This window comes from Macrobrachium nipponense, chromosome 35 (genome assembly GCF_015104395.2).
Source record: "Macrobrachium nipponense isolate FS-2020 chromosome 35, ASM1510439v2, whole genome shotgun sequence".
NCBI classification, from domain to species: Eukaryota; Metazoa; Arthropoda; class Malacostraca; order Decapoda; family Palaemonidae; genus Macrobrachium; species Macrobrachium nipponense.
In genome coordinates, this window is record NC_061096.1 from 61,025,456 (window position 1) to 61,097,544 (window position 72,089).

Here is a 72,089-nt window from a genome sequence, read left to right on the forward strand (position 1 = left end):
TGTGAAATCGGTCGTTCTATTTCATCGTTCCATTTCCGATCTTTGATATATATTACAGTATATATATGAGTGTGTATTCATTATACGTCTTTTTATTTAACATGATAATATAGCATTAAAAAGTAAATAAATTTAAGGAATAATCTTCGAAAACAATTAGAATGACGCGATAACAGCTGTAGACGTCGGTTGATCCAGAGTCAAAAGGTTGATCATATAGCGATGGAGTCCGAAGCCACCACACGGTAATGTGTTGTTTATGAGTCATTATATAGCTATTTTGAATTGAGGTTAGACAGTAATGAGTGACTTTAGTTTTACAGTTCGAGCAGTACTATACAGATACAGACATTATACTTTTATATAATTAGGTTAACAAAGTAACAGGTTAATGTAGTTTTAAAAGTAGGCCATTGTGTTTTTAGTGCTTAAATGTTGCGTGGTTTATTTAATTTCCTAAGACTCCCTAGAGCTATGGAAGGAGAAATGTGGTGTAGTAAATTACGTTAGTAAGGGACTTTTGACAGAATCTAGGCTAGTGTGGGACTTTCGACAGAATCTAGGCAAGTGTGGGACTTTCGACAGAATCTAGGCAAGTGTGGGACATGAATCTAGGCTAGTGTGGGACTTTCGACAGAATCTAGGCTTTCTAGAAGTGAAGGGTAACCACAAATATAGTAACTTTCATATTTACTTGTGAATTGTACATTGGTAGTGACTGAGACCAAAAGAATAATGGGTAATACATAGATATTACACTAGATTTTTACCTCGCTTATACCCCAGTAAGGGAATAGTGTGTTTTAACTAGTGGTGTAGCATAAGTGGGTGGCAGAAATTAGAAGTTTGATCAGTGGTATTCAGTGCACAGCTACAAATGGAGTGGCGTGCACAGTCTGGGAATATTGAAATTTGTGATCATTGTAATAACTTTTGTAAATGTTCATACCATAACTGCCATGGGTTACATAGTTTTGTAAAGAATGTCTGTGCTAAGAGACCAATAACTATACTTTTTTTTTTTCATCTGTTGTAACGGTCCTTTTCCGCCGTTACTAAAAATTAAATTCCTTTCATGCCAAAATCTGTTTACAACCACAAGCTAAGTCCATAATCAGTGGAATAGCTCTCAAATAATATCAAGAGTGCAATCATTAATTCATGGGGGAAAACAAACCACCACAAAAACACTTAAATTTTATACAAAACATAAAGACAGAAGTTATTCTTGAACCTCGGAATACATATGTTAATGAAAACCAATGACCCTGAACTAATTATACAAAACAACACACTTACCCAATAAAGATAGTAAGGCAAAGATACATCCAAAAGGGGAAGGGGGTTCAGACAAGGTATATGGAAAGCAAGAATAACCTAACAATTACAAACTAAATACCATAACGGTGGTTTCCCACCTCAGACACACTGGAGCTGTTGCCGTGATCTCCTTAATTATTTAGGAGTTGTCCTCCGTAACATTGGAGTTATAACCGTGATCTTTATAAATATTTATGTCTCTGCGTTCAGAGACAAAACTGAAGGGGCGAAGTGATGAATTACATAGTATATATACTTATGGTACTCGACCGGACCCATAAAGCAACGATCCTACGTCTACGAGGATGATCCTCCAGGAAACCCGGGACGTCCAAAAGAAACAAGTCAAAGATCGCTTGAATATTCCAACAAATATCAGTCACTTATACCTTGGCAAAGCAAGACCCCCTCGACATTCACTGAGCCGAGGGTGAAGCAGGATGAAGAGTAATCCTTCAAAAATAATAGTACGTCCAAGCAGGAGTTATGTATCAAATCCAGCAGTCACCATGATTAATAAGGCTCAGGGATCAACTGACTACTGACTCCTCCAGTCGAAAAAAAATCTCAGACACAGCCACAGTGACAGCACCACTCACTCACAAATATATGAAAAGACAGAATGGTCATTAGTGGCAATTACCAAACAGACAAACCACCGGGGAGGAGGAAAACAAACTAAATGGATAATAATACAATTCATATACATAACAGAAACAAGAATAATAAAATAACTAAGAATAAAATATCACAACAAAGTGACACTGTCCATCCGCCTGTGGTGGTCGCGCATGGTAACACTGCGTCCCGGGCTTTAAATAGTCACGCTGTGTGTAAGTTTTAGGTAAATAAAAGGATATCTTATTGTACATTTGCAGCTTAAAAATGTTCTAATAATTTACTGTATGCGAATTACGCCGTTAATATTCGAAATATGATGTTTTTTAAAGACCGGGACGCAGTGTTACCAAGTGCAAACACCACAGACGGATGGACAGATGAAAAAAAAACAAAAAAACAGAGTATAGGTATGTATACTGTTTGTTTTAATGATATATTATAATTTGAAGTATTTTGACCAGTGCTGCTAGTTTAACTTGACTAATGTTTGAAATAAGTAAATATACCTTTCAGTGATAATAGTTTCTATTGGGAAATGTTGATTTTTGGGTAAAGGCCAACATTATTTAAATTTGAGTTAATGTAGATAGTTATTAACTTTGGTTATAATTTGTAAATTGAAAACACTTGGTGGGAAGATTGCATCCTATGAATGTCGGTAACAAATATTTCCCACAGGTTCTTCAAACATCAAGATGACGAAGATCGGAAAAAAAGTACTAAAACCATTGCGGAGGACAAATAATATGGATAGATCCAGGCCGAAGGAACTTGGCTTCATGCGCAGAAATACCAGAAATCAAAAAGGATACTGACAAAAATTTAAATTAGCGCCTGAAGAATATCTGCTATAAAGTGAGGGAGAGCTAGATTTCGTGTCTATTGTCTAAGATAAATAAACAAATAAATAAAAATAAACTAGCACATTTTGTCAATAAAACCCGGAGAGTGGAGGCACCAGAAACCACATTTGCGCGGGTAGGCTATGTCGTTGCTCCATAAGGAATAATGATTCAAACGACAGACAAGATACTTTCACTTACCCAATTTGGAGGATACTTTGTCAATCAATATTACAATGGTGCTTATAACGTCACGAATAAAATTATTTCTGCCGTACATACGTCAACAAATTTATCCAGAGGCGTCAAAGTGGACCAGAAGTATTTTTGGCTTCGGTCTTAATTACCGCAACCTTAACAGTACACTACACCGCGCAATAAGAACGAAGAAGTAGCACGGCATTAAAGACGCAGTCACGCAAGCCTCGCATAATTTGGTACTGGAGCTGTAATTGCAGTATGAATTATTTGTATGAATAAAATTTGCTTCATAGATGCGAATGTTTCCCCAATTAAGTGTTACGACTTTAAACTGTACCTATTGATTACCATAAGGTTCCATACTGTAGGAGTAGGGTGTTAGCAGCAATAAGTAAGGTGGAGCCTCTCTCCATTGAAGGTCTTGTCTGCCTTATCTTTGTTAGTTGAAATAGGGATTCTGGGCTTGGTCTTTCTACTTGGTCATCATTTTTGTCATTAGTTGGTTAAGTTTTCACAAGTGGATTTTTTTTATTATAAGTAGAAGCAGCATATTTAGTATTAAGTAAATGATTGCTTTCAAATATTTTGTTTTCTTGATTAGTGCTTCATGAATCTAGACTGGTGTGTATGTCACCCTCAAGGTGTTGTTCTGCATTTGTCATGTTTATAAAAGAGTGGATCAATAATTGCGCATCAAATTAATATTTTAAGTGTAGGTAGTTTAAATAATTTGCCTCTTATAATATCCTCATTTATCACATGCCCCTTAATTTCTTTGGCACCTCAGTGGCGTGGTTGGTATGGTCTTTACCTGCCACCTCGTAGGCCGCGAGTTCGATTCTCGATCATGCCACTGAGGGGTCAGAGATGTATATTTCTGGTGATGGAAGTTCACTCTCGACGTGGTCCCGTTGCTGAATAACCACTGGTTCCATGCAACGTTAAAACACCATACAAACCTTAATTTCTTTGCAATTTGAGTTGCAATGAGACTAAAGCTCTATTATATTTTATTGCTGAATGAGTTTTTCTAAGTCCTTAATATGGTTATTAAATATACACCAATTTTCAATTAACACAATGTTGCCCGACACCGTATGTCATGAGGTGCCGTTGAAAAGGAAGTTCTGAAAGTTTCAAAGAAAACTCGATTACTACTACTACTACTACTGTTGACAAATAAGTCTGGGTTACGCCTAAGAAACAGGTAAGTTGTGGGTCTTCCTTCCTACTCTTTGCGAATCTGCAACTTTTTATCCATTTGGTTGAAAATAAGTAAATTTCAAACTTAAATGTTTATGTAAACAGCAAAACCATAGGGAATTGTTGCCGAGGTTAGCATACTTAGCTAGTATTATTGATTTGTCCTCTTTGTGAATTTAGCCTAAGAGTGATGTCATTTTGTACCTAGGTATACTACTAGCTACTACCTAGTAGTTGAGGTGGATGATTTGTTAAAGAACATTTAGCCTGGAGAAGCCATGCCTGCCATATGGATAAGTATTTTATTGCAAGTTGTAAGTCTTCTGGAATAAAACTTGGTTTTAGATGCACAGCCGATTCGTTAGCTAGGACTACCTAGGTAATGAAAGTAGGTACCTAACCTAGCCGCCGAAACTTTGATATCATAAGCTCGAACAAATGGTTAGGTACTAGGTATTTCTAAGGGAAAACAAATGTAGAAGCATTAGCCAAGTAAAAAGTTGATACAAATGCTTTCTGACGGGCGGAAACCAGACCATGATGTGTTTTAAGGTTACTATGCTATAGGGTAAAACACCACGGCAGGCCAAACAGGCCACCTACAATCAACACTTGCCACCCTCCGAAAAAGTATATACATTATAACGCATCAGTCGCGACTTCTTGTTGGTGAGAAACGGAGCTAAAGACCTCTACTCTCCTTTCGAAGTAAGTATTTTCTCCAAAGTTAGAAATTAAGGCCAAATTTTAAGATTTAAACAGAGGGTACTGAAAAGGGTGGCCACAGCAGTGGAAATCTCACCAAAACGCTTTAGAAATTTTTACTTACAACTAAAAATGTTTCGAAGATTGACGCCATCTCAATGTTTACGGAGTCGCTTGTGTCAACAAACTTTCCATTTCCTGTGATAAATCCGCATACCACTTGTACCCACAGACGCTGGGGCACTTTTCATCACAACAATCGAAACACGGTTTCTCACCAGCAAACAAGTTAGGAGTAAACAACTGTTTTGGTAGAAGATGACGAGAGCGTGCTCTTAGCTAATTTTTTAAATAAATAGTAAAACATTAATATTTTACATATTTATGATGATTAATTTGAAAATATTCGTTATTGAAAAAGTAACTCGACTCTGACTCAAATTTAAGTAATTATTTTTCGGAATTAGAACGTTCTTTTAAGTTTGTATTATGACGTCACGACATCTTGACTTTCGTACCTATTGTAAATAATTGCTATACTCAACTGTCTTGCAGAACAGTTTACCAGTTATTCATGCAGATTGTTATCAGCTATTCATGTAATTGTTATAATCGTAATGTGCATATATGTCTTTATTATTTACTTTTTGGATATATGAAGATGTTTTACTGCCGTAGTGTGACGCAGTCGTTTTCGGTCCCTGGGCCTCTGTCTGTTTTCGCACCATAAGAAATTATGGGGCCGAATTTGCAATGACCAGAAAGTCGTTAAAAGAGGAAAGTTAGCATTGAGGGGCATATGTTTTGACTGAGAAAAATACAAATTTATTCAATAGCTAGCTTGTAAAAAATACTTGGTTATAAAAACTTGTTTGACAACTAAGCAGCATGTCTACTATGGGTTTCAGAGACAGTGCAAGCACATTTTTGGGCAATACCTATTTCTGTAACGAACACTCGTAACAGAACAAGATTTTGCTATAGTGCATTACACCCAGTGCCGTAATTTATAAGGGTATCGTGAATCACTAATCGTAAAGAATAACGACACTTGTCCTTGTACCAAGAGACAAAAACTCCATTATGCAGAAATGGATACGAACATGCGTATAAAGCTCCACCTACCCTCTCTCCCCCACCCCCCCTCCACCGCCACCCCTTTTCTTCTTCGTTCCTCCGCCTTCCTTTCTCTCTGCTCTCTCTCTGGCTCTCTCTCTCTCTCTCTCGTCTCTCTCTCTCTCTCTCTCTCTCTCTCTCTCTCTCTCTCTCTCTCTGTTGCCATTCGGTATGTGTTGACCCTCCAAACTGGGTATAAGACTACACACAAAATGTTGAAATTGGTGAAATTAGGCTATGTATTGGAAGTATATATACATAAATATTAAAGCAATTTTATCATTATTGCATTACTATGACAACTAGAATTCATGGAAACAGTTTATAATAATGGAACGGCGTATGTGTGAAGCCTCCACTAATGTGGCAACGATGATTTTGCCATTCTTAGCATGCAAACATTAAAGCATGCAAACATTAAAGGTTACATTTATTTCTGGCATACGATTATTAAAGAAATTCAAGATACTAATATAGACTGAAATCAATGAAAAGTGCTAGCAAAAACAAAAAAGCAAAAAAAAACAAAACATATGTATATAATTCACTTTTCCGTAGTCGTTCCTCTATGCACTTTTCCGTAGTCGTTCCTTTATGGTTTTCGGCCGCCAGATGTACGAAAACGTTAGAAACATTTGATTGTATCTACTTTAGAAATCTCTGTAATTTTTCGGGGTAATTTGGTTGCAAAAAAGGGATAATGTACATGAATTAAATTAAAATTTTTAAATAACAAAGTAAATTTAAACTAAATAACGAGTAAAGTAAACAATTTAGGGAATAAAACTTTGCAGTTCGTCGTCTGCTGTTCGTAACTGTGTTTGTGGCGCGCGGGCTTAGAAACTAGGAACAGCAACGGGTTTAAAGTGCAATGTGGAGTGAACTGAGACCAAAATGTGTATAATAACAATCAAATAAGCACTGTGGAGTTTCAGTTGTGATGGCAGTAAGGATAAAAACCACCGATTACAAGGTAAGAATGAATTCAGTTCAAACCATAACCCCGGGAATAACAAGTTTCATACTTTCACTAATATAGGCAACAAAATGTTGTTTTATTGTGCTGATTACAACTGCAATCTCGAGTAAGATCAATAAACGTTACATATATACGCTAACATTGTTTAAATGAGTGCTGGGAAGGCTGGGGAAAGATGGTGGCCGTCACTGATCAAAACCTTCCATGCAAAATGTAGCCGCCATATTGGATTTCAAAACTGCCTTGAAAACATATTTTACGAAGAGCTCACATGCTTATTTTAGTTTGTATGGGCTTTCATATATCACATTATGTTGACGAAACTTCAATCTTTTAAATGGTATGCTTAGAGTTGCAATTGTATTCTTGTTTCACCAATTAGATATCGAGTGAATAAGACCCGTCCACTGTGATGAGGGTTGGCCTGCCGTGGTGTTTTACCCTAGCTACCTATGTAGTTTGTATGGTAGTATGATTATTATTAATATTTAATATTCAAAATAATTGAATGACTGCATTGTTTGTGCTTTTAAAGCAAATTGCTGGTTTACCTTAGCTATAGCATAGGTAGTCAGTTAACAGATATAGTAGGTAGATATGCTGTGATTTTCCCATATTTTAATGTTTGAATGTTTCTGGGGTAGAATGCTGATCACCCCCCTCACTACTACTGGATGACTAATCCCATCAAACATAACTTAGGTTACAGGAAATGTAATTATACTAGAACAGTGGCTGGGGCTTCACTCCCCCAGCCCACCCCACCTAACCTAAGCTAGGGCACTGTGTAAATTGAAATTGTCAAGGTTGTGACCTAATCCAATCACAACTAACCTACCTCACCCAGCATGGGACGCTGGGTCCTTACCTAGTGCTTAGTGCCAGATACTTTTTAAAATATGTACCTACCTATTCGATGAATAATGAATCTTGCCCAAATCAGAAGTAGAAAATATGCAATAGTGATCCCCCATTATTGTTACTAAAGTGAATGTCAGAAATGTTCAGAACACACTATATAAAAAAAATTCCAAATTAGATAAAATAATCCAAGAACAAAGAGTTGCACATCTTCACCAAAAGAGCCATGAGTAAGAACAAAGCTGGTTTTACCAAAATCACGTTTAATTTGTGAAACTTAGAACTAAAGGATCAGTCATGTTCATATATATGTACCCACATTCTAGATGAAAATAATAAAAAAAAAAAAAACACTTAAACTAACAATCTTTAGTCACTGTACATTGGAATGAAAAAAAATCCAACTTAGTTGCCTGCTTGCAGCTTGCAAGGTTGTTGAAACATAAAAGAAAGAACTAAAAGAAGTCCAAGTGAGCAACAAAATTCATTGGTAAATATGATAAATTTTAGTATGCATTACGTATCGGTGACGCATAAGTAATTACTTAGCTTAGAAACTCCAATATCAAGAGATGGTATTGAAGTAAAACAATACCATTTTTCCATTCAGAGTATAGGCTAGGGTAAGTGAATAATGGGTTTTGTATACTATACAGTACTGATAAAAATAAAGGCTTGCAGCATTTTCAAAGTGGAGTACATGAGACATGCAGTTTATTAAATAAAACTGTTTTCTGTTGCTTAACTATAACTTTTTTGCCACATTTTAATTTCTTAATGGATAATTTTTTTATCAAGCCGAGAGAGTATATCATTTGCTCGGCTAAATGAATTTTTATTGATTTTGTCTGAGCAAGAGTGGTGAAGATGAGAGAATTATTTGGACTTACAAAGCCTCTAGTACTTTCACCAGTATTCCTAAAAGATTTATATTACTATTATATATCTAAATGTTCAACTCTGGTACTGTTCACATAACAGCTATTTAAAAGTACTAGTGTGGCCGTAAGTGGAGGTAGCTGAATTGATAAATATTGACATACAGTACATAAGGCATAGTATATGATAACAAACCTATGATCAGTAATGCAGTACCAACTAGATATATGCCAATATGTGACATGTATCACATTATCATAAAACCATTTGGAAAATGAAGGCTTGCAGCCCCTGTGACTCATTCATAGAGGTGGTCTCTATGGGTACGTACGTATTAGTTTTCCTCCACAGGTAATTGATGAGCCTCCTGATAGACCAGACTTCCTCCAGTAATGTGACCAGAGTTTTTTTCAAGCCCTTAAGCCAAAGTAGACCGTGACTGTATCTCATTGTCCTGTAAAAGACAACACTCGCGCCTCTTCTGCCCCCATTGAACTTTTAGAAACTGCCCATTTTTGTTTAAGAGTTTATATCCATTATTTTCTTTTATGTTTGATTACACAAGTTATTGTCATTTGTTAAAAGGTATTTTGTTAATGTTAGAAGGTATTTTGTTGATGTAGCCTGAGATGGTTACCTACATTTGTAATTACGTACTATATGTAAATTTCAGGTGTGAAATATTTTGTAAGCTATGGCTACCTTAGAAGACAGGATCCTTGGAGAAAAACTACAATACTATTGCAGTAGCTCTGAGGATGAAGATGATGACAATGATGAAAATGAAAATAATGTGGCCAAAGAAAGTAATGAAGGACCAGTTCCACCACCTGCAAGCCAAAATTGGGAAGGGTACTCAACTAATGTAAGTGTATATGCTGCCTTTGAATGTCACTATTATTCACTTGTATTTTGAGCGGAATATATTAGGTTTCATATTTTTTTTAAATATTTTAATGCCAATTAGATAATAAAATAAGGAAATATATGTAATGTAATGCTTTGAATTTTCTATAGATTTTAAGTATTAACTGCATATGCCATCATAACTACATTGCATGTTTGAAAATAAATTTTTCGGTGATTTGAAGTATTTTTTTAAATTTTTATTTGATTCTTATAAAGTGGACATTTTTATTGTAGTGTCTTACCGAACAATTATAGAGCCGTGATTTCCACGAGCGGCAGGATACTAAATTCAAATTTAGCGCGTCGGCGTCGCCAACACTGGTGGGGATGACGTCATCTCCCTCCACTCGCGGGAGAACCAGGTACAACTGCCCAGGTGAATCCAATTCTTTTCCTGCCGGCGTCCGGTGAACATCGGTGGTCGGTGCGGTTGGATGACTTTGCTTCGCTTTTTTCTTGTGGATTTGATCTTCGGAATTGGTGAAGTACTCTTTTTTTGGCGTTGTTGTTATTTTGCTTTTTATTTAGGCGTTGCCATGTCGGATTCTAGTCCGTCGGGAGTTAGGTTTTGCATCTCAGGATGTAAAACTAGATTATCCAAGTTAGAGTATGATTCTCACACTAAATGTGTTAAGTGTAGGGGACAGGTTTGTTCAGCAGATCGAACATGTAACGAGTGTAGTGATTGGACTGATTCTCAATGGAAGTTTTTTAGTTCATACTCGGAGAAATTAGCTAAAGACAGAATTAGAAAAGCAGCGCTTAGGGAAAGTAGACTTAGCTCTGCTTCGTCTTGCGATGCATCTGTTCCTTCTGTTTCTCCTCAAATTGTTATGTCTCCTTTAACTACACCTCCTATTCCTCCTACTAATCCCACTTCTCCGGCTTCCCGTGTAGTTTCTTCCGACACCATTGCCAGTCTGGAATCGAGGTTAGATCAGAAATTTTCGGTACTAGCGAATACGGTTTTGCAACTTGGTAATTCAGTTAAGACGTTTTTGGAGAAAGCGGTTCAGGTAAGAGTGTAGTTGAGGGTGCGTCTGTCTGTCCTGACACGTCTCCTAGACAAAGGTCACTGTCCAGCTCCCCCGCACCGGGGAGAAGGCATACCGGAAGTCCAAGGGAGTCGATCGGGATTTGCCCACAGACAGGCGCCTCTCTTGTTGAGCCTGTTGCGCCTCAACAGGGCTCGGTTAAGCGTTGGAAAGGTGTTGCGGTCAGACGCCTTTCAAATGATTCAAGCGATTCGTCTCCGGTCGCACGGCGCTCTTGGCGAGATTTCGCCGTTTCGCGTCCCTTGAAGAGGCGTTCAGGCGCAGATTCTTCGCCTCCTCCAGTCAAGCGGTATAAGGAGCCTGAGAGTAGGGTTGCGCCTCGGCCGTTAGCGGCTCGTTCGTCGCCTCAATCTGTGCCTTTTTCGGCTCCATCTACTAGTAGAGATTGTGGTTTTAGCGCTGTAGCTAGCAGTTCTAAGGGTGTTTCTTTAGGCGCTTTTTCGTCTGTTGCGCCTGTTTCGCCTCGAATTTCGGCGGCTCCGAGCGAGGCGCAAGTAGTTTTTCCGCCTCCTGCTGAACATTTAGGCTCTTCCAAGCCTACGTTAACTGTTTTTGATTCGTCTCTGGCGCCTTTGCACAAGCAGTTAGAGATGTTAACCAACTGGATGAATGAGTCCAAGGGTGGTTCAAAACCTTCAGATCAGGTTGTAGTTCCGTCTACTTCTTCGGCGGTATCGGAGAATGAAGAAGAAGTAGAGGAGGAGGATTCACATCACCTCTCGTGTTATTCACGTCTCCTTAGATTTCTTCTGGTATCTTATCCAGATTATTTTGAGAAAGCGGCTCCGCGCTCCCCAACTTCGACTTTTTTGATGAGGAGGAAAACTTCAGACCCTCTCCTCCCAAAACTTGTTCTATCTAAAGCGGTTAGACATTCATTGAAAGAGACGGAGAAATGGATGTCTATGAAAAGAGACTTAGGGAAGGCTCTTTTTGCTTACCCTCCCTCTAAGTTGCTTCGTAAGAGGTATAGGTTTTATGTAACGGGGGAAGCTCCTTCTCTGGGAGTTTCTGCCTCCTCCCAGGGAGACTTCTCCAGTTTAATCGACTCCTCTAGAAGATCTGCTTTCGCTGCAGCGAAAGTTTTCTTTACAGCGCCTGAGTTGGACCACGTTGTAAAGAATCAATTTAAACTTTTGGAAGTCTTTAGCTTCCTTGATTGGACTATTGGCGCTTTAGCGGCCAAGATCGAAGACTGTCCTTCTCTTTCTCAGGAGTTAGCGGAGGATTGGATTGGTGTTCTGTCCTGTGCGGACAAATCCATTAGGGATGGATGTGATGAGTTAGCTTCGCTCATCGCCTTTGGTACCCTTAAGAAAAGGCAACTTTGGTGCTCCTTTGCTTCTAAAAGGGTTACGTCCCAACAGAAGTCTGCTCTCTTGTTTGCTCCTTTTGTGAAAGATAACCTCTTTCCAGACGATGTAGTGTTGTCAATTTCGTCTGCGCTAGATAAGAAATCTACTTCGGATTTACTGGCACAGTCTACTAAGAGACCTAAAGCTCCTGTGGAGACTGTTCCTTCGGTTTCTCCTCTGGCCCAAGCGCCTTTTCGAGGGAGAAAACCCAAGCGCTTCTTTCGGCCGAAGTCGAATTTGCGACCTCAGTCTAAGACCTCGGCCAAGGTTAACAAACCTTCCAAATGAAAGCTCGGTTCTTCATGCACCAGTGGGAGCCAGGCTGGCTCTGTTTTGGGAGGAATGGGAAAACAGAGGAGCAGAAGCCTGGGTAGTGCAAGTACTCAAGTTCGGCTATCGTATTCCTCTCGTTTCACCTCCCTCGCTCTCACCTGTGCCAATTCCATTCCAGGCATACTCTCCGGGCTCAGACAAATTTCTGGCGCTAGCCGCAGAAGTGGAAGCGCTTGTTCTCAAAGAAGCGATAGAACAGATAGAAGGGGATTTTCCTCCAGGCTTTTACAATCGCCTTTTTGTAGTTCCCAAGTCATCAGGGGGCTGGAGGCCGGTTTTGGATGTGAGCGCCCTGAACTTGCATGTCCAGAAAACAAAATTTCATATGGAGACCACTCGGTCGGTTCTGGAGTCCATCAGACAGGGGGATTGGATGGTCTCTCTGGACATGCAAGACGCTTATTTTCACATTCCGATACATCGCGAATCTCGGAAGTACCTGAGGTTCATGTTCGAAGGCAAGGTGTTTCAGTTTCGGGCGCTTTGCTTCGGACTAGCGACCGCTCCTCAAGTTTTCACCAGGGTTCTATCCCCGATAGGAAGCTGGCTGCACATATTAGGAGTAAGAACCTCCCTCTATCTGGACGATTGGCTTCTCCGGTCGGAATCAGAGAGTCGGTGCATGAAGGACCTTGGAACAACTCTGGATCTTGCCAGAAAGTTAGGAATTCTGGTCAACAAACAGAAGTCCCAGTTGGTTCCATCTCAGAGCATCCTTTATTTGGGGATGATTCTGAATGCTCAAGTTTTTCGGGCTTTTCTGTCCCCGAAGAGGGTCCAAGGCTGTCTGGAGACAGTTCAGGAGTTCTTGGACAAAAAGGTAAGTTCTGCCAATCAGTGGATGAGGCTCCTGGGCAAATTGACGTCAGTGGAGAAATTTGTGACGTTGGGAAGACTGCACATGAGATCTCTGCAGTTTTTCCTGAGAGCCTCTTGGTGCAGGAAGACACAACCAGACTCGATTACCTTTCCTGTCACAGATCAAATAAAAGAGGACCTAAGGTGGTGGCTCTCTCGAGCAAGGTTGGAAGAAGGGTTAGATTTACGACCCATCCTCCCGAACCTACAGTTCTTTTCCGACGCATCGGACACAGGTTGGGGAGCCCTACTGGGAAATCAACGGACTTCAGGAGCTTGGTCGGAGAAGGAGAAGAAGTTCCACATAAATGTAAAGGAACTGTTAGCAATTTTCTTGGGGCTCAGACAGTTTCGGAGCTTAGTAGAAGGTCGAGTAGTGGCAGTGCATTCCGACAACTCCACGGCTCTCTCGTACGTGCGGAAACAGGGGGGGACTCAGTCTTTCTCTCTGTACGAAGTAGCCAAGGATCTCCTCCTGTGGTCAAACGAAGCGAAGGTTCAGCTAGTCCCGAGATTTGTTCCGGGAAAGATGAACGTCCTGGCGGACGAGTTAAGTCGTCAACAGCAAGTGTTACCTCTGGATGGCTTTGGACAACAAGATTTGTCCAGAAACTTTGGCGCCTTTGGGGACGACCGTCAATAGACCTGTTTCGCGACATCAAGGCAACACCGTCTTCCTCTCTTTTGTTCTCCAGTCCCAGATCCTCTAGCTTGGTCGGTGGACGCAATGCTGTTGGATTGGTCGGGTCTGGAAGCTTATGCATTCCCTCCGTTCGTCTAATAAGAGAGGTGCTGAACAAGTTCATGTCGCACAGCAATGTAACGCTAACGTTAATCGCTCCCTTTTGGCCCAGGAAAGAGTGGTTCCCGGACCTTCTCCAGTTGTTAGTAGACTTCCCCAGACTTCTTCCTCCAGAGAAGTGGCTTCTCAAACAACCTCACTTCAAGAGGTTCCACCAAAACTTGTCCGCTCTAGCTCTGACAGGGTTCAGACTGTCCGGAATCTTGTCAGAGCGAAAGGATTTTCAAGAAGAGCTGCAGAAGCTATCGCTCGTTGTAGGAGAGAGTCTTCTAACAACTCTATCAAGGGAAGTGGAGAATCTTCAGAGAGTGGTGTAGAAGTGCTAAAGTCTCTACTTCTGCGACCTCTTTAACAGAAATAGCAGATTTTCTTCTATTTCTTAGGAACTCTAAGAAACTGGCTCCTTCGACGATCAGAGGATATAGAGCCATGCTCTCTTCGGTTTTTCGACATCGAGGTTTGGATATTTCCTCCAATTCAGATCTGTCGGACCTCATTAGGTCTTTCGAAACCACTAAGCTCCCGCAAGATACAGTGGCTTGGAACTTAGATGTGGTGCTTAAGTTCCTCATGGGGCCACCGTTTGAGCCTTTGAAGTCGGCTTCACTCAGGAACTTGACTAAGAAGGCACTCTTTCTTATTGCACTAGCTTCTGCTAAGCGTGTCAGCGAATTGCACGCTATAGACAAAAGAGTCGGTTTCTCTCAAGGCAATGCTGTATTTTCGGTATCTTTGACCTTTCTAGCCAAAAATGAGAATCCTTCTAATCCTTGGCCGAGGAGTTTTGTGGTAAGGAACTTATCTGATTTGGTTGGACATGAGGAGGAAGAAAGGCTCTTATGTCCAGTCAGGGCTATTAATCCTATCTGTTTGCCACTAAGGGTATTAGAGGACAATCTTCTAAGCTCTGGACCTCGGTTCAAAATCCCTCTCGTCCTCTTTCTAAGAATGCTATATCGTTCTTTATTAGAGAGCTTATCAGGGAAGCTCACTCGCAGTCCGAGAACGACAATCTTTCCGTTCTGAGAGTTAAAGCTCACGAGGTTAGAGCAGTGGCAACTTCTTTAGCATTCAGAAAGAATTTATCTTTAGCTTCGATTCTTCAGAGCACGTTCTGGAGATCGAATTCGGTTTTTGCGAGTCATTATCTCAAAGAGATAGAAACGGTTTTCGAGAATTGTAAAACGTTAGGTCCGGTGGCGGTTTCTGGCATGGTGTTGGGAGAAACGGCACAGGGGTCGTCACCTCTATGCTAACTTTTCACCTTGAATAGGTTGTCGAGTTCAAGGGAAGCTGGGGGTACTGAGTACCTGGGATACTCACCAGTCTGTTAGGTCAGATTTTACAATGGTTGGGTATATATGTTTTTAAATCTGGTGTTGGTGACAAATGTTTTGTATGATTGAATTTCTGGTCTTAGCCCAGGGCAAGGGCAATCTTTGTTGTTACTATCCTCCGTCAGTCAGCCTTGACTCGCTTGAACTACGGAAGGATTCCACTCCTGTAGAGGCTAACTTTGGGTCAAATTCCAATTCCTCTACAATAGTAAGAAGAGCACCGACCAGAGGCAGTAACAGTCTGCTGTAGCTCTCTTACAAGGTAAGGTACAACAGACACCTTGAGTGTTTACTGGTTATTTGCCAACTAAATGTTTAACCATTTAAAAAATACTAGTGGTTCCACTGAATCCCACCTTACCCATTAAATGTGTAATCAGCTCTATAATTGTTCGGTAAGACACTACAATAAAAATGAAATTTTCATTATTAAAATGAAGTTTTATTGTATACTTACCGAACAATTATGATTATACCCACCCTCCTCCCCTTAGGTGGACGGACGGGCAGAAAGAATTGGATTCACCTGGGCAGTTGTACCTGGTTCTCCCGCGAGTGGAGGGAGATGACGTCATCACCACCAGTGTTGGCGACGCCGACGCGCTAAATTTGAATTTAGTATCCTGCCGCTCGTGGAAATCACGGCTCTATAATTGTTCGGTAAGTATACAATAAAACTTCATTTTAATAATGAAAATTTCATTTTTTTTTTTTTATATGTCTTATAATCTACAGTATGTCTTCGGTAGTAGTCCAAAACCCTTGACTACCCTAGTATAGCTCAATCAAACCTATGAGTATTTTGCTGTCTGATTTAGGTTTTATTTTATTTATGTGTTTATTTATTTTACCTTATAATACTGTAAACTTTCATTTTGTACATGCAACTTCCCCGGCAGATATATACTTAGCTTATGTCTCTGACGTCCGACAGAAATTCGAATTTCGCGGCACACGCTGCAGGTAGGTCAGGTGATCTACCCCCCTGCCGCTGGGTGGCAGGAATAGGAACCGTTCCCGTTCTAGAACCAGATTTTCTCTGTCGCGGTAGTGTCAACATAGTTGTTGCTACCTCCTGACTTGATTTTCGTTTTTCATCGCCATCGATCTTCTGGGCTGTCTTTTGCAGGGAAGTACTGGGTCTTTGGTTCGGCATACGCTTTTATTAACTTTTTAATGAATTTGGCTTCGAAAATTTCGAAGAATATATGACGTGTAACTACCGAAATTTTCGGTAGACACTCACATAGTTTGCAAGAAAGGGAAATATTAATATTTATTCATTAATATGTGTAATAAGTGTTAGAATTGATTGAGGAAATATACTGACTTCCTACTTTAGGGAGTCAGTAAAGCATGTAACTAGATACGTTTCTTTTAAAAGTTTTTTAGAAACTCGTACTAACGAGCAATTAGAGTATTAACAGTACTAGTAGTGTTGCATCCTCATCACCTTCTTACTTCGCAGAAACTTCAAATTCATAATTGCAATTTGAAGACAAGGATTGTGGCTCAAAATGCGAGCTATTGAAAGGTAAGAAGTGATTACTAGTGTTCCCCATTGCAGTGGAGGGTGCGTCTGATCGGCTCTGTCTCGCTCCCAGGCCTAGACCTCTTTCAAGCTCCCAAGCCCAGGGGAGAAGGAATGTCGAAAGCCGTAAGGGTTCAGAGAATCCCCACCGGTCAGGCGTCCCCTCGGCAGGTTCTGTAGAGCGTCCCAGACTGCCAAGGATAGCCATTGAAAAGGCATCCTTAAAAAAGTGCGTCTCTTCATCTTACATCCGAAAAGACGAAGAATGTAGTATATGTTTTGATGATCTAGCGCGTTCTCTTAAAACTAAGAGAACACTGAGCAAGAGCCAGCCAGGAACTTAGGAAGCCGCGTTCCAGCAAGCTAGCGTGAGCCACGTTCCAACAGCCAGCAGCGAGCCGCGTTCCAGAAAACAGACTAGCGCGAGCTGCGGTCCTACAACCAAACGCGAGCCGCGTTCTAGAAAATTTTTTTTGGCTCAAGGCGCCTTCAAAGAGACGAAGCGCCAGCCTGGCGCAAATTGCAACAGAAAAACAGACGGCTAGAGCAAGGAGCCTTATAGTACAGTGGCAATCAGAACGATCCTTCCATTGAACGTTTCCGGGCAAGAGGCTCTTTCTAAAAGGGGTCTAGTAGGCGCTCGGAAACTATCAGGGCGCACGGGACCTTCCACACAAGCGAACGTTCCAGGAGCGAGTCTCCTTTCTAGCGTGCGGAACATTCCAGGCGCGCGGAACTATCCAGGCGCTAGGCGCAAGGAGCCAGGCGCCAGGATATTCCAAATCTTCTTAAGAGAGAGAGGTCAGTCGCGAGGCTCCTCTTTGAGTAATGCGGACACACTCCTTCATTCATGCTCTTCCCTCGTTATGAAGAGGCAAGCGCTTTGGGAGTTTTTCTTATAAGAATCTCATCGACGTTTGGGTATGATGGCGGATAGGAAATATCTACTTCCTTCCGTAAACCCTACAGACGAACAGGAATTCTGTCTCTTCCGCGATTTATGAGGAAATCACGAAGATTTAAAGAGTTCCTGGATTAACTTTCTTCCTTAAGGAGATATATATTAACGAAAAGAACGAAGACAGTAAAAATTTTTCCTTTATCTGCCTCGGCAGGGAAAGAAGGTAGTTGAGTATCTGCTGTATGAGAATACGATACGGCAAATCACACATACCGTAGTTACTTCTTTGTAGAGCAACTCAATTATCAGTATCCTTCCAGGAATTTCCTAGGAAGGACTACGCTTAAAGGGATTGTTAAGACAACACTACTTAGTTCTAGATTTATCGAAGTCTTGTTTCGCTTAAATATGCATTAATAAGAACTTCCTGAAGTTCGATAATTTTATAAGATTCCTTTATTTAATGGAGTAGCTGGCAACTCTGGAAGAGTAAGGCCAGACGGCTAACGGAGACTGCTATCGCGCCTTAGAGAGTCGAGACCAACGCAGTAACATGTAGGTGTCGGTCATGAGTGTTGGTTACATGTCTCTCTCCTGCGGGATGGAATAACTAACCGTGTCTCTCCCCTACAATCGCGGTTTTAGCCTCGGATTGAGGGGATAGTTAAGCAAACATAAATAAAATATTGTCTGCCTTTTGCTAAGAAGCTTTCAATAAGAAAGATATTACAACCTTTCAATGCTGTTTACCGTAGGTAACATTATTAAAGGATTCTAACGCAGCGGAACTCTATATTATATGATGCTCTCATGCTTACGAAGCATGGCTTATTAGAGTACATGCTTAGTGAGAAGATGAATGTAGTAGAAGAGAATTCACTTTAAGACTACGGTATGGTCAAGTCTTATGCGCATACCGAGGTTAACTACAGAATTCCTAGTATCCTTACAAAGGTTTCCTAGATTAATGCTGTTTACCACAATGTGACAGTATATAAAGGAGTCTAATACGGCAGAGCACGAAATAATATAATTCTCTCATCCTTTCGAGAAACGCACACAACCTTTTTAGAATCGGATATTGCTCAAGAGAAGATGGGTGAGTCGGATGGGAAACATTCTCTTAGTGCAGAAGTTGTTTCCCTGAATGGACTATACTACGTATATAAAAGTTTTTTCCTACTAAGAACGGAATTAACATGTGAAGGATGTCGGGTACCATAAGGGCACAGATGTTCTGGCACATACCTTAAAAGAACTAGAAGGAAGCGCCAGCCTGGCGCAAAGCGTCAGAAGCGCCAGCCTGGCGCAAATTGCGCCAGAAGCGCCAGCCGGCGCAATGCGCCAGAAGTACCATCCAAGATATTTTCTCGTTTTAGCGAGTTATTAACCTAAGAGTCCAGTAGTGGTTGGTTTGGTGTTTGCTTCTCACCTCGGTGGTTTGCTGGTGCGGGTTCGATTCTCGGCCATTCCATTGAGGAGTGAGAGATGTGGATTTTTGGTGATAGAAGTTCACTCTCGACGTGGTTCGGAAGTCACGTAAAACACCATGCCAAACAAACAAACAAACCAGTAGCCTCTCGGAGGCTCGGTAACGGCAAGATTCGTTCCTGATTTCGTTACCCATTTAATCGGAAAGGGGTCGCTTACAAGGAATGATGAAATGATTTTTTTTAATCACTTAGGCCAATTCCACGACTCTCTCATATCGCAAAGAGCATCGAGAATCTCTTTTTTCGCCCCTGTTCGCGTTAACAAAAGAGAACCTATTTGGGAACAGACACGGAACGTAACGATCCTTAAAGGTTCGATGCAAGATTTTGCATGTCCGTGAGAACCTTCTCGATCGAAGATAATAACTGTTAACGTATGTCTAACATTTATTGAAAAGAGTTTTGAGAACCTGCGGAAAGTCTTCATAGATCTCTTCGCAAGGTAGAAGACGAACAGGCTTCCTATAGACTGCTTCCTTTCCTCGAACCAAGAGAGGTAGCAATATACGACATCTTTAATTTAAAGAAGGGGAATAAACTTTGGTCTTTTTCCCCTAGTTTATAAATTCTTAACAGATATTAAGATAAATGGGCGTCAAAGGAAGAGAGGATGAATGCCTCATTTTGGCCTTAGAGAGGTTGGATTCACAGAAGTCACGTTCTTCTCACAGCATGTTTCGTAAGGCTTTTCCAAGAGTATCTGGATATTCTATCAGAATCTATTATAAATAGACCTGAAAAACCTCTCCACTCTGAGTCTTTCCACGTGCAGACTGACAGAAGTGGACATGAATGAGAGGATTTTTCAAGGTAAATGACAATAGTCATGGCTAAGACATAGAATTGCTGCAGATCGTGCTAGATGGAATGAGGAAACTGTCCTCTTACCGATACCATCTGTGAACCACATAGCGAGGTTTTTTCTTCACTTTCAGAGGGAAGAATCACCTATGTATATATCTGCTATCAAAGAACGCAGTAAAAGGCTATACTCTGTCTCTACAAGGGGAATTAGAGATAACAGAGGATTAAGATCTTCGGGATCTATACGATACCGCAATACGACAAGAGTAGGATATCATGTACTTCGAATGGAATTTTTTTTTGTGGCCACAGATTCCGTGTTCCGACAAAATGGAACTGCTCCTCATCAAACTTCTTTGAGGAAGTTTAGAAGGAATTCTTTGTTTCTCTTAGCCCTAAACGACCAAGAAGACAAGTGAATTTTTGTGCATTGGAATCTCGCATCAGATTCAATGGAGACTCGGCAATGGGTTCTTGCCAGCATAGTATGTCTGGCAAAAGAACTAAATCCCTCTATTCCTGACGCAACGCTTTCAGATAGAAGTTTAGTTGCCCAGGCAGGGTACTTACATTTTCATCTACAGAAGAAGAGATGGTTTAAACGTTTGCCTACAGAGTCTTCGGGGTGCGATGAGGGCTCAAAAATGCTTCCCAGAAGGTATTCAGAAGATACAATAGAGCTAGAAATCAGGGTTCCGCCCAATTTCAGCTCAGTCTCTCCTTCGACTTCCAGACTCCTTCCCTTCCTTCGGGCAAGGATAGGAAGATTCTGCAACGAGGAACCTCATCAACATGTAAGAAGAGATCTCGTTAGCAAAAGAAGTGTTCACGAAGGATCCTCCTCGGAGGAAGACTCTTCTCTCTCGTATTGTTAGATATCCTGTCGTCTACTGGGTGTAGCTGACTAAAATCACCTCCCCTTGCCAGGGGCCAAAAGCTCAAAGGGGAAGAATTTCTTCCACCCTTCTCCAGTCTCCTGATAAACTATGTGGTTGTTCAGGACTCTCGGACAATGTAGCGCCAGCCAAGCGCCAAATGCCAATACAGGCGAAAAACGCAGAGGCGGACAGTTCCAAGGAACTCTGTCATGGCCGGATACTGAGAATGAGCTGGCCTCCAACCTGGCGCAAATGCGCCAGAGGCGAACAAATCGGACAGATATAAGAGTGTCCGATGTGGACATCGCCAGACAGCCTAGAGACTCTTCCAAGCTCGAAGCTCCAGCAAGTGTGGAGGAGCCAAGCCAGGCGTGAGGCGCCAGCCAGGCTCTAGGAGCCAGCCAGGCTCTAGGAGCCAGCCAGGCTCTAGGAGCCAGCCAGGCTCTAGGAGCCAGCCAGGCTCTAGGAGCCAGCCAGGCTCTAGAAGCCAGCCAGGCGCCATCCAGGTGCCAGGCTCCTTCAAGGCTAGGCTCCAGTCAGGATTGAGGATCCATCCAGGCGCAAGGCTCCTTCCAGTAAAGAGAAACCTAAAGCTCTGTCATGTAAGAGGGCTAGTCCCCATTGATATGATACAGGTAGGCTCTGCCATGTAAGTGGGTCAGCCCCCATTGGCACGATCCGAGAAGGCTCTGTCGTGTAAGCGGGTTAGCCCCCATTGACATGATCCAGAAGGGTTTGTCAGTCATAGGTCCCTACCTCGCTGAAACTCTTGAGGCATGCAGACTCATAGACAGTAATCATGAAGTCTTCTGCCAAGCTCCAGGCACAAGGCGCCAGCCAGACGCAAGGCTCCAGCCAGGCGCGAGGCGCTAGCCAGGAGGGAGGAGCCAATCAGGCGCCAGCCAGCGCGAGGCGCCAGCCAGGCGCAGGCTCCAGCCAGGCTCTAGGCGCCATTCAGGCGCAAGGCTCCAGCCAGGCGCGAGGCGCTAGCCAGGCTCCAGGCTTCACCCAGAAGAGATCTATATCAAAGAATGCCCTGGCCTTCTTTGAGACAATGTGATCTCCTAAGCACTTGACAAGTGCATTGATAATTCCTTCAAACAGCTGAGAATTAAAAGCGCATGGAGTGCGAGCTTTTCTGTATTCTTGTTCTTCCTTAACAATATGTCATAAAGGACATATTAGCTGTCACATACGGGAGATGCAACTCTGTGTTGACTTCCCATATCCGAAGGATGTCAAGATAACCTACGAGAGATCCTTCTCTCTTGGTTGATACGTGTCTGCGGATACATTGCTGGGATAGGGAGCCGATACTGATCCTTAACTAGTGAGTTAAATTTTAGTTAACGTCGTGTTTTTTCTTTGGGTTGTTTGAAAGGAGTTTGGGGATAACTCTTTTCAACTTAAGCACTAACCCTCGTGTTAGGATCAGGTGATCGGGATCGGTGTTGTGCTCCTTAATTATGCCACTAGGCATAGGCATATTGTCATGTAAGAGGCTCTGTCGAGTAAATGGATAAGACCCCATCGACAGACCCACAAGAACTCTTAGCCATAGGTCACATCCTCGCTGAGGCTCTTGAGGCGAAGCAGATTCCTAGGCATTAGCCATGGAATCTTCCGCCTGAATAAGTAGGAACCAAGGTTTTATTTATTTATTACCTACAACGTAGGTAAGGGTGTCAATCAGCTAAGTATATATCTGCCGGGGAAGTTGCATGTACAAAAATGATATTGTTAGAATACAATAAAGTTTTGTACATACTTACCCGGCAGATATATACGATGAATGGCCCACCCAGCCTCCCCTCAGGAGACAGGTGGAAGAGAAAATCTGGTTCTAGAACGGGAACGGTTCCTATTCCTGCCACCCAGCGGCAGGGGGGTAGATCACCTGACCTACCTGCAGCGTGTGCCGCGAAATTCGAATTTCTGTCGGACGTCAGAGACATAAGCTAAGTATATATCTGCCGGGTAAGTATGTACAAAACTTTATTGTATTCTAACAATATCATTTTTTTAAGCAGGCCCTGAACTGTAAATCTCTATAGAGGATACATATTTCTTAGATTTTGGCATTGTAATGAGTAACTAAAGAAGTCAGTAATATGCTCATACACTTGTACACAAATAAGAATGAAATCATGCACAAGAATTGTATTTTAATGTTTACTGAATTAAAATGTGGTTATTTTTTAACTTCTTATGCACATACTTTGAGAGAAGGACATCGCTCTGTGCAGTAGCAGTTACAACCCCAAGTACATATGTATTTTATTTTTTACAGACTGGGCCCAAAGGTGTGTTGAAAGACTGGCAAAGGTTCAAGCAACTTGAGACAGAGAGTCGGAAAGAACAAGAAAGGGAGAAAGTTCTTTTAGCCAAGAAATTAGCCCTGTCGTGTAGATCTCATGTAAGTTTCCCACTTGTTTATATCTGTGGCCAACATATAATTTAATGGTCTTCTAACTCATGATGTTTTATGAATAAACAGTGCTTGTGTGATATACACAAATTCAAAGTAAACTGCTTTAAAATTCATAGTATTGGTGTACTTAATTCATGTCAAATATGAAGACTCGCACACCAATAACTTACTGTTTTCTGTGGAGGGAACTCCTTCAGATACTAAACTGGCTCTTATGAATAATAATGATAATAATAATAATAATTAATAGTAATGCATAGTGTTGAAAGTGATACCTGTATTAGCTCCATTTAACTTATGTAGTTTTTTGCCATCTTCTTAATGATTGCATTTTTAGGGTTATCATATTCTGCCAGTAACTTGCCAATGTTTTTCCGTATTTGGAGAGGTAAATAGTTGTGAACTAAGAGTGTCTTGTTGAAGAAGAAAACACTATCAGGTATAGAGTATACTATGATGATAACTATGATGATAAATAATTGGCAAGTTTTGATAGAATGCATTAATCTTGAAAAGCTGTTATGTATTAGGAGGACAGAAAAGCCCTGTATAAATTTAATGTACCTGATGCAGCTATCTGTTTCAACACTACATGCTTAAAAGAGGTTTGTCTACTTATAAGTAATAATAATTATAATTATATAGTAATACGGATAATAATCCATTTAGTATTCATTTTCTTGTGATATGTACATTTTAAAAAAAAAAATTAAATTTTTAAAATTTTTTTAAAAATTTTCCAGCTTGATGATGAAAAAGAAAAGGAAAAGAAAGAAGAGGAAGATGTTGATGCCCTAATTGATGAGGATTTTTTACGTCAGTATATATCCAAACGAATGGAAGAAATGATGGCCAACACATCTATGAAGTAGGTTACAAGGTGGATGTACTATAAACAGAAATTGCATTTCAAATGTATATATTTTTTTTATAGACCATTAATAGGTAATAGTTTCACATTAGTTATTAGAGCCAAAAATAGTTATGTGCATGTGGATGTAGATGAAGGCCTATACTGGATGAGAATGTAGGTAAAAAGTGCACAAGGAAGTGATTGGAGAGTATGTACTCATTTTGTTTCTGTTAAGAAGAAATTAGACTTATTAACATGAGTGATGATCATTTGATTTGGTCTCTTTTTACATACCCCTTTCCACATACAAATATGCCAACATTAAACTAGGGTTTGGCTTGAACTTAGATTGCTAGGTATTCTCTTTGATATTAACTCTGATCCATGTTACTTCTACAGCAGAGGTATTCTGGTTTTTCAGGTCTAAGTTTGGTCGACTGATTTCTCTTGAAGACGGAAACTCATTCTTGGATGCAGTTGACAAAGAAGACAAGGGAGTGACTGTTATTGTTCATATATATGACAAGGTATTGAAAACAACTTGTCCCTTCAAAACTTTGTTTATAGATTTTTATATTTGACCCATGGATTTTGATATGTAATTACCCTAGAATATGAGAGAAACTACTATTCTGTCTATACTGTCCATTTTAATGCAAATTTTCCTGGCATTAATGAGATACTTTGTATCTTTAATCATTGCCATGATATTCATTTATACATGAAATCTGACCAGGTGTTTTACAAAATATGTGGAATTTGTGTATACTAGTTAAAGGTTCAAGGGGTGGAAGGTGAGTACAGTCATTATTATTTCTGTGAAATACACAACAGTGTTCTGGATGCAGGAGGCTGTGCAATTTTTACATGCCAAGAATTTGATCCTGAAGTTTAAGCAGTAAGGCAAATTATGTTGTTTCTATTTACATCCAACTCTAGGAAGCAGCTGGTTGTGAAGCTATGAATGGTTGCTTGGCCTGCTTAGCGCAGGATTACCTACACGTTAAATTCTGCAAGTTACCGGCATCAGCAGCTGGTGTTAGCAGCCGTTTTGTAAGTGTTAAATTGAATTTAAGTTTAGTCATAAATGTAAAAGGAAAAATTGAATTTAAACAAATTACATACAAACTCGTTACTTACCATAACCTTCATGTGCTGTCGCATTTTTTAGAAGAATAAACCTTCCAGTTTCATCTGACTATCCCATGTTCCTGGCTGCACTAGCCCTTAGTGGCTGAACTAGTCTATGTTTGTGTTGTTTGGACTGGATGTTAGGTACAGAGGGGGTAGGAGGGGAGCATTAATATATAAATAATGGGTTTGTATATGAATTATTTAATTTTGTTCTGTAAGTGGTCTCGTAGAAGTAAGTGTCCATTCAGATCTGTTATGGGAAAGAAGTTAGTTTTTCTGATGGACTAGTTCACCAACTGCACCATCTGCAACCTGTAGGGTGTATGTCCAGGTTGTGTTAAAAGTACCAAAGTCCACTGGAACTAAAGAGAGAGAGGAGCTTGTATTCAGGAATGGTAGTCTGTAGGTGAACAGGATTACATCTTTCCCCACAGTTCTTCATTTTACAATGTTCCTCAAGCCTCCATTGCTAGAAGAGGTGACCTTCTTGCCGGAGACTTTCCTGACAGGCAACAACCTTCCTCTGTCTGAAATTAAGGAAATTATCTCTGAAGCAAGAAGGACCTGGGAGTATAAGTTTGCCGCTGCCTGAATAGAGTTGAGTACCTAGATAAGTTTGAGGGTAAAATACTTAGATATGTTCAAGGAATCTATGAAAATGAGTTTGAGGATTCCTGCTGGTATGGTTTGCAACTTTGACGAGGAGTTATCTGAATTCTTGAATAAAGCTGCTTTGATAGCACCAGTTTTCACGTAAAGATGACAACAAAGAGAAATCCTTAGATGATTCATCCCGCTTCCTCTTAATCATGTTGGCCAGCAGGTACACTTATGCAGATATGCAACGATGAGGTTCTGCCAAATAAATGAATCCTTCTCATGGTATTTGCTGCTACAGCTGATGTTTTACAACCAAAATAGTACCGTCTTTATCTTATACCTAATCTTGCCAACCAACAATGTTTAAGGTTTTCCATGGTAATCTCTCATAGTATCCATTTGTAACAGAAGATAAAGTCCTACTGAGAAAAAATGCAAAGAAAAGTATTTAAAGAAAATGAAGGGGAATGACTAGAAAATTGCCACTAAATTAGAAGAATGAAGAAATTCAATTAACTGAGTTCATTTCCAAGCATGATTAGTTGGGCATACAAAAGAATGAGGCTGACTATATCTGTTTACTGACAAGTCAAAGATACCCAGGTACATACTAAAACACTGCTTGATTTTCCAGTTTTGGGGGAGTTTGGTACAGTGAATCAAATTATTTGTCCTTTCATTTTCTTAATAGCCAAGTTACATACATTACTAAATACTCCCATGGTATGTTGGTAAATAGGTCCCTGTACTTGTAGAACTTGGCATAGTTTGCTAATTATTACATCATTAAGTATTTCACTGATTTTGAGAGATGTTTATAGGTCAGGCATGTAAGATTATGATTGGCTTGAGGTATGTTATTTTAAAGTATTTTTTCCTCATGTGCTCTCCAGAAAGTAACCGGATTACCAGCTTTACTTGTGTATAAAGAAGGTACTCTGATGGGAAATTTTGTACGGCTCACAGATGAATTTGGTGATGATTTCTACGCAACTGATGTAGAATCCTTCTTGATAGAGTAAGTAATTCTCTAATATTTTACTGTACAGTTTAAAATATGCTGAGTATGTGTACTATACACAAATAAATTCCCAATACTGACTGTTGCTTGTTATTTTACTTGTCAAAGAAAGATATTAGACCATTCAGAATTGTTGTTACAGGGAAAGCGTAAACCACACCAGTGGAAAGTTTAGCAATTATCACCCAGAAATTTTAACTCTTGTTCACAGGAATGTACACCTAATTTTTTTGTTTTCTATTTGGTAGATAAGAATGTAGTGGGCCCCACTTTTTCGTGCTTAATTTTATCGTGGAATTTTGTGGAACATCTTTTACTTTTACATGGGAACTTTCACTACATCGCGGTTTTTCTATTTACTTTTACACAGGAACTTTCACTAAATCGCTGGGTTTTCTATTTACTTTTACACAGGAACTTTCACTAAATCACAGTGTTTCTATTTACTTTTACACAGGAACTTTCACTAAATCGCAGTTTTTCTATCGACCATATCTCTAAAATTATCAATGATTTGCTTTTTTTTTTTATAGAGCAACACTGTATTCACTAATTACAAACATTTTAGTTTTGTACATGCAACTTCCCCGGCAGATATATACTTAGCATATGTCTCCGACGTCCGACAGAAATTCGAATTTCGCGGCACGCTGCAGGTAGGTCAGGTGATCTACCCCCCTGCCGCTGGGTGGCAGGAATAGGAACCATTCCCGTTCTAGAACCAGATTTTCTCTGTCACGGTAGTGTCAACATATGTTGTTGCTACCTCATGACTTTATTTTCATTTTTCATCGCCATCGATCTTTTGGGCTGTCTTTTGCAGGGAAGTACTGGGTCTTTGGTTCGGCATACGCTTTTATTAACTTTTTAATGAATTTGGCTTCGAAAATTTCGAAGAATATATGACGTGTAACTACCGAAATTTTCGGTAGACACTCACATAGTTTGCAAGAAAGGGAAATATTAATATTTATTCATTAATACGTGTAATAAGTGTTAGAATTGATTGAGGAAATAAACTGACTTCCTACTTTAGGGAGTCAGTAAAGCATGTAACTAGATACGTTTCCTTTAAAAGTTTTTTGGATACTCGTACTAACGAGCAATTAGAGTATTAACAGTACTAGTAGTGTTGCATCCTCATCACCTTACTTCGCAGAAACTTCAAATTCATAATTGCAATTTGAAGACAAGGATTGTGGCTCAAAATGCGAGCTATTAAAAGGTAAGAAGTGATTACTAGTGTTCCCCATTGCAGTGGAGGGTGCGTCTGATCGGCTCTGTCTCGCTCTCAGGCCTAGACCTCTTTCAAGCTCCCAAGCCCAGAGGAGAAGGAATGTCGAAAGCCGTAAGGAGGTTTCAGAGAATCCCCACCGGTCAGGCGTCCCCTCGGCAGGTTCTGTAGAGCGTCCCAGACTGCCAAGGATAGCCATTGAAAAGGCATCCTTAAAAAAGTGCGTCTCTTCATCTTACATCCGGAAAGACGAAGAATGTATATGTTTGGAGTTTGGATGATCTAGCGCGTTCTCTGAAAACTAAGAGAACACTGAGCAAGAGCCAGCCAGGAAGCCGCGTTCCAGCAAGCTAGCGTGAGCCACGTTCCAACAGCCAGCAGCGAGCCGCATTACAGCAAACAGACTAGCGTGAGCCACGTTCCTACAACCAAACGCGAGCCGCGTTCCAGCAACTGAGCGCGAGCCGTGTTCTAGAAAATTTTTCTTGGCGCAAGGCGCCTTCAAAGAGACGAAGCGCCAGCCTGGCGCAAATTGCGCCAGAAAAACAGACAGCTAGAGCAAGGAGCCTTATAGTAGAGTGGCAATCAGAACGATCCTTCCATTGAACGTTTCCGGGCAAGAAGCTCTTTCTAAAAGGGGTCTAGTAGGCGCTCGGAACTATCAGGGCGCACGGGACTTTCCACGCAAGCGGAACGTTCCAGGAGTGAGTCTCCTTTCTAGCGTGCGGAACATTCCAGGCGCGCGGAACTGTCCAGGCGCTAGGCGCAAGGAGCCAGGCGCCAGAATATTCCAAATCTTATTATGAGAGAGAGGTCAGTCGCGAGGCTCCTCTTTGAGTTTTTAACTTGAGCAACTTTCCCCTGGCAAAGGTGCAAGATGTCGCACAGGCGGCCGTCGCTTTTGTCAGAAGGATTCTGATACTAAGAGAAGCCATTTTTCATTATTCAGAAGACTCCTGTGTTTGGCAGTTCCTCTCAATGCGGACTCTCTCCTTCATTCATGCTCTTCCCTCGTTATGAAGAGGCAAGAGCTTTGGGAGTTTTCTTATAAGAATCTCATCGACGTTTGGCTTAGAGGTTTATAGGAAATATCTACTTCCTTCCGTAAACCCTACAGATGAACAGGAATTCTGTCTCTTCCACGATTTATGAGGAAATCACGAAGATTTAAAGAGTTCCTGGATTAACTTCCTTCCTTAAGGAGATATATATACTCTTTCTATCATTCTATTAACGAAAAGAACGAAGATAGTAAAATTTTTCCTTTTTCTATCTGCCTCGGCAGGGAAAGAAGGTAGTAGAGTATCTGCTGTATGAGAATACGATACGGCAAATCATAAGCACATACCGTAGTTACTTCTTTGCTGAGCAACTCAATTACCAGTATCCTTCCAGGAATTTCCTAGGAAGGACTGCGCTTAAAGGGATTGTTAAGACAACACCTACTTAGCTTCTAGATTTATCGAAGTCTTGTTTCGCTGAAATATGCATTAATAAGAATTTCCTGAAGTTCGATAATAATTTTATAAGATTCCTTTATTGAATGGAGTAGTAGCTGGCAACTCTGGAAGAGTAAGGCCAGACGGCTAACGGAGACTGCTATCGCTTAGACCAACGCAGTACCATGTAGGTGTCGGTCATGAGTAGTCGGTTACATGTCTCTCTCCTGCGGGATGGAATGACTAACCGTGTCTCTCCCCTACAATCGCGGTTTTAGCCTCGGATTGAGGGGATAGTTAAGCAAACATAAATAAAATATTGTCTGCCTTTTGCTAAGAAGCTTTCAATAAGAAAGATATTACAACATTTCAATGCTGTTTACCGTTAGTAACATTATTAAAGGATTCTAAACGCAGCGGAACTCTATATTATATAATGCTCTCATGCTTACGAAAGCATGGCTTATTAGAGTACATGCTTAGTGAGAAGATGAATGTAGTAGAGAATTCACTTTAAGACTATGGTATGGTCAAGTCTTATGCACATACCGAGGTTAACTACAGAATTCCTAGTATCCTTACAAAGGTTTCCTAGATTAATGCTGTTTACCACAATGTGACAGTATTATAAAGGATTCTAATACGGCAGAGCACGATATAATATAATTCTCTCATCCTTTCGAGAAACGCACACAACCTTTTTAGAATCGGATATTGCTCAAGAGAAGATGGGTGAGTCGGATGGGAAACATTCTCTTAGTGGCAGAAGTTGTTTTCCCTGAATGGACTATACTACGTATATAAAAGTTTTTTCCTACTAAGAACGGAATTAACATGTGAAGGATGTCGGGTACCATAAAGGCACAGATGTTCTGGCACATAACCTAAAAAGAACTAGAAGGAAGCGCCAGCCTGGCGCAAAGCGTCAGAAGCGCCAGCCTGCCGCAAAGCGTCAGAAGCGCCAGCCTGCCGCAAATTGCGCCAGAAGCGCCAGCCTGGCGCAATGCGCCAGAAGCACCATCCAAGATATTTTCTTCGTTTAGCGAGTTATTAACCTAAGAGTCCAGTAGCCTCTCGGACAGCAGGCTCGGTAACGGCAAGATTCGTTCCTGATTTCGTTACCCATTTAATCGGAAAGGGGTCGCTTACAAGGAATGATGAAATGATTTATTTTAATCACTTAGGCCAATTCCATGACTCTCTCATATCGCAAAGAGCATCTCTTTTTTCGCCCCTGTTCGCGTTAACAAAAGAGAACCTATTTGGGAACAGACACGGAACGTAACGATCCTTAAGAGGTTCGATGCAAGATTTTGCATGTCCGTGAGAACCTTCTCGATCGAAGATAATAACTGTTAACGTATGTCTAACATTTATTGAAAAGAGTTGTGAGAACCTGCGGAAAGTCTTCTTCATAGATCTCTTCGCAAGGTAGAAGACGAACAGGCTTCCTATAGACTGCTTCCTTTCCTCGAACCAGAAGAGAGGTAGCAATATAAACGACATCTTTAATTTAAAGAAGGGGAATAAACTTTAGTCTTTTTTCCCCTAGTTATAAATTCTTAACAGATATTAAGATAAATGGGCGTCAAAGGAAGAGAGGATGAATGCCTCATTTTGCCCTTAGAGAGGTTGGATTCACAGAAGTCACGTTCTTCTCACAGCATGTTTCATAAGGCTTTTCCAAGAGTATCTGGATATTCTATCAGAATCTATTATAAATAGACCTGAAAAACCTCTCCACTCTGAGTCTGTCCGCGTGCAGACTGACCAGAAGTGGACATGAATGAGAGGATTTTTCAAGGTAAATGACAATAGTCATGGCTAAGACATAGAATTGCTGCAGATCGTGCTAGATGGAATGAGGAAACTGTCCTCTTCCGATACCTCTGTGAACCACATAGCGAGGTTTTTTTTTTTTCTTCACTTTCAGAGGGAAGAATCACCTATGTATATATCTGCTATCAATGAACGCAGTAAAAGGCTATACTCTGTCTCTACAAGGGGAATTAAAGATAACAGAGGATTAAGATCTTCGGGATCTTATACGATACCGCAATACGACAAGAGTAGGATATCATGTACAGTGGGGCTCAAATCTCATGCGACATGATTCTTTTTGTATCGTCCAGATCCTCAGACTCAACGTGACGTTGCCAAGTAGTGTTATACTTTTTTTTTCTAATGTCATACATGTCGACAAGTTTGCGAATTCTCAGCTAGCCCTATTTTCCTTTTGGTTATATAAATATGATCCCTTTTATGCATTTGTATGATTCGCACTCTGTGTGATTTGAACTGATTTTTGTTTTATGTTGCTTGGTTCAAAGTGCGGTGTGATAAGGTTAGTGGTGCCATCAATGAAAGCGCACTTAACATGCTCCTCGGACTGGTCAACATAACTAGTACGTCTGCAGCATTATGAGCTCAACAGTCATGACAATATTTTCAAAGTAGGAATATGAATTACAACCAGTTTTCTTTGAATGTTGAAGTTTATGCTGTGTTTAAGCTGCCTGTATGTTGCAAAATGTCTCATAGGCCTAAAGATATAATCTATGTCTTCTGAGATGTAGCCTAATTTGTTACTAATGAATTTATTTGTAGAGATTACCTGGTCTTTGATGAATACGATAGAATATGAATTACAACCAGTTTTCTTTGAATGTTGAAATTTTAGACTGCGTTTAAGCTGGCTGTATGTTGCAAAATGATTTGTAGGCCTAAAAGATATTCTAAGTCTTCTGAAATGTAATCTGTTACTGATGTTTTTATTTGCAAAGATTACGTGTTCTTTGAGGAAAAAAAATTGCTGCTGATTTTGATTATACGGAGAAGATGGCTATTAATCGAAATATCATAAGTATTAACTATCAAGACGTATGGAACACTTGTTTTTCAACTGGTTTAAAATATTATTTTCTTAAAATTCCTTCTGCTCGCTTTTGGTGTATAATTTATTCTTTCATAAGGTAACTTGAAGTGCAAGAATGTGTGGATAACCTCATTTGCTTTCTGGCCAGAAATTGTTAATAAAAATATGCGACTGTTAAGTGTAAAGTAAAGAAATCTAACACCTAGGCCTAGGAACAATATCTTGGCTTTGACAAAAGAATACTTGCATATGCGAATATTTGCAAGTATACCATCATTTTTTAAAATTTTTAAGAATTATAACAAATGATTATGTATGAAAATCATAATATTCTTCTAAATCATATAAAGTAAATATTTTCAAGATAATTTCATTGTCGCTAGTCATTGTAGACCTACTTATGTTACACTGGGTGGTTGTTGTTGCACCGACACTAATGATCCATCACACACGCTCCCCTCAAACGTTGATAACGGTGGGCGCATTCTACTTTTGTATATACATTTTTAAATTTTTTTCAGCACTGAAGTGTAAAAGCAGTAAAATAAGACTAGTTAAAATTTTATGCTTGCTTTTGAAACATTGTTAATGCTATGATAATTTTTTTCGTTTCTTTATTTAACATTTGAACTGATGCTTGATGATAACTTTATTTTGGTCAAATGCTTCAGCGATGTATGAACGAAAGTTTTGAAAATGTTTCGAAAGAGATTTTTCTGAAATTTGCTACACGTGACATTTTTTTACAGTTTTGAAATATATGACAGATTTCACTCTTATGAAGCATATTATGACCTTATTGTATTCAATAATCGCATTTCCGCATTGAAATAATTGATAGATATAGAGCCTGTTAGGTTGCCAGTTAGTGAATTTTGAACGAAATCCTATGGAAACATGTCGCATGAGATTTGAGCAGCACTGTACTTCGAATGGGATCTTTTTGTGGCCACAGATTCCGTGTTCCGACAAAATGGAACTGCTCCTCATCAAACTTCTTTGAGAAAGTTTATGAAGGAATTCTTTGTTTCTCTTAGCCCTAAACGACCAAGAAGACAAGTGAATTTTTGTGCATTGGAATCTCGCATCAGATTCAATGGAGACTCGGCAATGGGTTCTTGCCAGCATAGTATGTCTGGCAAAAGAACTAAAACCCTCTATTCCTGACGTAACGCTTTCAGATAGAAGTTTCGTTGCCCAGGCAGGGTACTTACATTTTCATCTACAGAAGAAGAGATGGTTTAAACGTTTGCCTACAGAGTCTTCGGGGTGCGATGAGGGCTCGAAATGCTTCCCAGAAGGTATTCAGAAGGATACAATAAGAGCTAGAAATCAGGGTTCCGCCCAATTTCAGCTCGGAGTCTCCTTCGACTTCCAGACTCCTTCCCTTCCTTCGGGCAAGGATAGGGAAAATTCTGCAACGAGGAGCCTCATCAACATGTAAGAAGAGATCTCGTTAGCAAAGGAAGTATTCACGAAGGATCCTCCTCAGAGGAAGACTCTTCTCTCTCGTATTGTTAGATATCCTGTCGTCTACTGGATGTAGCTGACTACAATCACCTCCCCTTGCCAGGGGCCAAAAGCTCAAAGGGGAAGAATTTCTTCCACCCTTCTCCAGTCTCCTGATAAACTATGTGGTTGTTCAGGACTCTCGGATAATGTAGCGCCAGCCAGGCGCCAAATGCCAATACAGGCGAAAAACGCCAGAGGCGGACAGTTCCAAGGAACTCTGTCATGGTCGGATACTGAGAAGGAGCGGGCCTCCAACCTGGCGCAAATGCGCCAGAGGCGAACAAATCGGACAGATATAAGAGTGTCCGATGTGGACATCGCCAGACAGCCTAGAGACTCTTCCAAGCTCGAAGCTCCAGCAAGTGTGGAGGAGCCAAGCCAGGCTCCTTCAAGGCTAGGCTCCAGTCAGGGTTGAGGATCCATCCAGGCGCAAGGCTCCTTCCAGTAAAGAGAAACCTAAAGCTCTGTCATGTAAGAGGGCTAGTCCCCATTGATATGATACAGGTAAGGCTCTGCCATGTAAGTGGGTCAGCCCCCATTGGCACGATCTGAGAGGGCTCTGTCGTGTAAGCGGGCTAGCCCCCATTGACATGATACAGAAGGGTTTGTCAGTCATAGGTTCCTACCTCGCTGAAACTCTTGAGGCATGCAGACTCATAGACAGTAATCATGAAGTCTTCTGCCAGGCTCCAGGCGCAAGGCGCCAGCCAGACGCAAGGTTCTAGCCAGGCGCGAGGCGCTAGCCAGGAGGGAGGAGCCAATCAGGCGCCAGCCAGGCGCGAGGCGCCAGCCAGGCGCGAGGCGCCAGCCAGGCGCGAGGCGCCATCCAGGCGCGAGGCTCCAGCCAGGCTCTAGGCGTCATTCAGGTGCAAGGCTCCAGCCAGGCGCGAGGCGCTAGACACGCGCTAGGCGCCTGCCAGGCACGAAGCGCTAGCCAGGGTCCAGGCTTCACCCAGAAGAGATCTATATCAAAGAACGCCCTGGCCTTCTTTGAGACAATGTGATCTCCTAAGCACTTGATAAGTGCATTGATGATTCCTTCAAACAGCTGAGAATTAAAAGCGCATGAAGTGCGAGCTTTTCTGAATTCTTGTTCTTTCCTTAACAATATGTCATAAGGACATATTAGCTGTCACATACGGGAGATGCAACTCTGTGTTGACTTCCCATTATCCGAATAATGTCATGATAACTTACGAGAGATCCTTCTCTCTTGGTTGATACGTGTCTGCGGATACATTGCTGGGATAGGGAGCCGATACTGATCCTTAACTAGTGAGTTAAATTTTATTTAACGTCGTGTTTTTTCTTTGGGTTGTTTGAAAGGAGTTTGGGGATAACTCTTTTCAACTTAAGCACTAACCCTCGTGTTAGGATCAGGTGATCGGGATCGGTGTTGTGCTCCTTAATTATGCCACTAGGCATAGGCATATTGTCATGTAAGAGGCTCTGTCGAGTAAATGGATTAGACCCCATCAACAGACCCACAAGAACTCTTAGCCATAGGTCACATCCTCGCTGAGGCTCTTGAGGCGAAGCAGATTCCTAGGCATTAGCCATGGAATCTTCCGCCTGAACAGGTAGGAACCAAGGTTTTATTTATTTATTACCTACAACGTATGTTGTTTACCTGTCTATTCAGTAAATAGTTGTCTCTTACCCACCACCAAGGGTGTCAATCAGCTAAGTATATATCTGCCGGGAAAGTTGCATGTACAAAAATGATATTGTTAGAATACAATAAAGTTTTGTACATACTAACTGGCAGATATACGATGAATGGCCCACCCAGCCTCCCCTCAGGAGACAGGTGGAAGAGAAAATCTGGTTCTAGAACGGGAATGGTTCCTATTCCTGCCACCCAGCGGCAGGGGTGTAGATCACCTGACCTACCTGCAGCGTGTGCCGCGAAATTCGAATTTCTGTCGGACGTCGGAGACATAAGCTAAGTATATATCTGCCGGGTAAGTATGTACAAAACTTTATTGTATTCTAACAATATCATTTTAAGGGGTACAGGGTATTTGGCTGTTATAAGCATTTTTAGAAGGGATTTTGCATGTCCGTGGTGGGTTATGGAACCTTTCCCCGTGGAAAAGTGGGGAGCACTAATATATATATATATGTTAGCAAAATTAAATTACTAAAAAATATATATATATTTTTTAGTAATTTAATTTTACAGTTCAACATTTGATAGCTTATGCTTAACAGTACTATAGATACCATTACATACAGTTAGGTATTCATCTTATATAATGTCAATAAAGTAATTAACTTCACATATAAAAGTATATAGCATACATAACTTCCCCCAATAAAGTAAACTTTATATTTCATGGCATTATTATATGCAAAATAAATCACAAGATCACAAGTAAGTCCAAGTAGAAAATACTGATTTTACGTAGTATTCCTTAGTACTTTTATGCCTTTTCACTGGGGACCTATTATATATGATGGTAAAACATGATATATTGTATTTTAATGTAGTCCAATGGAATATATATCTAATGCCCATATCTGGTCAGGTTTGACAAAATCCAAGCAAGGGGTAGGAAATGAGGAACAGAGTAAAATGCCAGTGGCAGGTTGGCATGAGTGAATTTCTACCCTTGTCTCCAAGTGGGCCAACTCTCAATCAATATCCTTATTCTCTTTGGTGTCGGTAATTATGAGTGGTGAAACATAATACATACTCCCGGTACTATGTGAATTATGTTGAAGTTATGAACATTCTTTCAGAAAGAGTCACTTCAGTGTGTTAGTCACCTACCACCTTTGGTATGTAGTTTGCCTGACATGACTCAGTATTATCCAAAATGAAGAGGAATCTTGATGTCTCATGACTGATGGCTCTTTATGATCTAATCTCCAAGATTATATTTACATGTATATTGTATTATTGGGCTATGATTCTGTTGTTCATTCATATTTATTGTATTTTTATTAGACTGTTTTTACAGTTTACTATTATTCATGTTTTAGACATGGAATGCTGATGGATCGTTCATTAGTTCCACCAAGCATTAGAGGACCGTCAATACCAACTCATGATGATGACGACAGTGACTTTAGCTTGGATGATTAACAGGTATTGTAAAAACCACATTTTCCGTCTTATATTCAATGTTTCCAGCAAGTAATAGAAATTACTCAAAAATAGAAACCTCTTGTTCTTTTGCATTTTGCCCATTTCTTCTTGTTCATATGTCAGAAGTTGGGAACCTTGAAAACTTTTATAGATTTCTAAGAAGAAAAAGATATAAACTTCAAAGAGTAAAAAAGAATGGAGAAAAGTCATTTGGAGAGGTGCTTTGTAATTCTCAATTTTAGAAATAAAAGACTTCCAGGTTTGATGGCAACCGATCAGTATATAATACTAGTTTGATTACATAATCATGGATTCACACTATTACTTAGAGATTATGAAGGAGATTTAGGTTTAAGTTACTCCATTGAATGTGTCAGACCATTTCAAAGGCTTGGTCACTACTGTGCTGACTTCCTGTTTGAACTGCAATTCAAGCCAATATGACTGACAGTTTTAATAAGGACAAATAACTTTCTTTTTATAAAATAAAACATATTTTCCATGCAAATCTATCAGTCAGACCTAATGCCAACTTCCCATCCTATGTTCTTGTCAGGTCATATTCTTTTGGTATAGTCCAGTGAGGTAGACAGTTATTACCAGTGGGTCAAGGATATACTTGCATGATTAGCCTCTTGGCTACTCTGCTCTTCTCATTTATAATTACTTCAAAACTGGTGTGTTTGGGGACACCATGACTGTGATTTGGGCTTGCATGATGGATGGCTTTTTATGTAAAATATGTTTTATGTTTTAAAATCTTAATGTCTAAATTTTATATATGTTTGTGATCTACAATGTAAAAATTACTTTTTGAATTTTAGGTTTTGAAGGTGCTGAAAGGAGCAGGTTATTTGAAGATGCTTTTGCAAGGTACAGTATTGTGTCGTTTGCAAAACTTGTGGGTAAATGACTACTCTTTAAAAGGGCTCCTGATCAAGTATTAATATTTGTGCATCTACCATCGTGTTTAATCTTTTTGCAAATTGTCTTCCTCTACAGTCACACGTAAAATCTTTGTTTAGTTGATTGAAAAAGATTGGAATTTCATTGTATCTCTGTCTATTAGGAAAACACTTTCTACCTCATCTCTATGTAGATTAAACTTTCAAAGCAATGTAGAGACTGCATTTGAAAATGTATTGTTAAAATGTTCTTTGGTAAAATTATGTAAAATGTCAAAAGTTGGTAGAGATTGTGTTTACCTAGTTTCCTAGTTTTTATGAGATTTAAAAAGATTGTAAAGATGGTAACAAAAGCAGTGTATGAAGTACAGGCAGTGGTGATTGCCTTGTGAATGCTGGTAGATGGGATAAGGACAAATACTTAGATGCTTAAGATTTAGCAAGTTTTATGGTTATCAATAAATATGTGTAAAGTATCTGATATTTCCCACTAGATTAACATGCAAATGAGACTGGAATTGAGGTGTACTTCTCACATATTTTAGTCTTAATCACCCAAATGCATTATTCTTATGGAACAAACAAACAAAAACTTTACTTGCAAAACTAGCTCCCACAGAGTAGAATGCCCAGATGAGGATAAAATTAAAAACAGAAGAAAAACAGAAAGCTAAATTAATTTGTCCACTAAGGGACATACTAATTTGACATTACATTTCTATGTATCTAGAAAAAATGTAAAATTTATTGGATTCATTTAACTTGTAGCACTGATTTTTAGACATAAAAGTTGAATAAGGTAGTTTTGCTAGTTTTCTTTTTGAGCAGTTATGACCAATGTGCTGTACTCTTACAAAACCTCTCTTAAGCAAGTATGTTTTTCTTGAATAGGATACTTAACTTTTAAGTTTATATTCTTTAATGTATTTACTTGTGCAATGAAATCAGACCATTTATTTCTCCATTATGATGATTATGCTTTAGAAGTAGAATCACCGGATGCTTAAAATGGAACACAGTGCAATATTGTTTAGTGTAATTATTTTGGTGGTTTCAACATGTGGTAACTGCAGCAATTATAATAACTGTGAGTACGTACAGTAAAAAGTAATGCTCAGTATTTTTTAAATACGTATTAAATCTCAATGTAGGTTTGTTATCTCTAGTTCACAGGAGCTTATTTGTTTTAACCAAGTACAGGCTCCCTTTGTAGCTCAAAACTTGACATTTACTGTTGGTTGAAGATTGGCCTTTCTTATGCATAACTGCTTGTGTTGACCTGCATTATGTTCAAACAGGAATTGGGTCATATGAGTTATTCATCAAGAATCTTTGGGTCAACTGAGTGTGGCCAATTCAGATATAAAATTACTTAATGCCTACATGGGTAGGGATCTGATAAATTTCAACACTGACACCATCATCATTTAGGAATATTTCTGAAGCCTTTTGGGTACTTTCCCTTTTCCTCCATTACAATATAGAAATCTCTAACCATTTCTCCTCTTCCTTTTTCACTCTTCAGAAAATTTTGGTCAATGTCCACATAAAAGTTCAGTGAGTCAAGAGGCTTTATTAAGGTAAAACACATTTGTTGACATAATTTAGTTAGCTTCATTAGGAAACTAGCTAGCTTGTACGTGCTTTATCCATCCAAATTCTCCATTCACCTAATCAAGTTATTCTTTTCAATGTTTTTAGAGGTGTCAAAGTACAGCATCATTAGTTATTGCTCAAAACTAATTTACCTGAACCTACAAGACAATTGCACTACACCATGCATTAGGGCAAAGGTGTATGAAGCATGGCGTGATGATGGATATTCGTGTATAATTTCACTTTGTGAAGCTATCAAGATTAAGGAAAATCAGATTCTAATCATTCCCATTCAGGGGAACTCTTCTAATTTTATAGTTTCACAAGCAAAAAGGTTTATTGTACTTCATATGATATACCACTTTTTTTACATAAGCCCGTTTCTTTCCAATACTAAACAAGAGAGCCATATTGCAATAATGAACAACATAGGGTGTCATTAACTCTGGGTGTTAGTGGTAGACAATAGCAGATGACAACATCCAATCTGACTAAATTTTGTCTATTGTTTAAAGAAGAAGATATTAGCATATTTGTAAGTAAGCTCCCAATGAATAATACGTTGAAACCATTAGATTATTTAAGGTATTATAATTTTTTGTATACTGGAAATAAAGGGTCTGACTGATACTTTGCTCCTTTTGAAGGCTATTCTGTACCCAGTTTGTTTATCCTTAGCTGGTATGTTAATATATAAAAATTCTGAATTTGCATTGATTACATAGTTTTATCTTGATCTCATATTATGCATTGCATTGTAAGTAATTTAATAAAAAAAATTTAGATATTTGTACAACAAAGTTTTCTTTCAATCATTCTTTTGATGATTTTAACACTTCACAATGAATTTTGCAGTATTTCTGTTTTTATTTCTGAAAATATCTAACCCCAACAAGTCCTTTTGGTATTCAGAGCCTGCTCAACATACCTTCGTCTGCTGAGTCATCTCAGATGTCTCATTTATAGTTTCCTTACATCAGGCGATCCCCACAGGAGGGTAGTGCCATCAGTGCACCTCATTCGGTGCAATGTAGGCACTACCTAAGGTTCTTCGCAGCATCCGTTCGGCTCCCAGCTGCAACTACTTTCATTCCGTGTACACTACCTCCATTCATATTCTCTTTCTTCCATCTTACTGGCCACCCTCTCTTAACAATTGTTTCATAGTGCAACTGCTTTGAGGTTTTCCTCCTGTAACACCTTTCAAACCTTTTACTGTCAATTACTGTTGCACCACTGAATGGTCTTAGTTGCCCCAGTGCTTGGCATTAGCTTTGCATAATGCCAAAAATCTATGCATATAAATGCATAAATAAATACATCAGGTGATAACATAACCAGTCTTCTTGAATTGTGCCATAATCTCTGTACCATGACCGTCCAGTCTTTGGTTTAGAGTATTTGCTTGGGATAACACTCAAAAACACTTCTCTGTCCGTATGCATGTTTGTTCTTATGGGAATACCAACTTTTGTCTTTTATATGTAGGAGTATCATTTTGCCAGAGCAGCGTTAGTGGTTTAACTGGTAACTAAGTAGTTATAGTGGGGTCAAGGAGTTTACCTTCCAACGTTAGCTACTTTTTCTTTAGCCATAAGATAGAGAAGACATGTTTCCCTGCTCTCTACCCTGCATGCTCGTTTGACTGGATGAGTAGCTTGCCACTGGTGTTGCTTTGCAATCACATTTGATTTTCATTTTTTGTAATGTCCTTTTTGATATTGTGTAATTTTTTTTTTTCGTTCATTTTGGAAAAAAAAGTGACCAACACCAGTGCAATGGATTTGGATATCCGTGTGGTTGGTTCTGGTTTCCCATATCAGTTGACTCATATAAGTATTGCTCAATTTGCAGGGAGCTGTAAAGGTAGGGTAGAGTCAGCGCACTTCATGTGGTGCAATGGAGGCATTACTAAAGGGAGTTTGTAGCCTTCCTTTGGCTCCTAGCTGTACCCACAACCTTCCTTTGGCTCCTAGCTGTACCCACAGCCTTCCTTTGGCTCCTAGCTGTACCCACAGCCTTCCTTTGGCTCCTAGCTGTACCCACAGCCTTCCTTTGGCTCCTAGCTGTACCCACATTTACCTTAGCTCCATTCTCATTCCATTTCTTCAATCTTACTGTGTAACCTCTTCAAATATTACTTCATAGCACAACTCTGGAGTCTTTTCCCAGCTCCACCTTTAGATCCTTGTACTTCATCTTTATATTCTTGATCTCTTTATCTTGCAGCCCAACCACTAACTCTTCTCTGTCCTAAGTGCTGAATGACTGAAATTGCTCCAGTACAAGGCTTGATACCCTAAATTTCACAAAATCAGTCAAATCTTTATGTAGGGATAAGGATTGTACTCAATCTCCTGTAATATATGTGCAACCTGCTTCTCTCCCCCCAGTGACTTCTGTGGTGCCACCAAACCCATTCTTTTCTTGTACCAACATCCTTCCTCTTTCTCCAGCACCCGGATCTACCCCTTCAAGGAAAGTTAGCTACCCCAACTGTAACAAATCCTTTCGTTCCACCTCGTCAGGAGACAAGGAATCATGCAAAAGATCTGGCTTACTCTTCAGCTTCTTGTTATCTCTGATGTCTATGAGCTCGTCTTTATCCTCCATTTTGTCTGTGGAATTGCTTCCTCCATGTAGGAGTAAGAAGGGAAATCTAAAGTCTTGTATAAGAAGTTCAGGAAGACTTCCCCCATGAATTCTTTCTCGTTGCGGGAGAATGTATGTACCAGAACACTGACAAGTGATCATCATACTTCTGGCAGGGTTATTGCTTCCACTTATGGATCATCAAAAATAACAGAATATTAGAAATGTTTCAGGCATGTAGTAACAATAATCTTGAGAGTCTAAGTAATTTTATGCTATCTTCTTTTGATTTTAGTATATCTGTATACTGCATTGCCTGATGATATTGTCTCTATTGTTGCCATATTGTTTTGTTGCTGTGTACGGTACATGCATATACTGACTCTGATTATCCCGGGCTTTAGATAGTGACGCTATGTGTAAGTTTTAGGTAAATAAAAGGATATCTGGGTGTACATTTGCACTGAAAAGTGTTTTAATAATTTACTGTATGCAAATTACACCGTTAATATTCGAAATAGGACATTATTATAATTGTTGAATGTAACTATCTAAAGCCCGGGATGCAGTGTTACCACACAGCCACAGGCGGGTGGACAGATGGAAAAAAACAGAGTATAGAAATATACTGTAAAAGATAAAGGTAATTTTGGTAAAACTAAAATTCTGTATCAACAATAACTACATTACTTTTGATAATAGAATTTACAGACAAAGATATATATCCCTATGGGCCAGTTTATTTTGTGAATCTAATCCCTTAGAAGGCAAATGTAGATATGAAAATTCATTTAGGTGTATAGATCATCTGGTATTGAATACAGGGCGTCCCCGGGTTACGACGGGAGTTCCGTTCTTGAGACGCGTTGTAACCCGAAAATCGTCGTAAGCCGGAACATCATAAAAAATACTAAGAAAACCTTACTTTTAATGCTTTGGGTGCATTGAAAACTATGTAAACTGCATTCTTATTGCATTTTTCATCAAAAAAAAATTCAAATATTGATTATTTTGCATTTTTGGTGTCATATTTCTTCTGCCAGATGAGCGTTGTAGGCGTCGTAACCCTGGAACATGCGTCGTAACCCTGGAAATAATTTCAGATGAATATAATTTGAAAGCGCCTTGACCTCGGAACGTCGTAAGCTGAACCTGTCGTAACCCGGGGACTGCCTGTAATAGGGATGTTTAATTTGATGTTAATTCGTTATATCCAGATTATTTGAAGTTTCTGATAACTTTATCAAACTCTATCTTTATTAATTATTGATATTAAAATTATTGATAGTAAATTTCTGATTAAAGTTGATGATAAAAGATCTTTTCATTTTTAAGTAGTATTAGGATTCCCGGCTTTCTACTTTAATACACAGCTTAATATAACCTATGGTGTCATAAGCACATAGTTTTCTAGGTTTACAAATATATTTACATGGGGGTTGAAGACTGAATTTTTAACTAATTCTTATTAATAAATTAAACTATGTACTGTATAGTATAATAATTTTTCAACAGGTCAGTGAAATGATAGCTAAACTTTGCTCTTTTATGACTAAAAATGGTGGGCTAAGAAAGAGAAAACCGCCTGTATTAAAAGCTGTTCTTTGAGACAGAAAAAACTGCCATGTAATATGTACTTATCGATGATCACTGAAAGATCTGTAAGAACAGGTCTCACTCACTGCAACCCTCTAGCAATGATGCCACCGTAAATGGATTTGTAAAATCAAATTGATTCTTGAGGAAGACTTATCAGTTTGCACTGAATTAAAACTACCTGATTTTGGAAAAAAAAGAAGTAAGTATTATGACCATATCCAGTTTAATTATCATACTTTTAATTTCCCCTCTGCCAGTATCTGTAACCTCTTTCATTCCTTTTACTGTACTGCCATTCATATTTTTTCCCTCTTACTTTCCTCCCTCTGCTAACAGTTGTTTCACAGTGCAACTGCTAGGTTTTCCTCTTGTTATCCCTTTAAAGACCTTTATACTCTCAATTTCCCTTTCAATGCTGAATGCTCTCATAGGTCCCAGTGCTTGGCCTTTGGTATAAATTTTATGTTCCACTCCATTCCATGCTTTTCATTCACTTCTTTACATCTGAATTCCATATGAGTGATATCTTATTTTCCAATTCTTTTTCATAAATAAATGTAATATCATGGTAACCAAATAAAGATTACAAAAAAAACAATATTCATCTTGGAGGTTTCATGAAAAAAAAAAGGAGGAGGAAAGCACTAGGCCATTCAGGTAAATACTTATTCCGCCTCAGTGGCGTGGTTGGTTTGGTGTTTGCTTCTCACCTCGGTGGTCGCGGGTTCGATTCTTGGCCATTCCATTGAGGAGTGAGAGATGTGTATTTCTGGTGATAGAAGTTCACTCTCAACGTGGTTCGGAAGTCACGTAAAGCCGTTGGTCCCGTTGCTGAATAACCACTGGTTCCATGCAATGTAAAAACACCATACAAACAAGCAATTTCTGTTTTCAGAAGCACTTGAAACAGTGTATACGACAGTCTGAGAGAAATTTCTGTTTCAGTTCTATATATTTGTCTGTATAACTGACTTTCAGTAGCAAAAATGCCCTCAGCAGTAGATAATATGGATAATTTTCACTAGTCCTTAAGTCGATATGCAGTTTTGACGCTTATCGCTAGGATTCATTTGTTATTTCTTTCAACACACACATTATATATATATATATATATATATATATATATAATATATATATATATATATATATATATATATATATATATATATATATATATATATATATATATATATATATTATATATATATATATATATCATTATAATAACTTTAGCACGTGATTCATTTATCACACATATCCACAGGTGAAAAATAAGATGTAAATAACTTTTTTGCCTGGTTAAATCAATTAGTACCATCAATTAAATTTACTATGTAAATAGAAAAAGATGAATGCCTACCCTTTTTTGGATGTCCTCATACGGAGAAATAGTAGTGGGTTAAAGTATAGTGTTTACAGAAAACCTACTAATATTTCTTCATATGTACATTTCTATTCTGGACAAAACAATAAGGTTAAAAGGTCAGTGTTTGCATCCATGTTTTTAAGAGCACTACGGGTATGTAGCCCAGAATATATAGATGAGGAGATAGATAAGATTCGGAATACAGGCAAGAAACTGAAATATCCAGATAATGCACTAAACAATGCTTTAAAAGCAGCAAAAAAGACCATGTATCAAAACCAAAAAGAACCTTACAACAACAAAAATTTGCTTGTACTACCTTATAATAATAATATGAAAGATATCCCACATCTCCTGAAGAATTTTGTTGTTAATGTAGTTTTTGAAAACAATAAAACAATGAAACAGCTACTTATTAAGAACTCCCCCGACAATGCTAAAGGATGTGTATATAAAATCCTGTGTAAGTCTTGTGACAACTTTTACATTGGTCAAACGGGGAAAGCACTGGAAAAAAGAATAGAACAACATAAACAATGTGTGAGATATGCACAGGGAAATAGTGGTATATTTGTACATGTTAGTGAGAACAATCATGCTATTAACTGGGAGGGGGCAAAAAAGCTGGTGTGTTCTAATAATGCATTGGAAAGGAATATCATTGAATCTAGTTTTATAAAAGAAAGTTACAACAATAATATGAACATCAGTCAAGGAATGTATAAACTTTATCCTTTAATATCAAAAGAAATTTGTAAACTTTAAATTTTAAGGTAGGCTGTAGAGATATATGGAAATAGGATTTGTAAACACAGTAAAGGGGGCAGTAGTGGTAATGAGATGTTCAACCCCGCCTCCCTGACACCTGTCAGGTGTGGACTTGTACCCTAAGCGGTAGTATCCCTTGAGAATTTATTGTAAATTTTACCCAAAGGATTTTTGAAAGCCACTCCTACCTTGACACCTGCCTGTGGGTGGATCTGCAGTCTCAAACGGTTTTGTGTATGTTCGTCAGTACTGTCTCTGTAGTACATATACTCGTGAATTCTAATACTATGTATCAGTCCTTTGTCAATGGCTTGAAAATAAAGCCGAAACCGGTCAGGACCTACACCGTCTCTTATTTTAAACCTGTGGATATGTGATATATATATATATATATATATATATATATATATATATATATATATATATATATGTGTGTGTGTGTGTGTGTGTGTGTATGTATGTATGTATGTATGTAGCCTATCTATATACTATATGTATAGTGTGTATGTGTGAACACGCTCAAAAAGTAATGTTTAAAATGTATTTCATGAGTGCTTACGTGGTTACTGAAGAGGTACCTATCACAGGGATTGCGATTAAGTATTCTGTGATACAATAATCAGCTTTTTTCCTGTTTTCAGGGCTTTTATAGATTTTGAAAGTTTTCAATGGTGATGAAATGCTATGCGAGATTCTGAGAAGATATTGCCAATGAGGAAAATAGGTTTCTTTGATTAAAACAATGCATCAAAACATGGGTGCCTGCAGCATACAATTTATTAATAGTCATATATATATATAATATATATATATATATATATATATATATATATATATATATATATACTATATATATAGATATACAATTGAATACGCCAATAATTTAAGTGAAGCAAGATGCAATAAAGAAAAATACAGAAAGTTACGTTGACAATTTTTTTTTTCAATAGTTCCATATGGTAGCTACTGTTCAACTGAAATCAAACATTTCTTGAAAGAATAACACACTTATATACTGCATACAAATCTTATACAATATAATAAGGACACCTTTATAATCTACTGAAGGAATGTAGTACTGTAGAACAGAAGGAAAACGAAGTGATGCAGTTAAATGTAGTACATTTTTTTTCAAGTTAGTCGCTGTTCATTTTTGAAAAGGAACTGTAACCAACCTCCTGTGGTCACAGGTTTTCTAAGGTTGGGGGGTTGGGGGGAGTTGTCTCCCTTGACCCTACGTGCTGGCGTCCATGCATCAAAGTAGCAAGCATCAAGTGCGTGTCAATGGTCACCTGTATTCAGATTTATATGTTAGTGGGTGTATCGCAAGGTAAGCTATTCGTTTTCCAACTTTCCCAGTTTTTACAGCACTCATGGAGTTTGGTATGCTTAAGGCAGTTGGCATTAACAGAGTTGGAGGTGACAGGACTGATGGTGGGTAGTACCTGGCAGATATTTATTATGCGGATGATGTAACACTGCTGAGTAACTTGCAAAGTATGTATTAGTTTACGAAGGCACCAGCAAGTGGCAAGTGGTCTTAAAATCAAATGGCAAGTATTATTGTTCTAGCACATGGCAAGTATTGTTGTTCTCAAGATAAATATTGTGAAATTAACCAGTCATTGATATTGCCACATTTAAGTACTATGTTGGCACAACTATTAGAAATTTCGGCTCTCTTGGAAAAAAGAAGTCCGAAAGACTGAAGAAGGCAAATACAATTGCGGATATGCCCAACAAAGCACTGTATGGGCATAGAAAACACCTCTTTTCCGTTCTGTGATATATATGTATGCTCTCTTAGTGTTGATCAGTTTTAGTCGTAATATATGTTAGAGACCTAAAGCCGTTTCTTAGCTGTAGTAAAGACTCTATCAAGCTGCAGAGTTTTTTCTTGTGTGTATCACCCAACATGGCGTCCATACATTGAGACTTAGGAATACTATCTATTTGCCATCTCCATCTAATGTTTCGTCATAAATTTTCAGTGGCAGCCAGTGCTATGATTATTATTTAGAATAAATATATACGAATCATGTGATTCGTAAAAAAACCATCTTATGCCAGAAATTTAGGAGCTTCCGGTTATCCCAGGTGAGACCAACAGCAGCAGCAAAACAACAACAATAAAAAAAGGGGTTTGTTTACATTAGAATGACAAGTGCTGGCATACAGAATAGATAGCGATAACGAGCCTAAACCATTTTGGTCTGTTATCCTTTTGGGGCGTTGGAGGGTATTGGGTGGAAAGTGCAAGGCATTAAAACAGGTATGGAAGAAAAAAATGAAGCTTGGTGTCTTTTATTTACGAATTGTATAAATACGTACCAGACATAATCATAGGTTATTGGAAGGGCCAGGTTAAGTCCTTGCCCTCGTATCATTACCCTAGCATAGACCTTGCATCAGCCAATGTTATGGGTACAAATTGTCCTTTTAACGTAATGCATTTTGTATTTCCCTTACTTGTACCCATGGACCTATTTTAATCATAATTGTTAGGCTCTACTGAGGCCGCCAGTGGTGGTCTGGGTGTTTGGGTGGGGATAGCTAGTAATGAAAAACAAATGATGTCACCAACAGCTAGCCTAATAGGCATGGTAAAATATGCTAGAAACAAACGAAGCAGTTTGAAAAAGGCTGTTACCTACCTTAGGCTGCTGGATTTTGGATTCAGAAATAAACTTTAATTATGTCTTAGCCTAATGTGTGTGTTGAACATTTCTGACATTCATTGTCTTAGCAAATGAACAGATTTGTGGAGATAGCTAGGTAGTGGACCCCACCCTTAACATTCTACAGTTTGGTGGTCCACGGAAGGAAAGAGAGTTTTTGGGTGATGGAACACGCAAAAAGGGTGAAGTACCTAGGGTAAAAAACCGCATGGTACAGGGCTGGACTATGTACGATCAATGTGTACAACCCCAAAAAAAGTACATTAGTATAACGCGTCCTGACATCGGAGATGGGCATCAGACGCGACTTGTTGTTGGTGAGAAACGGAGCTAAAGACCTCTACTCTGGTGTCAGGACGCGTTATAATGTACTTTTCTTGGGGTTGTACACATTGATTGTACATGGTCCACCCCTGTACCATGCAGTTTTTTACCCTAATCCCATTGATATTTTAGCCTAGTAAGGAAGTTCATGGAATATTTTTAAACTACTAGGTAGGTAGGCTACTACTAGGTAGCTAGTATGCACCAGGGTAAGGACTTGGTACACTAGGCTAGGTTCAGTGAGGTTAGGAGTGGTGGTTAGGTCATTTGCTTAATGAAATGGACATCAGAAATGTTCTTAGTAAGCATTACAACATAGGCATATAAGTTATATTTTAAAGTCCAAAATGCAAGAATGGCATAAAGTAAAATTTTGCCATATAAAGGTATGGCTAATTTGTTGTCATGAAAAAAAAATATGGTAGATCTAGGGTACTTATCCGCGGCGGCCTAGACTGTGGCAGTTGCGGTTTTTCTATGCAGTTTTATCTACTAAACAAGAATTTTAAGTAATATTTATTCGGACGACTGTAATTAACCCCCCAGGGGCCAGTACTAAACACGGCGAAATACATTGGGTGCCCCGATCCCTAGTGGATGTCGTATCCGCAGTTACGTTCCTTGCCATCCGTGCGGACTGCTTCTGTAGAAATACCAAAAATATGAAAGTATTGGTAATCACAAGAGTAGGCTGTATCCCATCTTAACTTTCACCAACCAAACCTGTGGTGCAGCTGCCTCAGAATTCTACCTAACCTCAGCAGCTGCTGCTGCTTTGTTTTTAGTTGGACCACTCCTAAGTGAGCATATGAATAGATCTGCATACGTAACTTATGGGGGACATGTCCTAACCAAACCCAACTAGGCTTGAAGATTCTTACAATAGTCAAATTTATTATTACAGGGATGAAATTATATTTTTCCTGATTGTTTTTGCTCAGGTTTTGACAAATGCTTGGTTAAAGGTGTCCCCTGAGTGAGAAACCTGGCAGGGGGGCTAGTGCCATCAGGGTACCTCATATGGGTCACTGTAGGCATAACTAATGGGTGTTTGGATGTCCTTTTGGCCTCTAGTTGCATTCACCTTTTTTGCCTTTTACATTATATCCATTCCCTCTTCCATCTTACAGTTCAGTGTCTCTAAAAGTTTTACTTCTTAATGCATATGTATGCTTTTCCCCTTGCAGATCCCAGTACTTCACCTCATATTTTCTGGATCTCTTTTACTTGCTGCCCAACCACTTTACCTCTCGCTTTTCACTACATAGCTGAAAGTGGCCCAGTACTTGACTTCATAGCCTAAATTTCATGATTCATTCATTCTAAATGAAAAACCCTTGTTTTTTTTTTGTGGGGGGGGAGGGGAGGAAAAGAATGAATTAAAGGGAAAAATTAAGACACCCGGTCTTATCTCACCTGGACCCTCCCCCCCTCATCCTATTGAACCTAGGTGTATGCTTTTTCATTGGATTTCCCTGATTTTAGATATTGGATACTTGAAGTGACTTAACATAGCACCTGCAATTAAAGTAAACATCAGATGCATCATAATCATATAAAAATCTGTAAAAAACCAAGTGTTCTTGAAAATGTTAAAATATATTTGACTCTGGTGATTGAACCCAGAATGGCTTGCATTGTTTTGTATCTTAAAAAAGAATAAGATAGGTGGAAAGGTCCTTTGGGAAGCATTATGATGCCACCATTTTGTTTTGCCTCTAGAGTTCCCCCCCCTCCTCCCTTAACTTTACCTATAATACATGTATTCAGCCCATTGCTTAATCTAAAGCTTGTGAGTTTGAAGTCTGTGGTCAGTTTTCAGCAGGAGGGTATAGAAGGCTGTACTATTTAGGCTGAGATTGGGATATAGTTTTGCACTCTAAAAGTATTGGCTATGAGGTTCCCACAATTGTCATCATTAAAATGATTCAGGAATACAATTTATGTCTCACGGGAAAGTCAGCATAAAGTAACACTCATGATATTTGTTTAGCCTAAAATAACTTATTAATTATGAGGGTGTGGTAGTTTTTAGGTGTATGAAAAGCAAGAAAAAGAAAAATGGAAGCTTAATTGACAAGAAAGAACAAAAATAGTCAAATGAAATCAGGAATGAAAAAGTTCTGTGGAGCAAAACCAGACAAGTATGTTTAAAACAGCAAGTACTCTCAGAATAATGATGTCTGCCATTGGTGCCACTTTAGCCAGTGGGACCTTTTCTTCTAGAGTATTTCTGGAAATATAAGCAGACACCCGTTAAGCTGTTGTGAAGTGATGGTTGTTTGTAAGATAATAAGTAGGTAGCATTACCGAAAGTTATATATTATATTTAAAGAGGTGTGTAGCCCATGCTAGATTAGTACTTCAAACCTAATTAATTCAGTTTTTAAGTTCTTTGTTACACATCTCTATGTAACTTGATATACCCAATGGGATGTGCTTATGTTCAGTTATTGTATTCCTAAATGTTGTGTAATGTTTCCTCGCAGATGGCTTCACTAACACCTGACACCCCAGGAAATCACATAGAGGCAACTATTCCTAACACTGAGCAGTTTGATGGAGTAACTCTATATAATATCAGTATAACAGTAGGGCCTGTTTGTTGGTCTGTCAAACAAAGGTATAATGCCTTCTCTGAGCTACACGATAAGTTAGTGTCCAACCATGGAGTAGCAAGAGACCTTCTTCCTCCAAAAAAGATTATTGGTAACAAAGATCCAGCTTTTGTGGAGAAGAGGAGAGGAGATCTTCAACTTTATTTACAGGTATGCTTATCTCATGTATGTATTTATGTATTTGTGTATGAATATGTGTAAATACAGGATATAATTTTGGCTCAGAGGTAGAGAGAGATAGATACAAATATGTCAGTCATTGATCTTGATAAGTTATTGGGTACTATGACTTATAGATGATAGTCTGTGCTTGGAGGGTATGTGCTAAGAAGCATTTGTATAAAAAGGGGTGCATTGCATTCTTTTGGAATTAAAAAATATTCTATTGACATAGCCACCTTTGTAAAACTCTTTTAGGCTGATTTCCATTTTGTCTTTTCAGACTATTATTAACTTCATGCATCATGCCTTACCCCGTGAATTGGCTGAATTTTTGGACTTCCATGAATATGAGCTGACCCATCTCCTACAGTCTTTAGCCAGAAGATTTTTTCATGAAGGCGACCAGTTATTGGTAGATAGTCAACCTGTGACATTTACACCATTACAGGTATATTAGTATTGAAATTTTGATATATTTGATAATAGTACGGTACTATTTTTATTACACGGCCATCATTCTGTGTTGTCCATAACCATTCTCACAGACAGTATTTAGAGTAAACACTTCATCTGGATATGTGTAGGAGATAACGTACCTTAGCATATCCCTTATGTCTTCAGATATGTTAAGTTCCTCTTCAAGGCTGTACACTTCAAGTTCTTACCAGAGTATTCATACAAAATTACAAATTATTTCTTTACAAATGCCCTTTTACATGATTCAATAACCAAAAATCCTTACAGGATGTAAAGTAGCTTATATTCCTGCTCATTCGAACAAGAAGGAGATTTATTATATTTACACCTTGCTGCTGTGCATATTGGGATCAAGTAAGTTTTCATACCTTCCTAAATTGTTAAGGCTGGGATGTTTGTTGTGGGAATCCTTCATCTCACTTGGTGTATTTGGTGCTCTTTTGTGTTCTCATATACTTCTTTATCCATTTTAATCTTTTCAGTCAATGTGATTCTTCACTCCAAAATTTGTGGCAAAAAATTGTTCCTGGTTGAATGGATGATGTGACAGTACCTTGTGCATTTCTTGGTTTGAGCATACTTTGTACTAAAGCTGGAGAGGGCATAATTTAGGGCTTTTTTTCAATAAGTCAGGAGAATATGATCATGCAGACACCCCTGATGTAGACTGTTTTTGTCTCAAAGAATGCTTCTCATTAAAGAACTGCTAAGAAAAATATTTTGCTCTATAAGATCAAAATACTGAGGTTTAGAGAATACAGTTGGGCTTCTACTAAGAAGGGATAGTAAAATATAAAGCATAATTGTGTATAAGGGAAGGGAAGATTAGCCAAGCACAAGCAGATTTACAAGAAAAGGTCATTTTAAGCAAATGTTCTATGGACATTTAGGAACCAGGTAGTGACGTTTGGCCTTTGTTGAGCTCACCTTTACCACTTCGCATATTCACACGGGTTGTCTTTAACTTCACCTTCCACTTTCTTATCTTTATAACCATGGAATGATTTCTTTATACTCTGTATTTGTTTGCAAAAGTATCAGTTTTGTTCTTTTACTCTTGAATTGCTAATTAAGATTGTCCCCTTTTGGTAACACTGTGACAGTTGATTAGTGTAATGCCTTTTTCCTTTCTGTTTTCCTTTTCCCCTTTTAATCCCATAGTTACTTCCTTCCCTTTTATCACCTGGAACCAAGTTTTACCTTTGCCTTTCATTATAGAATGTTTGGCCCATCTCCCTCTCTCTTTCTGTGGTATCTACATTCTCCAGTATTACCTTGCAGATCTTTGTCTTTTTCTACTAGTCTCTGGGATTGCCTTCTGAAGTTTCGTCACTCTATAGCTTTTGCAATTTTGTTTGCATTCTCTACCACTATGTTTAGTTTACTTTGAAATTTCCTTCAGTTTTGTTTATGTTTATTGACTTCTACAGCTTTTCTGTTTTCATAGCCTGGTTGCAAAAAAGGCATTTGCTTATACTACTTGATATATTAGAAGCATATCCCTCCTGAAGTCAACAACCATTTGTTGATCCCACACTTTAAGTGCATTCTTATTCTGGTAGTTTTAGTTTGCCAAGGCTCAAACATGGCACAAAAGCTCTGCCATCCAATTGGTCAATAAGCCTAATGGGGCACTAAAGCACTACCATCTCTAAGGATGCAGCCCTAATGTATATTATTTTTGTTTTTATTTCTTTCCCACAACCTTGGACACTTCTACAAATTGGTCCAGGGAATTACTGACTTACCTAAACCTTATCATGAGTACTGCTGGCTTAATTTCAGAGTGACCTTCTGGAGGAGTTGCCAGCTCAGGTTTGGTTTTGGAGTACTATTTCATAGAGTAGTTGTCAAAGTGGGATGACTAGTACTTACTAGCCTTGGCTGAGATTTTGGACATAGTGGAATCATCCTTTCCATCTTTGTCCTCCTCTCGCTCCTCAGCATGACTTTCTCTAAGAATCCAGCCAGTACTTGGATCAGATGTTGGACCTAAAATTACAGCTGCCTTTATTATGCTGTTCCAGAATTTCATCCTAATTATTATGACTCCCAGTTCCTTAATGGGTTTGCCTGAATAAATAATCTTTAATTTAATTTTGTATGCTTTGAAATATTAAATAGTGTGGTATTCTAAAAAAACTTTTCCATTTTAACAGTTACATGCCATCTCACACCGTCTCAAAAATCCCCTACCAAGAAATGTGGCTTCAGAACAAGAAACTGACTTCAGCCATGTCGCTGATTTTGCATCCCAAGTCAAATATCTCGTTGTGGAAGGAAGCAATGAATTTCACAGGTATTATATGAAGATATTTGTTGTTTGTTGCTGCTGATTTGTTAACTGTAAATTAGATTGAGCAGTTGATTTATCAAGTGATTGCGTAGGAATAATTTGCTCTTATCATTATTGTTTCATCAAAAACCTTTCAATCATGTATGGCCCTCATTTGCTTTCCAAATGTCCCCTGACATATGCATTCCTATGTATTGTAGACAAAACTACCAGAATAGATTGGATCATATTTATTTACTTGTCTTTCTGGAGAAGTACCAGTAATTTGCTTCTGTAAATTTCTTCTTATTGTTCTCATTTGAGCTTTGCATAGTGTTATTGCTGTACTCAGTTGTATTTACTGTTTTGTCAGTAATGCTCTTATTATTAATGTTTTGATAACTTGTAAATGAAGTGTTTGGGCTTTGTAGTTGCAAACTCAATAGTATTATTTTTCATTATTATTTTATAACATTTTTTTCATTGTTTTACGGTGTCAATAGCTTAGATATTGTGATGCCAGTGTTATTAACTACAAGTTCCATTATTTTATATAGTTATTAATATTAGGGATAAAATACCTCTCTATTTGCTTTTTGGATCATAGAAGATTGATCTTGTTGTTAGTTTAATACAGTATATGACATGAATGAAAGATTGTTTCTTTGTCTGAGACTTCAGTGACCTCCTCTGGCTGTATCCTCAAAGTACTTTTGAAGGCGCCATCTTGTCTTGGGTCTCATAACAAAACTCCCGGTAATTCCTCAAAGAAGTGGGTACTTGATAGGCTATTTATTCCTAACGCTGCATTAGCAGTTGCAGCAGAGCTTATCAACTGCATTTTCAGGCTCAGAAGAGCAAAATCCTTCAGTTCCTTGGTGGGGCAATATTTTTATCCTGATGGGCTGGCTGTCATCACTATATAGGCTGAAGTTCATGCTGCACCTGCCTTGCTCTGCTCACCCCTCTTGCCTAGTGCTGAAATCCCTTTTGGTACCAGTGGGATGCCTGGTGCTAAGCCTTTATTACAGCCATTAGTCTTAGTGTCATTTAATATAATTAGTGTTCTGCTAGTGCCACATGCCTTTCTCAAAAGTGCCTCTATCTCCTTTGTTACTGTTATTGAGAAGCAGTCAGCACACATCTCATCACTCTAAGAGTCCACTCATTCTATAGATTAGTGGAATTTTTAAAAGCTTATGCCAAGAGCAGGTGCTCACATGACTCAAGTAGTAACCTGCTCTTTCCAGTCGTCATCGTCCTTTCCAGTCGACATCATCCTTTTGTGTTATTTCCTTGCAAAGGTACTCAAATGCAACATTTGAGTAAGTATCACCTCTAGACCTTTCTATAAAAGCTGGAGCATCCAGTTTGGGTTTCAGATTATCTCAAACAATCTCAGCCAAAGGAAAGATTTGTTTCCTTGTTCTCATCAACTCCTTCAACCTGCCTTCATCCATTTCAGCAATCATGAAAGTATGTGCCCTCTTGAACTAAAATTTCCTATGTGAATGGGATCCCATTGAACTTTTTCAGAATTTTTTTGTGCAAGTAATCAAGAAACCTCTCAACTCTATTATCATTCACATTTTTACTGCAAGATGTAGGCCTTCTTCCCTGATCAAGGTTAGTCAATAAGTGGTTTCAATTCCAGCCTTTAAATTTGTTCCACTTTTTAAATCACCATGGTATTCGTATAACTTGGTTTTTTTGCTTGGGCTTTTCCTAGAGTTTCCTTGTTCCTCTAGGGAACTTCTGATCTTCTCAGAGCACCAGCAACTCGGGGTGCTTCCCTCCTAAGTTCTAGTTCTAGTAATGTTTAAGTAATAGGCTTGTGATAAATCAGATGTGATTTGTTTTATCCCAAGCCATTTGCTTTATGATAGCCTACTGTGTGTCAAGATAGCCCTTCAAACATACACACAACAAGAAATCCATAGCACTTTTGGTGGTGGAGTGTCATACTAGGAGTACTTTTTATGTCAGGTAATGATATGATTGTGATTGAATTAAAGAATAGATAATGTTAGATTCATATGTTTAAGTTGTGAAAACTTTAGGATTCTTAATTAATTCATTGTTTTCTCTTCACAGGACCAGCAATATTGTCCAAAACAAGTTATCATATTCTCTTAATACCTTTCAAAATGTTGAAAAGCTTGCCATTATAAAGGCCAGGGTAAGTAACATTGGACACCTTGGTGCAGTGAGAAGGACCACAAAATCATTGGTGGTTAATGAAAGTGAGATGAAAACAATGTCTGATGTCCTCATGTGTGGTGCAGTATACAAAGAAACTGTTGAAGGAAGTGAACCTCATATATGGGCTCTCTTGACTGATGTTGATGTCAGTTTTAATGAGATTAGTAAGATTGATGACTCTATTACTTTGGCTCCTAATATAGAGAAGTTAAACCTAAGTAATAATAAGTTGTCATCAATTGATAGTCTGACAAGTTTACCTCATTTGGTATCACTGAATTTATCAAGTAATCTTTTTTCAGAATTAGATGAAATGCACACAAAACTTGGCAATGTTGTAGAGTTAAACTTATCACAAAATAATCTGAAGTCTCTGAAAGGTCTGGGGAAATTGTATTCTCTTACATCACTCAATGTTTCCACAAATAATATCCTTGAAATAGTAGAAGTTAGTCACATATCTCGGCTCCCTTGTCTTGAAACGCTTATCATTACAGGAAATCCTGTAGCAACAGTTGTAGACTATAGAACCAAAGTTTTGGAGCTCTTTTCACAAAGGGCTTCAGAGATATGTTTGGATAATGAAAGACCAACTCGAAGAGAGTTGGATACTGTAGCTGTTTTACAAGCCATACGAGCATCAAGGGAAGGTCGACTGCCCACACTCAGTTTTTCCAATCCAGTGCCTATTTCAACAACCACTCTTGCCTTTGTAACACCAGACATAGCAACTGCTGTTAGTGAGTCTTCTAATAATGATTGACTAAGTCCATATTTGATTAAGAAGTTGTTATTTTATCTTAATGCCCTAGAAGGTTGTTGGAAATTGATCATCTCCCTGTGAATACTCGAGTTTTCATTCCATTCCATTTTATTGAAGAAAAATTTTAATATATTGATGCATTATAGTTTTGTATATTATAGGCCTACCTACTAATTATGAACTGTGTATGCATTGAAAAACGTGCTTTTAACATGAAGTAGTTTCTATGTTGAATGCTCTCATTGTTATAAAAATCTTGCCATCATTCATTATCATTTGTTAAGTACTGTAGGTAACTCATCTTATTGAAGACCAAGTCATAGTTTTGTGCATAGTATATGTATTGTGTTGATTTTTGTATTATTTAATACATGTATTTATTCATTTGTATATTTAAAATTATTAATGTTTATCCACTAACCCATAACAGCTGATCCTTTTTAAAACAAAAAGAATTATTGAAAATTATGTATCATTATATTTTACTGGACAGTATTTTGTTCTGTTATGTTTCAATTGTCCTCAGTTATAATTTCATTTTGCAGTTGTAGAGAACTGTTACTTGTATCTAATGTCACTGCCTATATATATTGAATTTTGTACTCAGTAATGCATTTATCTGAAAAAATAACTTTGCAAAGCTAAGCATATGTCCCTCAGGCAACCATGAAGTGGTTTTATCTTTGTCAGTTGGTTAACCCAATTCTTTAGAATGTTTTATTTCATCTCAAACCCATTATTTTAAGATAGCTTATTTATTATGTGCCCCAGACAGTTCAATCCAACTGAAGAAGGAAAAGATCAGGTATCTTAGGTTGGTTAAAGGATACACTCTTAGTCCATTAGGCCTCTGGTAATTAACTGTGACAACAGCCAAGTAACTTTGTCGGAGTTAGTTTTAATAAACTAGTAAATGTATTAATATTAAGAGTAGGGAATAGGCTGTTTCATTCCTAAAAGTATTTTTTTCTGCGAATGGGAATTAATGTTAAAAGAACGATATACAGTATTGAATGATTATAAAAGAGATGTTATATGTATCTAAATTAAATAAGAACTAATTTCTTCAAAATTAGGAGTCATGTAAATTCTGGTAAATAATTATCATTATAATACCAGCGATAATTCAATTATGTTTTGGTTTATGGTTCTTAAGTGTCCTTTCTTCCAAGTAGATTTGTTATATTTTATAGTGCATTACCCAGTTTTAAGTATTTGTTTTTTAGTGCTGTACAGTACGCTGATATTCCGTTTTTCCGGAAAATTTCAGTTTATTGTATGTTTTTCTGTTAATGTTATTCATATAATTACTACCAGGTTTTCATCATCATAAGTGGATGATGTTAAACTTTTTTTAGAGAAATTATACTAATGGCAAGTTTGGGCTATATTTACCTAATGAAAATTAGGCTATAAAGCCAAGCACACAGCTGCTTCCAACCATCCAATGTTGAAGACAATGAAAAGAGGTACTAGTCCAAGTGATTGGACAGAAAGATTGAAAAAAGACGTAGAATGGCGGTGAAGTGAATGGCTAAAAAGTGGGTGCAACTAGGGACTGAAGGGATGCTGCACACAACTTTGAACAAACTTTAAAAGAACCCATAGAAACTACATGTTTAATAGGAAAAAACCATTAATTTGGATTAATAAACTTTTGTAATCTTGATCACTGAAGAATGTGATCTGTAATAAGTTTACAAAAACTTTGTTAATCAAAATATGTGCTTTTTTCATGAAAATGATGTGGGCCTTTTCAACTACGTACGTACACAGAAACAGTTAGATTATAGTAAAAGACCAACTTTCAGTAATATTTGCAGTGAAAACTGAATGTACTGTTATTACAGTTTCAATATGATGAATATTTTAAAATGCCAGATTTATTTAAAAAATCACCAATTCTGATAAGACTTCAGCACTCCTATAAAAACTATGTAGATACATAAAAGATGAACCATACATTGCATAAAGCTGTGGTAGTATTTATTAAGTCATTTTTTAGGGAGTCTTTGTAGTAGTACATTGATTTTGTAATGCTACAACCCATCTGTCTCAAGTAGCTTAAAAAAGCTTATAATTCTCAGATTGTTCAACAACTGGTTATGGAAAAAAAAGTTGTACTAGTGATCTATGAGCCCTTCTTTAATTGACTTCAGGAGAAAAAATATGCCAAGTTTAATTTGACTTAGCTTCTGAAAACTACCTACTTGAAGATAGGTATATCTACAATTGATATAACAAAAAGTTTGGTCCCTTATTGTGCAGTTTCAGTGAATACCTTTGTCATTTTTTCTTTATCTGAATTATATTAACACTGCTACAATTCTTCTCAGATTGTTACAACAGTTTTGGTAATCTGTTGTATTTTCATACTTACCCTTTTTTTTTTCAACTAACTCTTCATCATGTAATCAAACTTCCTTTCATACTTTTCATTGCTAAGTTATGATACAATCAGGTCTGCATTTTTCATCTTCCCTATTTTCCCATGGCTGTTGAACTTACTTCATGCTTTTTTTGCTTCCCTTTTTACTCATCCTTCAAGAACATATTATTTTTAGTTGTAAGAGTCAAATGTGGCAGTGGATCTGATGCTAAACTGCATGTTGTAACTATTGTCTGTGATAAATTAAAGATCTGTATATACAGTACAATAAAGTACAATATTTTTTTGATAAAACAAGCCATTAAAAAGAGCCAGCTTATAGATGCAGTTTGTTTTAATTACAGTATGGACATTATAAAAAGATAAAAGGGTGTGCATCAGTTGTATTAGTCATAAGTTGAGATTGTTTTCTCAAAAGAAAATTTTATAGTGTGAAAATAAAATGATGGTATTGTGATGATATTTATTTAATTCCCACTCCTTTGTATTGCAAAATGTTTACTTTTATGAGAGAAATAAGATTCCTTGTTAGTCTCAACAGGAGTGAGATAGTAGTACTTAACTACTTTACTGTTATAGGGTGTTAAAGGCAAGAATTAGGTGCAGGAATTCATGCTTAAGGGATTTTCCATCTTACTCTTTCCACGAGCTGCATTTAGCTTATATTTTCCAAATTTAAACTTTACAAAAGTAACGCTGGCAATATTGAAGGTATATGACCAGCTCACTGTTTCCATATGGTACTAGGTCACCCCGAAGTACATATGGCACTCTTAATTGAAGCCAAATCTAACGAAGTATAGAAAGCCCACTAAGTCCTTCATGATAATAGGGCCTCCCCAAGTACACACAACTGTTTTAAGAGGATACACAAGAGCAAGAGACTGTGCAGGCATATAACCAGTTCAGTATAAGAACAAGAACGCTATGCCTACACTCATTTACTGTTGGTCGTATACCTGACACTGCGACTAATACCCCGCTTGTAGGTACATTTAGCGCTTAACCACAGTGTTTATTTTATTTACCTATTATCGCCCCATTTTACGCTAAATGGTCAAAATTGGTGTCCAATCTTAAATCGTCAATTTTGCAGCCATGGTACGGGAGAGCGCGGGAAGGGTGGGTATTATGTGTGAAGGATGGAGGGTATGTGGAATATGAACCTGTGAATGGTTGTGGTACCTTAATTATCGTGTCAGTACACACTACTGTTTATTTTATGATGAAATTGACATGAATTATCGTCTGATTTAATATTAATGGTTTCTCCCGAGCCAAGATGAAAGCAAGGGACGTATAGCGTATCTAAACTCAACAGTTTTCAAGTGCAGAATCTCTTCTTCTTTCCCACCGTTAGCCCAACATTAAGGGATCGGTTGCCTGATGCGCCTTTCCTTACAACATCACTACATCAGGCATGGTTTATAGTTTAGCAAAGGGGTTTTTACGACCGCATGCCCTTGCTGTCATCAACCACAGTTATTGGCGGTGGGCCTCGCTCTTTTACTAAAAAGTTAGACTGCAAGGCAGCAGTTTCCACAGTTATTGGCAGTGGGCCTAGCCTGACAAAAAAGTTAAGTCTGCAAGGCAGAAGTTTCCACAGTTATTGGCAGGGGCCTAGCCTTTTACTCAAAAGTAAGACTGCAAGGCAGCAGTTTCCAAAGTTATTGGCGGTGGGCTAGCCTGTTACTCAAGCCAGCAGCTGTCCTTTTAGTCGCCTTTTACATCATGCAGGACCTACGGTGGTAGTATTCTTACACCCCTACCGCAGGCTACTTTCAAGAACAGAATCTACCCATTGAGAAATTGTCCTGCGTCTCAAGATACTTGATTGCCATTATGTTCTCGTTCGATTGATTTTTTTCTTTCTTTTTTCTTCTGTTTTTAGCAAAATGCTATATATTTTCAGTCGAAATTAGTCTCCTGAACAGACTTAAATTTTGTACCGAAATTGCCTTGAGTATTTCAATCAAAATTGTAGTAAATTTTCCGGCGAAATATTGCCAGCAAGATCATGAACATCACACTAGAAGCACTACGTATATGACTATCTGGTCGTGCTTTTCTTGTTCATTAAATGAGTTGTCAAATATGAAATCGACTTTATTTTAGGAAGCATTTGACCATCATCATATTGGTCAGTTACGTACAAAGTCTTCGCCAGGCTATTTACAGACGTAGTCACAAGCTAGTTTTGATCCCTGAACTCTGTGAACTCTGTTTGCACCGAAGCGCGATAAGATAAGGAATATTTGGTCAGTGGGCCACGGTGGTCATTGACACTAAGCTGCTGATCACACTAAATACACCGTGCAAAGGTCGGGTGGGGAGGCGGGAGCGGTTACGTTGACTGGGAGAGCTGGGAATTAATGAGGTGATCAACCTCATGTTTTGTATTCTGGTGGAGACTCGGCTGATCGAGCAGTACAGCATTTCGTTTGGTTGATTAGTCGACTCGTGAAACTTATTTGTTCAGTTAGCTGGTCATTTTTTCATCATTTGTAGCCTATGATGCTTTCATAGTTTCCGTTTGATTTTTAGGTTGCTTTTAAGGTAATGTGTCCTTTGTAAATGATGAAGTGATAAATGTGTGTGTGTCTGTGTGTGTGTGTGTGTGTGTGTGTGTGTGTGTGTGAGAGAGAGAGAGAGAGAGAGAGAGAGAGAGAGAGAGAGAGGAGAGAGAGAGAGAGAGAATGAATTACGAAGATGGATAGCTTAGTTGGTTCCTGTTATGACTAATTATTATTATTATTATTATTATTATTATTATTATTATTATTATTATTATTATTATATATTTGTAGCCAAGCTGCAACCATTAATTGGAAAATTATTATTATTATTATTATTATTATTATTATTATTATATTATTATTATTATTATTATTATTATTAATAGCCAAGCTCCAATCCTTAATGGGCAAAGTAGAATGCTACAAGCCCAAGGGCATGAAAAAAAAAACACAATAATATTTACAGTGTAGTTTGGGAAGATCAGAATGCAAATGTTGGTCAAGTTATGATCAATACAAAGCATATACACGAGGTAATCGAACGACGGTGCCAGAGATCAATACCAAGATGTCGAATAAGTAATTTATAATGTAACAAGTTTTTACCCGATAATTTTGGATATGAATAAGTGACTGGAGCCTGGGGATCAATAGCTCATACGCGGGAAAATGAAATAAGAATATTTCCCAAAAATAGGTTTCTAAACAGCTTGACGTTCTTATTGTTTTAAGCGAGCTGCGTGTATTTAATGTTGTCGATGAAAAATCCGGGTTTTGGAAATCCAACGTCCTATTCGATCGCTTAGTATTTAGCTTCATTCCTGGTAATCAACACCGTGTACTAATTTTAGCTAAATGTCTGTTGGGAGACTGAGTAGCCATGGATTTACGATGGATGGGATCGATGACATTTTTTTATGCCCTACCACGGAACTTGATATAAATAGGTCTAGGCCAAGAGTACTACCCTTACCCAAGAGAAACCTGATATTGTGTGTGTTAGTCCATACGACTCCTATCTATAATTACGTTTTGGAATCTTTTAGTCATAAGTTCAATATTGAATAGTAAAAAAAAAAAATGCAACTCGGCGTTCATAGTTTGACAGCTGTAGCATCATAATGAGCTGTCAAAAGCATCACCAAAGTTAAGAGCAATTCATGGCCGATGTGTAGGGATGTCTGTACAACACTTGAAATCGAAAGCCAATCCGTAAACTAAGGAGCAAACTATTATTTTCAACGTAGACTTCCAGGCTTTGGGGGCCTGCTGGGGCTATGAAAATTCCAAGGGTTACCACTTCCACGTTCCCCTTAAGTAGTTGTGGGGGGGGGGGGGGGGGAATTAGTGCCGTCAGTGAGCCCCAAGTGGCGCACTGGAGGTCAAGTGAAAGATTCTTAATTTTGAATTCCACGTGACTCTGCTTAGCGACAATTTGCTCTTTACAGTGAGCGACACAGACATGTGGTTCATGAAGCAGCCTTTGTCTTTTTAACGGCTACAGTATCCGAAAATGAAGGACAACAGCATCAGCTTCGTCATACAACACTGTCCAGTTGAACTGAGAGATCACGAGCAAAGCCATTCCAATCTTCTTATTGTAGTATAACACGTCAGGGACAGCCTGCTCAGTTTTCATTACTAGAGATATCAGAGCTTGATCAGAAACTCTCGGCCGGATTCACAGGCTGGTCAAAGACTCTTGAACCATTGTAGCCAGTTGGGGAAACAGTAGTCAGCCACTCCTGTACTTGGCATTGAAATCGCCAACAAATAAAAAGAAGCAGGTCTTTGTAGCATCTTGTAACTTACCCTTGTTGCCGGGTAGTTGGACAAAAATAGATCATTCAAGTCTGGGATGTGATAGATGTAGCACCAATGAAATATCGTCAATCTTGTCACATACTTTCATGACTGGAATCATAAGAGTTCAGGTTTTATACAGAACTGAGAGTACGAGAGTACGTCTAGTAAGCTCATTTTTTTTTATTAATAATCCCCGGATAGTTGAAATAAATGGTTTAGTAGTGCCTTGATGGATTAGTATGTAGACAGGTTTAATGTACAATTAATTTTTACATACTGAGAACATTAATAGAATGAAATAAATATATTATTTGGATGTTAATCAAGAATAATGACTTGGGAATATTTAGAAGTTTATGATTCAGAGGAGTAAATGGCAATGCATAATATTAATAAGATAGGGCTCAAATCGCGCCTTAGCGAGGTAAACCATAATATTCATCGCATATAAATAAAGAAATATTGAAATTCACAGTATTAAGAGCCCGCAAATCAAGAAAATGATGAAATAACTGACAATAGTAAGTGGATAAGTTAAGTATATCTTAGTTTTACCAGACCACTGAGCTGATTAACAGCTCTCCTAGGGCTGGTCCGAAGGATTAGATATTTTTACGTGGCTAGGAACCAATTGGTCACCTAGCAACGGGACCTACAGCTTATTGTGGGATCCGAACCACACTCAATCGAGAAATGAATTTCTATCACCAGAAATAAATCCCTCTGATTCCGCGTTGGCCGAGCTGGGATTCGAATTTCGGACCACCGGACTGGCAGCCGAACGCGAAAACCATTGATCCAGCGAGGAACTAGTATGTGGATAAGATTAGATATATATTTATATATATATATATATATATATATATATATATATATATATTATATATATATTTATATACACATTTTTTTTAAAAAGAATTATAGCAGTGAAAGCAGAGCAATAGTTGGAGGAGCTCGTCCTTGGTGCTGCTTCTCCAGCCATTTGCTGTCTGTTGTACCAAATGGAGTGTCTCTCGGGTTCTTGTGCTCAAGACCGACTGCTCCTCAGGGTACGAAATCATTCTCTCTCTCTCTCTCTCTCTCTCTCTCTCTCTCTCTCACACACACACACACACAAATGTCATTCCTTCTTGATATTTTCTGTCTCTTTCTCTCATATTTTTACTTGTGTGTTGACCAGTGCGAAAAGATTTTATTAAGAACATTTAGATTGAGATTTATTTTTATTTTCACAGCACCGCCTATATTTTAATCACGCAGTCCCATGACGGAATATAATGAATTTTAAGTCATTTCTCTCTCTCTCTCTCTCTCTCTCTCTCTCTCTCTCCTCTCTCTCTCTATCTCTCCCAATCTCCTCCGGTCCTTCCATCTCTCTCTCTCTCTCTCTCTCTCTCTTTTACCCTAGAGTGCTTTGCTTTGTCACAATTCCTTAGCGACACCCCTCGGTCTCCTCCAATCTCTCTCTCTCTCTCTCTCTCTCTCTCTCTCTCTCGTTCTTTTAGTTCAGTGGTAGAACTCGGTTCATAAGCGAGGAACCCTGAGTTCGATTCCCTGGGAGGTACTACAGCGGTGCGGTGCATTTCTTTAGAACTCAGTGTACCTCTGTTGACTTAAGCAGAGAATGTTTTACGTAGTGTCTAGTTATAAGTCGACTGTTACTCAATGTCATGCCACTGGCACTTCACAACTGGATTTAAATAGGCGACTGGAACTTTTATTTTAGCCGTTATCATTACCAACCGAAATGGAACACAGCGCAGACCCACACAACACAAAGATGTTTGAACTGAGGCAGGAGTAAGCCGTCGATTTTTTTTTCTTCTCCAGACATGAGGCGATGCAAGAATGATATTCGAGGGTTGTGTCAAGCAGTGGACATATAGGTAGAATTGCGAGTTTAAATCTATATAAATATCCTACTTATTTATATCTGCTTTGCTTTATTTATATCTGCTTTGCTTTGGAAACATACCGTTCGTGATGATTTATAGCCTTGGTAACTCCACGCCAGGAAGACTGGAGATGGCCAGCTTTGACATCTCCCAAAATATATAGTTATGGAGATGACCAACTGTAACATCTCCCTAAATATATAGTTATGGAGATGACCAACTGTAACATCTCCCTAAATATATAGTTATGGAGATGGCCAGCTTTAACATCTCCCTAAATATATAGTTATGGAGATGACCAACGGCCACAGCACCCTAAATATATAGTTATGGAGATGGCCAGCTTTAACATCTCCCTAAATATATAGTTATGGAGATGACCAACTGTAACATCTCCCTAAATATATAGTTCTGGAGATGACCAACTGTAACATCTCCCTAAATATATAGTTCTGGAGATGGCCAGCTTTAACATCTCCCTAAATATATAGTTATGGAGATGGCCAGCTTTAATATCTCCCTAAATATATAGTTATGGAGATGGCCAGCTTAACATCTCCCTAAATATATAGTTATGGAGATGACCAACGGTAGCATCTCCCTAAATATATAGTTATGGAGATGACCAACTGTAACATCTCCCTAAATATATAGTTATGGAGATGACCAGCATTAACATCTCCCTAAATATATAGTTCTGGAGATGACCAACTGTAACATCTCCCTAAATATATAGTTATGGAGATGACCAGCATTAACATCTCCCTAAATATATAGTTCTGGAGATGACCAGCGGTGACATCTCCCTAAATATATAGTTCTGGAGATGACCAACTGTAACATCTCCCTAAATATATAGTTATGGAGATGGCCAGCTTTATCATCTCCCTAAATATATAGTTATGGAGATGACCAACTGTAACATCTCCCTAAATATATAGTTATGGAGATGGCCAGCTTTAACATCTCCCTAAATATATAGTTATGGAGATGGCCAACTTTAACATCTCCCTAAACGAAATATAAAGTTATGGAGATGGCCCAGCTTTAACATCTCCCTAAATATATAGTTGATGGAGATTTGGGGGGGGGACAGCTTATTTAAAACCTCTCCTAAATTATATTTTATGGAGCTGACCAACCCTGTTACAATCTCCCTAAGTATATATTATGGAGATGGCAGCTTAACATCTCCTAAATATTATAGGTTTTATGGATGACCAACGGTAACATCTCCCTAATTATAGTTATGGAGATGACACCTGTAACATCTCCCTATATGTTATGGAGATGGACCAATGCGTTAACAGCTCCCTAAATATATAGTTATGGAGATGACCAACGGTAAGCATCAATCCCATATCTCCCTATATAGTAGTTCTGAGAACCAGCGGTAACATCCTCCCTAAATAATTATAAGTTCTGATAACAGCGGTAAACATCTAAATATATAGAGTTCAGGAGATGACCAGCAGGTTAACATCTCCCTATTTCTCCCTAATATATTTATCTGGAGATGACCAGCGTAACATCTCCCTAAATATATAGTTCTGGAGATGACCAGCGGTAACATCTCCCTAAATATATAGTTCTGGAGATGGCCAGCTTTAACATCTTCCTAAACGGTTTGGGGTACAACTGAAATGTACCACCACAATAGAGAGGACCGCTCATTGAAATGTCGTGGACCCCTGACCTGAATGGTTTTATGAGCCTTTTCACAAAGCCAGTGGCACCCATGTCTTCACTGCGCCTCAGTGACGTGATCGGTATGGTGTTGGCGTGCCTCCTCGGTGCCTCCGCGAGTTCGATTCTCGGGTATTCAATTGGGGCGTCAGAGATGTGTATTTCTGTGGTAGAAGTTCACTCTCGACGTGGTTCGGAAGTCACGTAAAGCCGTTGGTCCCATTGCTGAATAACCACTGGTTCCATGCAACGTAAAAACACCATACAAATAAACAAACATATGTTGCACTATTGTTCCAAATTACTGGTAATCTGGTCCTTGTGAATTGATTTTTTGCTACACTTCTATATACACAAACTTCACTATACGGTTTCTTATTTCTCATTGAATATCTTTGGATGCTTTGCGTGTTTTATGCCAGTGGTCATTTGATCATAAATATGTATTTTGCCTCAGTGGCGTGATCGGTATGATGTTGGCCTGCCATCTTGGTGGCCGTGAGTTCGATTCTGGGGCATTCCATTGAGGTGTTAGAGATGCATATTTCTGGTGATAGAAGTTCACTCTCGACGTGGTTCGGAATTCCCGTAAAGCCGTTGGTCCCGTTGCTGAATAACCACTGGTTCCATGCAACGTAAAAAACACCATACAAACAAACAAAATAAATATATATGTAGTTTTGGTAGGCTGGACAGCTGCTGTCACGAAGTTCTTGAATAATGCATTTTGCTTGCTGAAGTTTTAATAGTGTTTGTTGTTGTTTTATGCTTAATACATCTTTCTTGTAACGAAACGTACATTTTCAAGACTAGCCACAGGTACAGTAGGATTTTCAAGTAGCCTGGAAGTAGTAGCAAAGCACAGGCTAGCCTAGTTGTTGCTGTTAGGACACTCCTGCCCGCTCCCACGTGGATAAATTAATGCAATATATATATATATATATATATATATATATATATATATATATATATATATATATATTGCAAACTGAGGCAAACTACATATTTATGATCAAATGACCACTGGCATAAAACACACAAAGCACACAAAGATATTCGATGAGATATAAGAAACGGTATAGTGTGTGCGTGTTTGCTAAAGAAATCACAGTTGATGCACGTGACTTCATTATATATATAAGCGAATGCCGCAGGAAAATGACAGGCAGAGAGAAGGTGAGTAGTACCAAGTGCTTCCTCCAGTTTATTCAGGCATCGAATAAACTGAAGAAAGCGCTCGGTACTGATCTTCTGCCTGCATTTGCCTGTGGTATTGGCTATATATATATATATATATATATATAATATATATATATATATATATATATATATATATATATATATATATATATATATATATATATATATATGCGTGTGTGTATATATGTATATATTTGTAGAAGCTATATATTTATGCTATACATACATATACGTATATGTATGTACGTATATACTATATATATATTATTTATATTATATATATAACGGCTATATACTGATATCTGAATTAAGCTAATCACTATCATTTTATGTGGATAAACTTTTTACCAATCCAATTCATTTTCAAAACTCTGCTTTGCGGGTGTATCTTAGGCCTGTGTTGGTTTGCGTATGAATATTAAAGGTCAACACATTAAGGGCAATTATATGCGCGCCTGCGCGTGTGCATGTGTGTGTGTTTTAGCGTCATTAGCTGCCACTTAGTACGCTCGGGGCGTTAGTCGAACAGCTGGTAAAATTTTTAAAGGTTCCTTTACCCTCGGCAAACACGAGATCAAATCTTAAAGGAGAGGTATGGAGCGAAGCCCTCAGACCTCTATTTATTTTTAATCTACGAAGTTTCCTAATCTCGCTCAGGGTTATAACGGAGCTCAATCGTTCAATCGATATCTATCCGTTTTAACACGGCGCTTGAATAGCATATAATGTGAAGAAATGGGAAATATGTCATTTGACAGGTGATTAGTACGTAATTATCTCTTTATTAACGCACAAATCTATAAGGTAATCTTAATAAGTTCCGTTCTGGGGACAGAATTGACAATCAGGCCGACACAATGGGACATTCAAGGTTTCCTTAGGCGTTTCTGCAAGACACAAATTGCATGCACGTGCGAGTTATTTACGTGTGGTTGTTAACACGCATGGAATAGGGCATTTTAGTTCGATAAACCTCCTTTTCGTTAAGTAAAAATAAAAATAAAAAATTTCATCAACATAGCTGTGCCGTTATTGAGGTCTGTTTGACAATAACGCACTCTCGGTATCTTTAAAGTATTGGATAAAAGCGTATAAGAAAGCGTTAGTCTTTTCAAAATTTAAAATCATGAATTTAATGTTTTCATTAACAATAACAATAACAATAATAACAATAACAATAACAATAACTAATAATAACAATAATAATAATAACAACATTATATTTATGATCTTAAATTTTGAAAAGACTAACACTTTTTTTATACGCTTTTATTTAGCTCTTTTATAATTTTATTTTTTTTATAGAAGAGAGGGATTTATTTTAACTAGTTGACGTGAATCACATATTAGGAAATAAGATCTGATCAGAGAAAAATATAATCCGTCAGCGACGGCAGCGCCGTCCGTGTGTAGTACTACACACTGAGAAACGGAAAATATTTTTCGACGATTTTTCTTACCGGACACGTTCAGTACGCCGCCAACAGGAAACGAAAGGGAGTCAGGGTTATCATAGTTTTGATCTGTGATTCTGGAAGTGATGTTCGTGAGCGAATGGAAATTTTATAAATAAAAAGTCCTTGTGAAAATTATTATTATTATTATTATTATTATTATTATTATTATTATTATTATTATTATTATTATTATTATTATTATTATTCAAAGAAACCTCATAATCGCATGAGTTAATAAAATAAAATGGAAAAGTAAATCCACAGTAATATTCAGATTGACAAGGAGGACCGTGCAGGTCACCGAAAGCTTTCTGCTTTGTATTTTAAATAACAAGATCAAATAGACATATTATTGTGGATTACTTTGCCATTATTATTATATTATTATTATTATTATTATTATTATTGTTACTTGCAGGGAGCAGACATTCTTTGATGTACATGTCCTGTTGAAAATAATGGCAGTTTTCAACGAATTAACCTTATACGAGGTCTTTTTAAATTCTTCTGATCATTCGTTTTTCTGACTCAGCTAGGCTGTTGAGTAGAATTCCAAAGTTCATATTTGTCATGATTAGGATATCTGTCAAAAGTATATATATATATATATATATATATATATAAAATATTCTTGATAAAATATCCTAATTATGACAAATATGAATATTTGAATTCTACTCAAACAACCTAGTTGAGTCAGGAAACGAATGTTTAGAATAATTGAAAAGACCCTATATAAGATTAATTCGTTGAAAACTGCCATTATTTTCAACAGATCATATTATTATTATTATTATTATTATTATTATTATTATTATTATTATTATTATTATTAAATTGTCGTCTGAATTAGGGAAGGGGTGAACGCTGAGACGACCAAGTCCCTCGGAGAACACTGATGTCCCACGGAGGATGTCCCACGGAGGAGGAGTAGGTTTTGATAAGTGGCAAAGAGAAGGCTCCGGCCTGTCACACACTGAGGATTGAAGAGAGAAAGAGGGCGCGCTATGCCCCCAGCAGAGAAAAGAGAGAGAGAGAGAGAGAGAGGCGGTGGCTCTCTGGTGAGGGGGCTGGCCCCCTGAGGAGGGCCCTTGTTGTGGGGGTCTGCCTGCTGCCTGCCTTTCCCGTGATCAATAAAGAGAAGAGCGGCGAGGGGAGGGAGGGAGGGAGGGAGAAGACGAAGTGAGGAAGGAAGAGTAGCCTTCCTCCTCCTCCTCCTCCTCCTCCTCCTCCTGCTCCACCTCCCTCCCTATATCACTCTCAGTGTAGTCTGTACCGCGGTATGTGGTGGTCGGGGCGGCGCTGCAGCAGTAGCTCGTCCTCCAGTCGCTGGAGACGGTGTAGTAGGTGTTTGTTGTAGGAGGTAGTCGCGGTGGTAGTTTTGTAGTTGTGGGGGAATTGGAGAGGAAGCTCCCGGGTTGGCTGGCAGCCCGCAGTGCAATAGAGGGGGTCGGGTCGCGCGAGAGAGAGATATATAGAAAGAAAGCCCGAGAAAGAGAGAGAATCTCAAGACATCACCAGCACTATGTTTGTTGTGTATGGGGAAGACGAAGACGGTGCATGGGTGTGGTAGGAGGAGGACCCACCACAGCATGACACTGTCGGAGCTCGGGGTTCGTGTCTCGGCAACCGATCATAC

General features: G+C 38.6%; 3 protein-coding genes across 8 annotated transcripts in view; all 3 read left to right on the top strand.

Moving 5' to 3' along the window:
- The first annotated feature begins 4,060 nt into the window (after positions 1-4,060).
- LOC135208837 (phosducin-like protein) lies at positions 4,061-40,477 on the top strand. Of its 3 annotated transcripts, none has more exons than XM_064241401.1 (9): positions 4,061-4,191; positions 9,401-9,592; positions 23,274-23,399; positions 24,158-24,282; positions 24,689-24,794; positions 25,207-25,320; positions 26,895-27,019; positions 37,071-37,176; positions 38,001-40,477. In XM_064241401.1, the coding sequence occupies exons 2-8, from the start codon at positions 9,422-9,424 to the stop codon at positions 37,171-37,173; spliced, it is 870 nt and encodes a 289-aa protein (XP_064097471.1). In that variant the 5' UTR covers positions 4,061-4,191; positions 9,401-9,421; the 3' UTR covers positions 37,174-37,176; positions 38,001-40,477. The 3 variants fall into 3 exon arrangements, with proteins under 3 accessions (XP_064097471.1, XP_064097472.1, XP_064097473.1); XM_064241402.1 differs by having other exon boundaries at positions 4,190-4,318; XM_064241403.1 differs by lacking the exon at positions 4,061-4,191 and adding an exon at positions 4,210-4,259.
- A 6,742-nt stretch (positions 40,478-47,219) lies between these two features.
- LOC135208839 (nischarin-like) lies at positions 47,220-60,345 on the top strand. Of its 4 annotated transcripts, none has more exons than XM_064241407.1 (5): positions 47,220-47,332; positions 51,494-51,772; positions 52,065-52,232; positions 54,421-54,560; positions 56,631-60,345. In XM_064241407.1, exons 2-5 carry the CDS (start codon positions 51,494-51,496, stop codon positions 57,499-57,501), a joined length of 1,458 nt encoding a protein of 485 aa, XP_064097477.1. In that variant the 5' UTR covers positions 47,220-47,332; the 3' UTR covers positions 57,502-60,345. The 4 variants fall into 4 exon arrangements, with proteins under 4 accessions (XP_064097477.1, XP_064097474.1, XP_064097476.1 ...); XM_064241404.1 differs by lacking the exon at positions 47,220-47,332 and adding an exon at positions 47,412-47,555; XM_064241406.1 differs by lacking the exon at positions 47,220-47,332 and adding an exon at positions 47,956-48,099.
- An 11,350-nt stretch (positions 60,346-71,695) lies between these two features.
- Positions 71,696-72,089, top strand: part of LOC135208841 (E3 ubiquitin-protein ligase MARCHF8-like) — a 128,705-nt gene continuing 128,311 nt past the window's right edge. Inside the window, exon 1 of the mRNA XM_064241408.1 lies at positions 71,696-72,089. This exon is cut by the window's right edge and continues 46 nt beyond it. Within this exon, the coding sequence (XP_064097478.1) occupies positions 71,989-72,089 (101 nt within the window). The 5' untranslated portion in view covers positions 71,696-71,988.

Coding starts and splice junctions, on each gene's coding strand:
- LOC135208837 (XM_064241401.1), top strand. CDS start 9,422: ATGGCTACCTTAGAAGACAGGATCCTTGGAGAAAAACTACAATACTAT. Junction 23,400..24,157: donor CCCTGTCGTGTAGATCTCAT/GTAAGTTTCCCA, acceptor AAAATTTTCCAG/CTTGATGATGAAAAAGAAAA. Junction 27,020..37,070: donor GTAGAATCCTTCTTGATAGA/GTAAGTAATTCT, acceptor TTCATGTTTTAG/ACATGGAATGCTGATGGATC.
- LOC135208839 (XM_064241404.1), top strand. Junction 51,773..52,064: donor ATCTTCAACTTTATTTACAG/GTATGCTTATCT, acceptor TTGTCTTTTCAG/ACTATTATTAACTTCATGCA. Junction 52,233..54,420: donor TGACATTTACACCATTACAG/GTATATTAGTAT, acceptor CCATTTTAACAG/TTACATGCCATCTCACACCG.